This window comes from Salmo salar, chromosome 18 (assembly GCF_965601325.2).
Source record: "Salmo salar chromosome 18, fSalSal1, whole genome shotgun sequence".
NCBI lineage: Eukaryota > Metazoa > Chordata > Actinopteri > Salmoniformes > Salmonidae > Salmo > Salmo salar.
In genome coordinates this window covers 12,434,396-12,506,484 of record NC_138308.1, presented here as the reverse complement: position 1 = coordinate 12,506,484, position 72,089 = coordinate 12,434,396, and the positions used below count along the sequence as shown (strand labels likewise).

The following is a 72,089-nucleotide window of genomic DNA, read 5'->3' as shown; positions in this document are numbered from 1 at the left end:
CATGCCTAAAGTAAACTGCCTGTTGCTCTGGCCCTGAAGCCAGGATATGCATATAATTGGTACCATTGGAAAGAAAACACGAAGTTAGTAGAAATGTTAAAATAATGTAGGAGAATATAACACAATAGATATGGTAGGAGAAAATCCAAAGAAAAACCAACCAGAATCTTTTTTGAAAATTAGCTCCCTGTATGCAATTCCTATGGCTTCCACAGGGTGTCAGCAGTCTATGTTCAAGGTTTCAGGTGTGTAACTTCAAAAACGAATAAGATATATCAGTTTTAGTACAGTCACACAGTCTTGGAAATTCGCGTTTGCACGCGCCATGAAGACAGGACGCACCTGCTAAAATTGGTTTCCTATTGAACATACTTCTTTCCATAATAAATATTATAGTTTGATTACATTTTAGGGTATCTGAGGAGTAAATAGAAACTTATTTTGACTTGTTAAAGCAAAGTTTAGGGGTAGATTTTCGGATTCCTTTCTCTGCATGTTGAACAAGTGGATTACTCAAATCGATGGCGCCAACTAAACTGACTTTTTGGGATATAAAGAAGGATTTTATTAAACAAAACGACAGTACATGTTATAGCTGGGACCCTTTGGATGACAAATCATAGGAATATTTTCAAAAAGTGAATATTTAATCATTATTTATGAATGTGTGAAACCTGTCCCGGTGGAAAAATATTTTGATGTGGGGCGCCGTCCTCAAACAATTGCATGGCATGTTTTCGCTGTAATCGCTACTGTAAATCGGACAGTGCAGTTAGAGTAACAAGAATTTAAGCTTTCAACCGATATAAGACACTTATATGTACCTAAATGTTTAATATCCATAATTTTTATGATAATGTTTTTGAATTGCGCACCCTCCAGTTTCACCGGAAGTTGTCCCGCTAGCAGGACGCCTAGCCCAAACAGGCTAGCCTAAATCTCACAGAATTTTCAGGATGTTCCCATAACCTGCTAAAGTATTGTGGCTTTTCTATTTCACTTCCAAATGAGTTTTCCATCTTGACCCGCCATTTGAGAGCAGAGAGCCATTCCAGATATGGAATTTGAGAGAAATTGTGCTTGTCAGTCAGATTGACAGAGATGAGTGTGGAAGAAGAGGAGTGTTGAGGTGGGGAGACTTCTCCCTCTCTGGCGGGGAAACTATTAGCAGGCCTCACAGCCTCTTTGTGGGCAGTAAAATTAAACTGGGATCCAGTTCGCACCATCATAAACAGAAAAGAGACAAAAAAGAAGAGAGAGAGTAGGAGAGTATTCAGACGCCTTTACTTTTTCCATATTTTGTTACATTACAGCCTTATTCTAAAATGTATTAAATTAAAAACACATCCTCAGCAATCACACAGTACCCCATAATGACAAAGCAAAAACAGGATTATTGAAATGTTTGTAAATTTATAAACATTTTAAAACAGAAACACTTTATTTACATACGTTTTCAGACCTTTTGCAATGAGACTCAAAATTGAGCTCAGGTGCATCCTGATTCCATTGATCATCCTTGAGATGTTTCGACAACTTGATTGGACATGATTTGGAAAGGCACACACCTGTCTATATAAGGTCCTACAGTTGACAGTGCATGTCAGAGCAAAAACCAAGCCAGGTCAAAGGAATTGTCCATAGAGCTCCAAGACAGGATTGTGTCAAGGCACAGATCTGTGGAATGGTACCAAAAAATGCCTGCAGCTTTGAAGGTCCCCAAGAACACAGTGGCTTCCATCATTCTTAAATGGAAGATATTTGAAGCCACCAAGCCTAGAGCTGGCCACCCGGCCAAACTGAGCACTCGGGGGTGAAGGGCCTTGGTCAGGGAGGTGACCAAGAACCCAATGGTCACTCTGACAAAGCTCCAGAGTTCCTCTGTGGAGATGGGAGAACCTTCTAGAAGGACAACCATCTCTGCAGCACTCCACCAATCAGGCGTTTATGGTAGAGTGGCCAGACTGTAGCCACTCCTCAGTAAAAGGCACATGACAGTCCGCTTGGAGTTTGCCAAAAGGCACCTAAAGGACTCTCTCTGGTCTGATGAAACCAAGATTGAACTCTTTGGCCTGAATGTCAATTATTACATCTGGAGGAAACCTGGCACCATCCCTACGGTGAAGCATGTTGGTGGCAGCATCATGCTGTGGGGATTTGTCAGTGGCAGGGACTGGGAGACTAGTCAGGAATGAGGCAAAGATGAGCAAAGTACAGAGAGATCCTTGATGAAAGCCTGCTCCACAGCACTCAGGACCTCAGACTGGGGCGAAGATTCACATTCCAACAGGAAAACGACCTGAAGGACACAGCCAAGACAATGCAGGAGTTGCTTCGCGACAAGTCTCTGAATGTCCTTGAGTGGCCCAGCCAGAGCCCGGACTTGAGAGCTTGAGAGGATCTGCAGAGAAGAATGGGAGAAACTCCCCAAATACAGGTGTGCCAAGCTTGTAGCGTCATTTTCTTTGAACTTTATTTAACTTGGCAAGTCAGTTAAGAACAAATTCTTATTTACAATGATAGCCTAGGAAATGCCTTGTTCAGGGTCAAAACAACATATTTTTACCTTGTCAGCTCAGGGATTCAATCTAGCAACCTTTTGGTTACTGGCCCAAAGCTCTAACCACTAGGCTAGTGGTTCATATCCAAGAAGACTTGAATGCTGTAATCGCTGCCAAAGGTTCTTCAACAAAGTACTGAGTAAAGGGTCTGAAAACGTATGTAAATGTGATATTTCAGTTGTTTATTTGTAATACAGTTGAAGCCGGAAGTTTACCTACACTTAGGTTGGAGTCATTAAAACTTGTTTTTCAACCACGCAACGAATTTCTTGTTAACAAACTATAGTTTTGGCAAGTCCGTTAGGACATCTGCTTTGTGCATGACACAAATCATTTTTTCAACAATTGTTTACAGACAGATTATTTCACTTATCCTCTATGGGCTAGGCGGGACGAATTCGTCCCACCTACGTAACAGCCACTTGTAGCCTGTGGCGCGATTTTCAAAACCTTAAAAATCCTATTACTTCAATTTCTCAAACATATTACTATTTTACAGCTATTTAAAGACAAGACTCTCGTTAATCTAACCACACTGTCCGATTTCAAAAAGGCTTTACAACGAAAGCAAAACATTAGATTATGTCAGCAGAGTACCAAGCCAGAAATAATCAGACACCCATTTTTCAAGCTAGCATATAATGTCACAAAAACCCAGAAGACAGCTAAATGCAGCACTAACCTTTGCTGATCTTCATCAGATGACAACCCTAGGACATTATGTTATACAATACATGTATGTTTTGTTCAATCAAGTTCATATTTATATCAAAAACCAGCTTTTTACATTAGCATGTGACGTTCAGAACTAGCATACCCCCCGCAAACTTCCGGGGAATTCGCTAACATTTTACTAAATTACTGACGATAAACGTTCACAAAAAGCATAACAATTATTTTAAGAATTATAGATACAGAACTCCTCTATGCACTCGATATGTCCGATTTTAAAATAGCTTTTTGGTGAAAGCACATTTTGCAATATTCTAAGTACATAGCCCAGCCATCACGGCTAGCCATTTAGACACCCGGCAAGTTTAGCACTCACCAATATCAGCTTTACTATTATAAAAGTTTGATTACCTTTTGTTGTCTTCGTCAGAATGCACTCCCAGGACTGCTACTTCAATAACAAATGTTGGTTTGGTCCAAAATAATCCATCGTTATATCCGAATAGCGGCGTTTTGTTCGTGCGTCCCAGACACTATCTGAAATGGTAAATCAGGGTCGCGCGCATGGCGCAATTCGTGACAAAAAAAATCTAAATATTCCATTACCGTACTTCGAAGCATGTCAACCGCTGTTTAAAATCCATTTTTATGCCATTTTTCTCGTAGAAAAGCGATAATATTCCGACCGGGAATGTCCATTTAGCTAAACTGAGGAAAGTAAACAAAGCTTTCGGTCGACGCGGGCACGCGCCTGAGTCTCACAGTACTGTAACCAGCCACTACCCAAACGCGCTACTTTGTTTCAGCCAGAGCCTGCAAAGCCACGATTCAGCTTTTTGCCGCCTTCTGAGACCCTATGGCAGCCGTAGGAAGTGTCACGGGACAGCTAAGATCCTCACTCTTCAATAAACAGAGACAAGAAGAACGACACCTTGTCAGACAGGCCACTTCCTGCCTGAAACCTTGTCAGGTTTTTGCCTGCCAAATGAGTTCTGTTATACTCACAGACACCATTCAAACAGTTTTAGAAACTTTAGGGTGTTTTCTATCCATGTGTAATAAGTATATGCATATTCTAGTTACTGGGTAGGAGTGGTAACCAGATTAAATCGGGTACGTTTTTTATCTAGCCGTGTCAATACTGCCCCCTATCCTAAACAGGTTAAAATTCACATTAAGTTGACAGTGCCTTTAAACAGCTTGGAAAATTCCAGAAAATGATGTCACGGCTTTAGAAGCTTCTGATAGGCTAATTGACATCATTTGAGTCAATTGGAGGTGTACTTGTGGATGTATTTCAAGGCCTACCTTCAAACTCAGTGCCTCTTTGCTTGACATCATGGGAAAATCAAAATAAATCAGCCAAGACCTCCACAAGTCTGGTTCATCCTTGGGAGCAATTTCCCAACGCCTGAAGGTACCACGTTCATCTGTACAAACAACAGTACGCAAGTATAAACACCATGGGACCACGCTGCCGTCATACCGCTCAGGAAGGGGATGAGTTCTGTCTCCTAGAGATGAACGTACTTTGGTGCAAAAAGTGCAAATCAGTCCTAGAACAACAGCAACGGACCTTGTGAAGATGCTGGAGGAAATAGGTACAAAAGTATCTATATCCACAGTAAAACGAGTCCTATATCGACATAACCTGAAAGGCCGCTTCTCCAAAACCGCGATAAAAAAGCCAGACTACGGTTTGCAACTGCACAAAGATCGTACTTTTTGGAGAAATGTCCTCTGGTCTGATGAAACAAAAATATAACTGTTTGGCCATAATGACCATCATTATGTTTGGAGGAAAAAGGGGGAGGCTTGCAAGCCGAAGAATACCATCCCAAACGTGAAGCACGGGCGTGGCAGCTTCATGTTGTGGGGGTGCTTTGCTGCAGGAGAGACTGGTGCACTTCACAAAATAGATGGCATCATGAGGATGGAAAATTACGTGGATATATTGAAGCAACATCTCAAGACATCAGTCAGGAAGTTAAAGCTTGCTCGCAAATGGGTCTTCCAAATGGACAATGTCCCCAAGCATGCTTCCAAATTTGTGGTAAAATGGCTTAAGGACAACAAAGTCAAGGTATTCGAGTGGCCATCACAAAGCCCTGACCTCAATCCTAAAGAAAATTTGTGGGCAGAACTGAAAAAGTGTTTGCGAGCAAGGAGGTCTACGAACCTGACTCAGTTACACCAGCTCTGTAAGGGGGAATGGGCCAAAATTCACCCAACTTACTGTGGGAAGCTTTTGGAAGGCTACCCAAAACCTTTGACCCAAGTGAATCTATTTAAAGGCAATGCTATCAAATACTAATTGAGTGTATGTAAACTTCTGACCCACTGGGAATGTGATGAAAGAAATAAAAGCTGAAATAAATCACTCTCTACTATTATTCTGACATTTGACATTCTTAAAATAAAGTGGTGATCCTAACTGACCTAAGGCAGGGAATGTTTACTAGGATTAAATGTCAGGAATTGTGAAAAACTGAGTTTAAATGTATTTGGCTAAGGTGTATGTAAATGTCCAACTTCAACTGTAAATTAGCTAACATTTCTAAAAAACTGTTTTTGCTTTGTCATTATGGGGTATTGTGTGTAGATTGATGAGGAAAAAAACACATTTTTATCAATTTTAGAATAAGGCTGTAACAAAATGAGGAAAAAGTCAAGGCGTTTGACTATTTTCTGAAGGCGCTGTAGATCCAAACTGTGTGAATTCTCTACAAGTTAAGGGTCTTTTTGAAGCCGCCCACTTCCACTATTAAATCTTGTTGTACATTATTAAATAATCTCCAGTATTGAGTGAAAACTTTGTGGATAATTACAGAAAACTACTGAGTGAATTTGTTGATTTGATCATACATTCAGAATTGCAGTGATTACGTTGCAGCAATACAAAAATAATGCAAGGTGTTCAAGCCACCCTACTCATAGACTGTTCTCTCTGCTACCTCACGGCAAGCAGTACCGGAGCGCCAAGTCTAGGTCCAAAAGGCTTTTTAACAGCTTCTACCCCCAAGCCATAAGACTGTTGAACAGCTAACCAAGGTCTTCACCTATTGGATTCGGCGTATGTGACAAATAAAAATGTATTTCATTTGGAAATAATGGCACATAGACCTATGTGAGAGCATGGGTGCTGATATACGGAGCGAATGAGTGTGTGTATAATGTGTGTGTGAATTGAGTGTTAGGCTACTTGATCACTCTGAATCCAGCAAATATCACTATGTGTGTTGTTGGCCACTCTATTCGTAGGGTGTGTGTGTGTGTGTGTGTGCGTTGCGGTGATTGACACGTTGTGGTCTGAAGGCATATGGGTGAGGGGGCTGACTGACGGGAGGATCAGGTAACCATTCATTACAGGAGGGGCACACTCAGCCTCCTGGGTTCCACACACACACACACACACACACACACACACACACACACACACACACACACACACACACACACACACACACACACACACACACACACACACACACACACACACACACACACACACACACACACACACACACACACACACACACACACACACACAATGACTGCTCCATACAAAAATCCATGCACACACACTTACCCAAAACACACATTCACGCAGGGCTGCCCACACACTTATCCTCCCCCTCTATCATGGCCTTTGTGTCTATAGAGACATTTCTATGGAGAGAAAGCAGAAACATGATCTCATAGAGAATCTTGGTTGCATGGCTTTTAGGAGGAATGGTCTGGGTATTCCTAAATGTGATGCTGGGTATTTCTCAGATGAGTGGAGCAGGGGTTAGTGATGCATCTCAATGGCCCCTGGGTTCCTGCTCCGGGAGCCTTGACAGGCTACCGTTACGTCACTGACCAACCAAATGAGTCAGCACCAGAAATCTCTTCAACCTTACTGACTACATTAACATGTGCACGGTATTCTGGGTAGTAGCTCATATCCCGCTTAAGGTCTTATTCTGGATAGGCTGTTTACATGCACCTTTGATATCCCGCTCAGAATATTCCTAATTGAAGTTTATATGGGTTAAATGTAATAGTAACTGAAATCTAGACACTGACTGTAGACCTATAACCTCTGACAAGTAGCCTAATATAATATTAATGCCTATAGAATTCTACATTTCTTGCAGTAAAACGAATACACCAAATGTTAATTTTGTCTCAGGAACAGAAGTGGAGAAATATTTATTTATTTGAGCATTTCTTGATAAAAATGCGAATGCATGTGTAACTTGTTATATTATACACTGTTAAGCAAGCAGGCAGTATTTTCAACCACCTAAGTTATGCACCCAAGACAAACTGAAGTCTTATCAGAAACATGTTTCATCCATTTCTCGCCAGTCAAACTGATGACACTTGGACATTTTGCATGGGAACAATCTCAATGCTTTGGAGTTATTACATTTCCTCCCCGAACACGGTCCCTAAACATCCTCCGAAACGTCCTTTACTGGTGACCGTGTTAACGGTTACTAATGCATTCATTCTATCGATTTAAGCCGTTATTCTGGTGAGCACTGCTTTATTTAGTCTTCTAGGGCAACAAGTAATACAAAAAAATTGTGACCAACTTTATATTTTGTTTTGTCTAAATAAAGGGGGGCTACAGGAACAAAACAAAAAAGGCATATAAAGATCAGCCCCCATCCACCCGCTCGCATTCCCCCCCCCCCCACCCCACCCTGAAGAAAGCATGCCTCCCACCCCTTCCATTTCCACCCAGCAACCGAGGTTGCTTATCAGTCCCCCTCCCACCCATCCATCCCCTGAGTCTCCCCTTAGATTCCCCCCAATCCCCACCCCCTAGGGCATCAAGTTACGACAGAAGAGAAGCTGCAAGTGTCTAGCTATAGTTGTCAAACAAATGAGCTACCAAATGTCGAAAATTATAATATGGCCTCCCAAGTGTTGGAAATTATAAACTTAACTGTATCTAAATTAGGGGTGAAAGTAGTCTAAGCCAGTAGGCTATACAGTCCAGTAGGGAGTATCAGCAAAAATACTATTATCGGATTACTATGGTGGATGGAACTGCGTAGGTAGCCTACATTTTGAAGTCATTTGTTTGAAAATCAGATGAAAACATCACACAGCCTGCACAGACTGCGAAAAACAACAGTAAACGAGATAAGATGTTTACATGCCACAGTATCCCGTCTAAGATCAGCATATCCCAGGCATCTTATCCATGTTTCTCATAACTGGAATACACGCTTTTTGAGGGGTTATTGTAAACTGGACATGATGTTTTATATGCGTCAACTCAAAAAAACAAATACTTGAGTATCCCGGATAAAAACGGGATATTGGTGTCCGTGTAAATGTGGTCATTGATGGAGACTTTCGGAAATTGTAGACATGCAAAAGTGAGTGGAAGGAAGTGATGGTAGCAAAATAATGGTAGCAAAAAACAAATGATGTGCTCTTGTCATGTCTAGAAGACAAGGTTGCATGGTCCTATTCCATTTCCATACACAAAACCACAAGTGTAAGTTAAGATAACTGTAGGGCCTAACAGTTAGCAAAAATGGGGCAAAGAAAGAGAGTAATGTCATGAAGAAAGAATAAGAGGGAAGTTGAAGTTGAAAGGAGAAGGGAAAGGTTGGTGAGTCAAGGAGCGAGAGTGGGAGTGTTAGATTATACAGTATGTGTTTGGATGAATATTCATCACAGTTCATCCGTAAGCTACTCTACTGACTAACTTTTCCATGAGTAGCGACTCATTCTCATCTCCTTCCTTAACTCCCCGAATACTGAGCTTATCTGTCTTACCGTCTCAAGTCAGTGGTTCAATATTCGCTTAAAAATGTTGACCTTGGTGTTTACCCACCTTTTTTACTCAATTACTGCCATCACAGCAGTAAGTCTACCTCACCAGGGGCTCCAATATCTCAGACAATGAATGTACTCTAGAAGAGGAAGAGACGTAGAATGATAAAAACAGGAAGTATGTGCAGAGTTATGTTTGAAAAACAAATAGTTTAGATTGAGAAAAGTGTTTTTCCTACTCCTTGAAAAGCCACACTCTCACCCAACACACAAATGCACCCGCGGACCACGCACGCACAGACACACACACCCCATTAAGCCATGTCACGCGTACCTACACAATACTGTACAGTACAGTATGCTGGGAATACCAGCTAAACAAGTCAAATTCCGCTCTCAGTAATAGGGCAGACTGCTGTGAGCTGGTTTAAATATAGCCTCAGACTTAAAAGACGATTACGTCTGTCCAGTAACAGTAGTGGCTCAGGGGGTCTGGTCCCTTTCCCTCTACCTCCCCTCACCCTTCACCCCCCTACCCTCCACCCCCCTTCAGCCCAGCGTATACATAGCCGCTCCAGACAAAATGTTTTGGTAAAATTAGAAGTTGAACCACATCCTCTGTGATTGAATCTGGAGCTGGGCCCTGGGTGGCTACACAAACAAACCAAGCGGGCCCATAAGACAGGCCCCTCTATGGCGTCACTAAGGTGTACCCTCCCTCCGTGCTTCCCTCCATCCCCCTGACCAAACTTGTTTCAAAGACTACACGTTGCTACTTTAATCCTTATCCATCTCCATCTAGCATTGGACACCACAGAAAATGGTGGTATGGTTGTTTGATTACGTTGTACTTTTGATTCCCCTGCCAATGTCATGTCTTGACTAGTCTGTTTACTATTCTTGGCAATGCCATATAACGCCCTAGTAAACAGAGTGTCCCGGTACCCTAGTGTTGGCTAGGCCCTAATTCCTTGTTCACTATACTGAATAGGCTGTCCCAGTACCCTCCCTGTCTGTGTGTCTGTATTCGGTTTACTCTGTTGTCTGAGGTGACTCAGTGTCTGGGCCAGTTATATAACTGCCTGTGGAATAATAATCTCTCTCCTTTCCTTTCTCGGCTATCATCTCCCTTCCTTTCTCTCTCTTTCCTCTCGCCGCTGTTCTACCACTGTTCTGTGTTTGTCCACCTGACTCCTGCCCGCCCTTCACACACACACACACACACACACACACACACACACACACACACACACACACACACACACACACACACACACACACACACTTAAGGCCTCCTGGCAGAGACATCAGCTCAACTGACACAGAGACCTGAATGGTCTTAAAAGGTGCAGTGCACACGTTATTAGACTCTTAACCTGTATTGAAACTGTATTTGACTGAATGACAGGAATGGTGATGTAACCAAGGAAAAACATGTGCAAGTTAGAATGAAGTGCCAGTTCTTCCTGTGATTTTAAAATAACAAAGAGAGATACAGGCCAATGTTGACTGCATCACCTGTAGACCCGGAAACATAGGGTTGGAAAAGGATTGTCTGTGGGAACTTTGGGACGATGATAAATGCTGGGAAGATGTGGTAAATGTGTCCCTCTGGTCCATGGTGTATCTTGTTTTGACAGTGATTTCCTTGTGGGCTTGTGAGGATAACTACTGCTACCCTGGATATCATGTAAGGTGTGTGTGTGTGTGTGTGTGTGTGTGTGTGTGTGTGTGTGTGTGTGTGTGTGTGTGTGTGTGTGTGTGTGTGTGTGTGTGTGTGTGACTAACCTCTGTTCCCAGGGAGACGTAACAGAAACAGGTCTCATCCCAGAATCTCACCTGTTTTTTCTGTCTTTCCCGACATAGCCTCTCTAATCCTGGGAAGACTGTGTAAACACACAGACACTATGTACGGGTAAAGGAATACAAAACTGTTGTTAAGAAAATAAAATATTTGATTAATATAATGACGTTATTTTATATTTTATTTCACTTTTATTTAAGCAGGGAGTCATGCTGAGACCAAGGTCTCTTTCGCAGATGAGCCCTGCATGAACACATCAATAAAGAGCAATTACACTATACATATCTACTGAACAAAAATATAGACTCAACATGCAGCAATTTCAACTATTTTACTGAGTTACAGTTCATGTAAGGAAATCAATCAATTTAAATAAATTCATTAGGCCCTAACCTATGGATTTCACATGACTGGGCAGGGGTGAAGCCACCCACTGGGGAGCCAGGCCCAGCCAATCAGAATGAGTTTTCCCCCCAAATGGCTTAATTACAGAAATAAATACTCCTCAGATTCATCAGATGTCTAGGTGGCTGGTCTCGAACACTACCGCAGGTGAAGAAGCTAGATGTGGAGATCCTGGGCTGGCTTGGTTACATGTGGTCTGCGGTTTTGAGGCCGGTTGGACGTACTGCCATATTCTCTAAAACGATGTTGGAGGTGGCTTATGGTAGAGAAAATGGTGGACATTTCTGCAGTCTGCGTGCCAATTGCATGCTCCCTCAAAACTAGAGACATCTGTGACATTGTGTTGTGTGACAAAACTGCACATTTTAGAGAAGCCTTTTATTGTCCAAGGCACAAGGTGCACCTGTGTAATGATCATACTTCTTGACATGCCAGACCTGTCAGGTGAGCTGCTCTGACAGTTGATGCTTGAAGTTAGCGAGGGAGATATGAGTCTCCAGCTTCAGTGATTTTTGCAATTCCTTCCAGTCATTGGAAGGAAAAGCGGCCAAAGGAGGAATTGGCTTTGGGGGTGACCAGTGAAATATACCTGCTGGAGCGCGTGCTACGGCTGGGTGCTGCTATGGTGATCAATGTGCTGAGATAAGGCAAAGACTTAGATGACCTGGAGCCATTGGGTTTGACGACGAATATGAAGCGAGGGCCAGCCACTGAGAGCATACAGGTCGCAGTGGTGGGTAGTATATGGGGCTTTGGTGACAAAGTGGATGGCACTGTGATAGACTGCATCCAATTTGCTGAGTAGAGTGTTGGAGGCTATTTTGTAAATGACATCGCCGAAGTCAAGAATCGGTAGGATAGTCAGTTTTACGAGGGTATGTTTGGCAGCATGAGTGAAGGATGTTTGTTTTGCGAAATAGGAAGCTGATTCTAGATTTCATTTTGGATTGGAGATGCTTAATGAGAGTCTGGAAGGAGAGTTTACAGTCTAACCAGACACCTAGGTATTTGTAGTTGTCCACATATTCTAAGTCTGAACCGTCCAGAGTAGTGATGCTGGACGGGCGGGCAGTTGCAGGCAGCAATCGGTTGAAGAGCATGCATTTAGTTTTACTTGTATTTAAGAGCAGTTGGAGGCCACGGAAGGAGAGTTGTATGGCATTGAAACTCGTCTGGAGGGTTGTTAACACAGTGTCCAAAGAAGGGCCAGAAGTATACAGAATGGTGTTGTCTGCTTAGAGGTGGATCAGAGAATCACCAACAGCAAGAGCGACATCATTGATGTATACAGAGAAAAGAGTCGGCCCGAGAATTGAACCCTGTGGCACCCCCATAGAGACTGCCAGAGGTCCGGACATCAGGCCCTCCGATTTGACATACTGAACTCTATCTGAGAAGTAGTTGGTGAACCAGGCGAGGCAGTCATTTGAGAAACCAAGGCTGTTGAGTCTGCCGATAAGAATGTGGTGATTGACAGAGTCGAAAGCCGTGGCCAGGTCCATGAATACGGATGCACGGTATTGTCTTTTATCAATGGCGGTTATGATATCATTTAGGACCTTGAGCGTGGCTGAGGTGCACCCATGACCAGCTCTGAAACCAGATTGCATAGCGGAGAAGGTACGGTGGTATTCAAAGTGGTCGGTGATCTGTTTGTTGACTTGGCTTTCGAAGACCTTAGAAAGGCATGGTAGGATAGATATAGGTCTGTAACAGTTTGGCTCTAGAGTGTCTCCCCCTTTGAGGAAGGGGATGACCGCGGCAGCTTTCCAATCTTTGAGAATCTCAGATGATACAAAAGAGAGGTTGAACAGTCTAGATAATTTTAGAAAGAGAGGGTCCAGATTGTCTAGTCCAGCTGATTTGTAGGGGTCCAGATTTTGCAACTCTTTCAGAACATCAGCTATCTGGACTTGGGTGAAGGAGAAATGGGGAAGGCTTGGGCAAGTTGCTGTGGGGGTGCAGGGCTGTTGCCCGGGGTAGAAGTAGCCAGGTGGAAAGCATGGCCAGCCGTAGAAAAAATCTTATTGAAATTCTCAATTATCGTGGATTTATCGGTGGTGACAGTTTCCTAGCCTAAGTGCGGTGGGCAGATGGGACCAACACTTTACACGTTGTGTTTATATTTTTGTTCAGTATATATACATCAATTACACTGGATTGCCCTATAGGCACCAACTCAACCAATTTTAAGAAGTTTTGGAGATCGTTCCACATGAGGCGCAAAAAAACTAAAAGCAACTTAAAACCTAACTCGGTGGAGATTGAAGGAATCTCCAGGGTTAGCCATCCCTGAGTCTCAGTCTGGTAACTTATACGTCTGAAGGTTAACAATGAGGTAAGGTATGGCGGAAGCTTATGCAAGAGGGCTTTATAGACAAAAATTGTGCAATGCGTACATCTACAAGACTTCATAGAGGGCCAGCCTAATTTCTGATACAAAATGCAATAATGTGTACTTAATGTATCGCCCGTAATAAAGCGCAATGCGCTATTATAAACTGCATCCAATGGCTTCAATACAATGGCAGCTGCATTTATATAGACGGTATTGCCATAGTCAATAACAAGAATGAATTTTGACTGAAGGATTTGTTTTCTGCTATTTAATGAATGACAACAACCTGTTCCTATAGAAGAAGCCTATTGGAATTCTTCATTTCTTAACTAACTCGTCAACATGCTTTTTGAAAGATAGCTTCCCGTCATTCCAGATGCCCAGATATTTATACGTGGGGACACGATCAATGAGGGCACTATCCAAGCACGTATGCATAAAATCGTCACATACATTTTCACATGATTTGGAAAATAACAAATACTTGGTTTTATCTGCATTAAGTAGCCATTTTAGTTCAACAAAAGGCGTTCTGCAGGACAGTATAGACAGATTGAAGCTCCGGCAGAGCCTGGTCAGCTGTTGGGGCAATAGCATACACCACAGTGTTATCTGCATACAGGTAAAAGTTTAAAAAAATAATAATAATTCACAGCTTAACCAATATTGTTAAAAGACCCGGACCAAGAATAGATCCCTGTAGGACACCCTTTGCTATGTCTAGAAAACCATCAGTAAATACACTCTGCCGTCTGTCCTTTAAATAATTTTCATACCAGCTACACTCAGCCTGGTCCAGGACAATTGATGAAAGCATCTGAATAAGTAATGACTGATCCACAGTGTCAAAGGCTTTAGAATCTCAATAAAAAGGGCCACACTGTTTCTTCTTATCCAAACAATCCAAACATAATTTAAAACCAAAGAAGTAGCAGAGATTGTGCTATGACCTGGTCTGAAACCTGACTGGTGTACATTTATAATAAATGTTGTAATTACAAAGGATCTAAGTTGAGAATTTACCAAGGATTCCAATTTTTTAGGTCACACCTTTGTGAAGTGGGACTATATGGGCCACCTTCCAGACCCTGGGGATGGGACCAGAAATGATTGTAAGGTAAAAAAAATATATGTGTTAAAGATTCTACAATCAGATGAACATAAAGCTGCAGCAAGAAAGGATCAAGCAAATCAGCCATAGTAGATTTTCTTTACATCAATTTTGCACAAGGCATCTAGCACATCACAAGTAGAAAGTTGTTGAAATGAAAACAAAGACTCACTAGAATTTGACAAAACTTCCATCGAGCCCAAATAGTGACTGGGATAGGGAAGAGCAGTCGATTGAATGACCAGGGTCAGCTAAACCACAGTTTCTTTAAAATAAAAAGCCTGCCAAGATAAAATGCTGATTAAAAGCATCACTTATTTATTTTTCGCAGTAATGATGCCCGTCTGACACAATGTGCTTAGGTAGGGAAGGATAGGAATTTCCACACTTCAGTGCATGAAATGTTTTCCAAAATTTAGACGGATCACCAGCAGTCTGAGATAGAACTTAAAATGTAGCTTGATTTAGCTTTCTTGATTGAGGAAGTACATCAATTTCCATATGACCTGAAAAGCTGCCAATCAGCTAGAGAGTCATTTTTTCTAGCCTTGGCTAAGGCCTGATTTCTCATCATAACAAGATCTGAAAGTTCTATAGAGAACCAAGGATTTGTTCTTATTTTTACTCTAAGGCATTTAAAAAGAGCATATTTGTCTGCCAGAGAGATAAAAATAGATGACGCATTCAGCTGATAAAGGATAAGTCATATGAATACATATCATAAAGAAAAGCTTGTGAAAAAAGATTAAAAAGTATCTTCGTAATTATACAAGGATCAGTGTTAATCTGTTTGGTATCTCTAATACATACAATAGGACAGTGATCACTAAGATCATTAGCAAAGACACCACTGGACCTTGTGGGGGCTATTTGTCAAAATTAGGTCATTCAAGTGAGACATTTGCTGGATTTTTTAAAATTAATCTGTGTGGGTTTTACACTCAGTTGAGTCAGGTTAAAGTCAAAACAAATTTTCTTAAAATGTTCTGAGGCCGGGGTAAGCCAAATTAAGTTAAAATCCCCTAAAACTACTAATTCAGATGACAGAAAAGGTTTTAAAAACGTTTCAATAGTACCAAAAGCATCCGCCTGTGCAGTGGGTGGGTGGTGAATCCCTGCAACACATAAATGTGTGTTTTGTCATATGGCCGAAACAATATATACACGCCATTTACCATCAGTAGACTGACAAAGCCAGCCAGGAAACAAGAGAGAGGGAGAGACATTCTGATATTAAGAAAATGTTTATTTTTTAAAACAACATAAAGATGGAGTATGTGTGTGTATTTGTACATGAGTGTTTACGTGTGTGTGTTCAGCAACGTCCCAGGTGTAGTTGCAGCGCTCCCTGTGTGTGTAGCTTCAGTAGCAGCTGGAACTCTTCAGGCATGGAGTGGAAGCCTATTTTAGGGCCCACATTGTCATAGTAATGATGGGGCAAAGGATTGTGGTTTAGATCCAGAGAGAAGGGCCAGAAACCGTAAATATGAACCTGACAGAGATAGAGGTAGAACCTTAGAGACACACACAACACAAATATGCACAAATACACACACACACACACACACACACACACACACACACACACACACACACACACACACACACACACACACACACACACACACACACACACACACACACACACACACACATACACACTTACCTCTTCGCAGAGTTCCATGGCCACACTAGCCAGCATCAGCCCGGTGCTGAGGCGTGGCTCTTTTAAGCCCTGCCCTTTCCACTTCCTGCCCAGATTAAGCATGAAATTGGGGTTGAAGAATACCACCTTCTGATAGGGCCTCAGCGGTTGAAGGGCATGGTAAACATCCAATGACAGTCCAGTAGAGAATTGGTAGCTGAATGCCGGCAGGAGCAGAGAGGCGTTCCCATAAACTGCGACACGATTGGCCAACGGTTGAGGGGCCTTCGTCAGATTGCGGTAACTATGGAAACACGCAATGGTTAGCTAGCTAACTTTACTTCTACTGATGAACAGAAGCTTTGTCTTTTATTAGTTTAAATCTATATTCAACCACGACAGCAGCCACACTTGATATTGTACAAATTATTTCTTACTTTTAGTTAGGCGGGACTTGTGAAGCAAAAGTCACAACTTTAAATCTGTGTAACAGTATGAAAATGAAGGTCTTAAGTTAAACCATTCGACTGCAATAGTTTTACAAGTGTAAGGGCTGTGGAATAAGGATCAGTTGCTCATTGGATTGATTTCAGTTGCTGATTTCAGTTGTTGGATTGATCAGTTGCTCGTATGCATTGATTTCACTTGCAAAACTAAATGTTTTGATAGTTTAAGCAATAATCTAATGCTAACCTTAAAATGTAATTATAGTTATCACATATGGTGATAAAAGGAGGGAGTGTAGTAGAACTTTTTTGTCTCCTCTGTGTCTCACAAATGCGTGACTTCATGTAGCGTATTGTTTCTTGTTATTGTGTTAGGACGTTCTGTGACTTTGCTCTCAGGGAAAGGACTGATCGAAGAACAGAAAGAAGAAAGAACACATTCTTACTTTGGCCCAACGCCTAGAAACGTTGTGTGCAAGGTCATGAGCAGTCTATTGTACCCTGAGAGCAGAGACATCTAGTTTGTGCATGAGTATAAAGAGTGCTGAAGGGAGAATTTACTGAGTCAGAAATCAGAATATAAATACAGTTCCAGTCAAAAGTTTTGAAATACTTGATGACAGCTTTGCACACTCTTGGCATTCTCTCAACCAGCTTCATGATGTAGTCACGTGGAATGCATTTCAAATAACAGGTGTGCCTTGTTGGAAATTCAAATCAAATCAAATTGTATTTGTCACATGCGCCGAATGCAACAGGTGTACACCTTACAGGGGAATGCTTACTTACAAGCCCTTAACCTCTCTTGGGTAGGGGGCAGTATTTTCACGTCCGGATGAAAAGCGTGCCCAAAGTAAACTGCCTGTTACTCAGGCCAGAATTCTGGTATTTTTATCCTCATTTTGTTTGTTTCCTTTTAACCTGTCAGGGCTAGGGGGCAGTATTGACACGGCCGGATAAAAAACGTACCCGATTTAATCTGGTTACTACTCCTGCCCAGTAACTAGAATATGCATATAATTATTGGCTTTGGATAGAAAACACCCTAAAGTTTCTAAAACTGTTTGAATGGTGTCTGTGAGTATAACAGAACTCAAATGGCAGGCCAAAACCTGAGAAGATTCCATGCAGGAAGTGGCCTGTCTGAGAAGTTGTGTTTCATATTGGCTCTTTTTATTGAAGACTGAGGATCTTTGCTCTAACGTGACACTTCCTACGGCTCCCATAGGCTCTCAGAGCCCGGGAAAAAGCTGAACGATATCGAGGCAGCCTCTGGCTGAAACACATTATCGCTTTTGGCAAGTGGCCGATCAGAGTACTATGGGCTTAGGCGCAAGCCCGAGTCGACAGAATGCTTTATTTTCTTTCGTCTGTTTACCTAAACGCAGATTCCCGGTCTGAATATTATCGCTTTTTTATGAGAAAAATGGCATAAAAATTGATTTTAAACAGCGGTTGACATGCTTCAAAGTACGGTAATTGAATATTTAGAATTTTTTTGTCACGAATTGCGCCACGCTCGTCACCCTTATTTACCCTTTCGGATAGTGTCTTGAACGCACGAACAAAACGCCGCTGTTTGGATATAACTATGGATTATTTTGAACCAAACCAACATTTGTTATTGAAGTAGAAGTCCTGGGAGTGCATTCTGACGAAGACAGCAAAGGTAATAACATTTTTCTTATAGTAAATCTGACTTTGGTGAGTGCTACATTTGCTGGGTGTCTAAATAGCTAGCCCTGTGATGCCGGGCTATCTACTGAGAATATTGCAAAATGTGCTTTCACCGAAAAGCTATTTTAAAATCGGACATATCGAGTGCATAGAGGAGTTCTGTATCTATAATTCTTAAAATAATTGTTATGCTTTTTGTGAACGTTTATCGTGAGTAATTTAGTAAATTCACCGGCAGTGTTCTGTGGGAATGCTAGTCACATGCTAGTCACATGCTAATGTAAAAAGCTGGTTTTTGATATAAATATGAACTTGATTGAACAAAACATGCATGTATTGTATAACATAATGTCCTAGGGTTGTCATCTGATGAAGATCATCAAAGGTTAGTGCTGCATTTAGCTGTGGTTTGGGTTTATGTGACATTATATGCTAGCTTGAAAAATGGGTGTCTGATTATTTCTGGCTGGGTACTCTGCTGACATAATCTAATGTTTTGCTTTCGTTGTAAAGCCTTTTTGAAATCAGACAGTGTGGTTAGATTAACGAGAGTCTTGTCTTTAAAATGGTGTAAAATAGTCATATGTTTGAAAAATTTAAGTTTTTGCATTTTTGAGGTTTTTGAATAACGCTCCACGGGCTGTTACGTAGGTGGGACGATTTGGTGCCACCTACCCTAGAGAGGTTAAGAAACGTTTTCAATAGAATCGGTGGAATGAATACACCCCTGGTCACACGTAAACACAACGTTGAATTCCTTCTCGCCTCTATGCTCTCCACTCCTCTCACCTTTTCCCTTCCTTTGTGGACTTCAATACACAACACGTCAGCAGTATGTGACCAGATGAAAAAACTTTCCAAGCCAAACCATGTCATAACCGCTACACACAGCCCACATTGTTGTCACCATATTAGCTAAAGTAACATCATAGTCAACATAGCTAATAGAACTAATGCTTTAGTAAACCTGCTACAATCATGCAGTAACGTTACTGTCACGTCCTGACCAGCAGAGGGCGTAATTGTATTCGTTTTGGTCAGGACGTGGCAGAAGTTTTGTGTTATGTGTTAGTTAATAACCTCTTACATCTAGGCGTTCCGCTAGCGGAACACCTGTTCCAATATCCAATGATAGGCGTGGCGCGAATTACAAATTCCTCAAAAATACAAAAACTTCAATTTTTCAAACATATGACTATTTCACAGCATTTTAAAGACAAGACTCTCCTTTATCTAACCACACTGTCCGATTTCAAAAAGGCTTTACAGCGAAAGCAAAACATTAGATTATGTCAGCAGAGTACCAAGCCAGAAATAATCAGACACCCATTTTTCAAGCTAGCATATAATGTCACAAAAACCCAGAAGACAGCTAAATGCAGCACTAACCTTTGATGATCTTCATCAGATGACACACCTAGGACATTATGTTATACAATACATGCATGTTTTGTTCAATCAAGTTCATATTTATATCAAAAAACTGCTTTTTACATTAGCATGTGACGTTCAGAACTAGCATACCCCCCGCAAACTTCCGGGGAATTTGCTAACAATTTACTAAATTACTCACGATAAACGTTCACAAAAAGCATAACAATTATTTTAAGAATTATAGATACAGAACTCCACTATGCACTCGATATGTCCGATTTTAAAAAAGCTTTTTGGTGAAAGCACATTTTGCAATATTGTAAGTACATAGCCCAGGCATCACGGGCTAGCTATTTAGACACCCGGCAAGTTTAGCACTCACCAATATCAGATTTACTATTATAAAAGTTTTATTACCTTTTGTTGTCTTCGTCAGAATGCACTCCCAGGACTGCTACTTCAATAACAAATGTTGGTTTGGTCCAAAATAATCCATCGTTATATCCGAATAGCGGCGTTTTGTTCGTGCGTCCCAGACACTATCTGAATGGTAAAGAAGGGTCCCGCGCATGGCGCAATTCGTGACAAAAAAAATCTAAATATTCCATTACCGTACTTCGAAGCATGTCAACCGCTGTTTAAAATCAATTTTTATGCCATTTTTCTCGTAAAAAAGCGATAATATTCCGACCGGGAATGTCCATTTAGCTAAACAGAGGAAAGAAAACAAAGCTTTCGGTCGACGCGGGCACGAGCCTGAGTCTCACAGTACTGTAACCAGCCACTACCCAAACGCGCTACTTTGTTTCAGCCAGAGCCTGCAAAGCCACGATTCAGCGTTTTGTCGCCTTCTGAGAGCCTATGGCAGCCGTATGAAGTGTCACGGGACAGCTAAGATCCTCACTCTTCAATAAACAGAGACAAGAAGAACGACACTTTGTCAGACAGGCCACTTCCTGCATGAAATCTTCTCAGGTTTTTGCCTGCCATATGAGTTCTGTTATACTCACAGACACCATTCAAACAGTTTTAGAAACTTTAGGGTGTTTTCTATCCAAAGCCAATAATTATATGCATATTCTAGTTACTGGGCAGGAGTAGTAACCTGATTAACCTGTTAGGGCTAGGGGGCAGTATTGACACGGCTGGATAAAAAAACATACCCGATTTAATCTGGTTACCACTCCTACCCAGTAACTAGAATATGGATATACTTATTACATATGGATAGAAAACACCCTACATTTTCTAAAACTGTTTGAATGGTGTCTGTGAGTATAACAGAACTCATTTGGCAGGCAAAACCCTGAGACATTTTCTGACAGGAAGTGGATACCTGATGTGTTGTATTACCTTTAAACCTATCCCATTGAAAAACACAGGGGCTGAGGAATATTTTGGCACTTCCTATTGCTTCCACTAGATGTCACCAGCCTTTACAAAGTGTTTTGAGTCTTCTGGAGGGAGTTCTGACCGAACAAGAGCCATGGAACGATGATGGCCCATTAGACACCTGGCGCGCGAGTTCATGTTGGGTACCCTCGTTCCAATACGTTATAAAAGAGTATGCATTCGTCCACCTTGAATATTATTCATGTTCTGGTTAAAAAAGGCCCTAATGATTTATGCTATACAACGTTTGACATGTTTGAACGAACGGAAATATATTTTTTCCCCTCGTTCATGACGAGAAGTCCGGCTGGCTTAGATCATGTGCTAACAAGACGGAGATTTTTGGACATAAATGATGAGCTTTTTTGAACAAAACTACATTCGTTATGGACCTGTGATACCTGGAAGTGACATCTGATGAAGAGAATCAAAGGTAATGGATTATTTACATAGTATTTTCGATTTTAGATCTCCCCAACATGACGTCTAGTCTGTATCGCAACGCGTATTTTTCTGGGCGCAGTGCTCAGATTATTGCAAAGTGTGATTTCCCAGTAAGGTTATTTTTAAATCTGGCAAGTTGATTGCGTTCAAGAGATGTAAATCTATAATTCTTTAAATGACAATATAATATTTTACCAATGTTTTCTAATTTTAATTATTTAATTTGTGACGCTGACTTGACTGCCGGTTATTGGAGGGAAACGATTTCCTCAACATCAATGCCATAGTAAAACGCTGTTTTTGGATATAAATATGAACTTGATAGAACTAAAAATGCATGCATTGTCTAACATAATGTCCTAGGAGTGTCATCTGATGGAGATTGTAAAAGGTTAGTGCATCATTTTAGCTGGTTTTATGGTTTTGGTGACCCTGTCTTTGAATTGACAAAACATTACACACAACTCTTGTAAATGTACTGTCCTAACATACTCTAAATTTATGCTTTCGCCGTAAAACCTTTTTGAAATCGTAAAACGTGGTTAAATTAAGGAGATGTTTATCTTTCAAAGGGTGTAAAATAGTTGTATGTTTGAAAAATTTGAATTTTGACATTTATTTGGATTCAAATTTGCCACTCTTGAAATGCACCTGCTGTTGATGGAGTGCACCACGGGTGGGACGCTAGCGTCCCACCTAGCCCATAGAGGTTAACCTCTTGGGGCTAGGTGGGACGCTAGCGTGCCACCCGTGGTGCACTCCATCAACAGCAGGTGCATTTCAAGAGCGGCAAATTTGAATCCAAATAAATGTCAAAATTCAAATTTTTCAAAAATACAACTATGTTACACCATTTGAAAGATAAACATCTCCTTAATCTAACCACGTTTTACGATTTCAAAAAGGTTTTACGGCGAAAGCATAAATTTAGAGTATGTTAGGACAGTACATTTACAAGAGTTGTGTGTAATGTTTTGTCAAGTCAAAGACAGGGTCACCAAAACCATAAAACCAGCTAAAATGATACACTAACCTTTTACAATCTCCATCAGATGACACTCCTAGGACATTATGTTAGACAATGCATGCATTTTTAGTTCTATCAAGTTGATATTTATATCCAAAAACAGCGTTTTACTATGGCATTGATGTTGAGGAAATCGTTTCCCTCCAATAACCGGCAGTCAAGTCAGCGTCACAAATTAAATAATTAAAATTAGAAAACATTGGTAAAATATTATATTGTCATTTAAAGAATTATAGATTTACATCTTTTGAACGCAATCAACTTGCCAGATTTAAAAATAACCTTACTGGGAAATCACACTTTGCAATAATCTGAGCACTGTGCCCAGAAAAATACGCGTTGCGATACAGACTAGACGTCATGTTGGGGAGATCTAAAATCGAAAATACTATGTAAATAATCCATTACCTTTGATTCTCTTCATCAGATGTCACTTCCAGGTATCACAGGTCCATAACGAATGTAGTTTTGTTCAAAAAAGCTCATCATTTATGTCCAAAAATCTCCGTCTCGTTAGCACATGATGTAAGCCAGCCGGACTTCTCGTCATGAACGAGGGGAAAAAATATATTTCCGTTCGTTCAAACATGTCAAACGTTGTATAGCATAAATCATTAGGGCCTTTTTTAACCAGAACATGAATAATATTCAAGGTGGACGAATGCATACTCTTTTATAACGTATTGGAACGAGGGTACCCAACATGAACTCGCGCGCCAGGTGTCTAATGGGACATCATCGTTCCATGGCTCTTGTTCGGTCAGATCTCCCTCCAGAAGACTCAAAACACTTTGTAAAGGCTGGTGACATCTAGTGGAAGCAATAGGAAGTGCCAAAATATTCCTAAACCCCTGTGTTTTTCAATGGGATAGGTTTAAAGTCAATACAACACATCAGGTATCCACTTCCTGTCAGAAAATGTCTCAGGGTTTTGCCTGCCAAATGAGTTCTGTTATACTCACAGACACCATTCAAACAGTTTTGGAAACTTTAGAGTGTTTTCTATCCATATATAATAAGTATATGCATATTCTAGTTACTGGGTAGGATTAGTAACCAGATTAAATCGGGTACATTTTTTTTATCCAGACGTGCAAATGCTGCCCCCTAGACCCAACAGGTTAAATCGGGTACGTTTTTTATTCAGCCGTGAAAATACTGCCCCCTAGCCATAACAGGTTAATTGGGATTGGACTCCCAATTGAAGGCAGGTGTGTTGAGTTGCCTTTGGTTGGGAGTCCTATATAGTAGTGTGTGTTTTTCTTTGGGGTTGTGGGTAATTGTTTCTGTTCAGTGTGTTATGCTGTCAGTACTGTTGAGCTGTCAGTTTCCTTGTTTTTGTTCTTGCATTGCGTTTTGTGTGCCTGTAAGACTGTTCCTGTCGTCGTGAGTATTGTTTATTGTTTTTGCCTGTGGATGCTTTACTTAAGTTTATTAAAAACTATGAGTATCCACATTCCCGCTGCGCCTTGGTCCATTTCTGAAGACAACTGTGACAGAATTACCCACCAAACTTGGACCAAGCAGCAGAGGAACGAGGAGGAAGGATGGACGTGGGCAGAGATAAGATGAGCGTTTCCAGGGCTATGGAAGAGTTTAGTAAACCCGAGAGGCAGCCCCCCAATTATTTTTTAAGGGGGCACAAGGGCAGTTTTGCGGGGCAAGAATGGAGCCCCAGGCCAGCTCCCCGCACTAGCCCTGAGGTGCGTGTCTCCAGGCTGGCATGTCCAGTACCAGCCCCACGCATCAGGCGTCTAGTGTGTCAGCCCAGCCTCGCCAGTCAGGAGCTGCCAGAGCTTCCCGCCAGTCAGGAGTCGCCAGAGCTGCCCGCCAGTCAAGAGTCGCCAGAGCTGCCCGCCAGTCAAGAGTCGCCAGAGCTGCCCGCCAATCAGGAGTCGCCAGAGCTGCCCGCCAGTCAGGAGTCGCCAGAGCTGCCCGCCAGTCAGGAGTCGCCAGAGCTGCCCGCCAGTCAGGAGTCGCCAGAGCCGCCCGCCAGTCAGGAGCCGCCAGAGCCGCCCGCTAGTCAGGAGCCGCCAGAGTGGCCCGTCTGCCCGGAGATGCCAGAGTGGCCCGTCTGCCCGGATCAGCCAGAGTGGCCCGTCTGCCCGGATCAGCCAGAGTGGCCCGTCTGCCCGGATCAGCCAGAGTGGCCCGTCTGCCCGGATCTGCCAGAGTGGCCCGACTGCCCGGGTCTGCCAGAGTGGCCCGACTGCCCTGGTCTGCCAGAGTGGCCCGACTGCCCTGGTCTGGCAGAGTGGCCCGACTGCCCGGGTCTGCCAGAGTGGCCCGACTGCCCGGGTCTGCCAGAGTGGCCCGACTGCCCGGGTCTGCCAGAGTGGCCCGACTGCCCGGGTCTGCCAGAGTGGCCCGACTGCCCGGGTCTGCCAGAGTGGCCCGACTGCCCGGGTCTGCCAGAGTGGCCCGACTGTCCTCCGGTCCAGCCCGAGTGGCCCGTCTGCCCGGAGCTGCCAGAGTGGCCCGCCTGCCCGGATCTGCCAGGGTGCCCCGCCTGTCCTCCGGTCCAGCCCGAGTGGCCCGCCTGTCCTCCGGTCCAGCCCGAGTGGCCCGCCTGCCCGGATCTGCCAGAGTGGCCCGCATGCCCGGATCTGCCAGGGTGCCCCTCCTGTCCTCCGGCCCAGCCCGAGTGGCCCGCCTGTCCTCCGGTCCAGCCCGAGTGGCCCGCCTGCCCGGATCTGCCAGAGTGGCCCGCATGCCCGGATCTGCCAGGGTGCCCCTCCTGTCCTCCGGCCCAGCCCGAGTGGCCCGCCTGTCCTCCGGTCCAGCCCGAGTGGCCCGCCTGCCCAGATCTGCCAGAGTGGCCCGCATGCCCGGATCTGCCAGGGTGCCCCTCCTGTCCTCCGGCCCAGCCTGAGTGGCCTTCCTGTCCTCCGGCCCAGTCCGAGTGGCCCGCCTGTCCTCCGGCCCAGCCCGAGGGGTCCGCCTGTCCTCCGGCCCAGCCCGAGTGGCCCGCCTGTCCTCCAGCCCAGCCCGAGTAGCCCGCCTGTCCTCCGGCCCAGCCCGAGTGGCCCGCCTGTCCTCCGGCCCAGCCCGAGTTGCCCGCATGTCCTCCGGCCCAGCCAGAGTGGTCCATCTGCCAGGGTCAGCCCGAGTGGCCCGTCTGCCCGGCGCAGCTATCGGCGCCACCGAAGTGGGCGACGCCGAAGGTGGAGCGAGGTCCACGTCCTGCACCTGAGCCACCTCCAGGAGAGGTGGGTTGGGGAGGGAGGGTGTAGCACAATGCCGTCGTTGACGGCAGCCACCCTCCCTTCCCTCCCTTATTGTTTAGGGGGATATTTTTTGTTGTTTGGGGGTTTGTTTTTCTTTTAGGTGCATTCCGGGGTGTGCACCTTGAGGGGGGGGTACTGTCACGTCCTGACCAGCAGAGGGCGTAATTGTATTAGTTTTGGTCAGGACGTGGCAGAAGTTTTGTGTTATGTGTTAGTTAATTGGGATTGGACTCCCAATTGAAGGCAGGTGTGTTGAGTTGCCTTTGATTGGGAGTCCTATATAGTAGCGTATGTTTTTCTTTGGGGTTGTGGGTAATTGTTTCTGTTCAGTGTGTTATGCTGTCAGTACTGTTGAGTTGTCAGTTTCCTTGTTTTTGCTCTTGCATTGCGTTTTGTGTGCCTGTAAGACTGTTCCTGTCGTCGTGAGTATTGTTTATTGTTTTTGCCTGTGGATGCTTTACTTAAGTTTATTAAAAACTATGAGTATCCACATTCCCGCTGCGCCTTGGTCCATTTCTGAAGACAGATGTTACAGTTACAGCGTTTAGTCAGTAAGCAGTTACACCAGCAGGCCCCGGTGGCAATAAATTAATAAAACCAAAAGCTGCATTTGCTAGCTAAGATCACTCTCTCTCTCTTGCTTCTTCATTTTTGAAGAAATTAATTTGTTGAAAACTGTTCAAATATTGTCATTCTCTCTCTTTGAGTGAGTAACTGACCACATTTTATGCACTGCAGTGCTAGCTGCCTGTAGCAGTGCAGGACACAAAGGGCTGTGAGACATGGGTTTAACTCGGAACACATGAAAAGGTGGGGTTTATACGAGGGTACGGGGCAACAGAAGACGAACAACAGAGGGGCTAATAATTTTAGAGATGGGAAACGGCCAATAAACCAGTGGGAGAGTTTGCGGGATTCTACCCGGAGGGGCAGATCCCGGGTGGATAGCCATACCTTCTGCCTGAGACGATACCGGGGAGCCGGGATCCGATGGCGATCCGCTTGTCGTTAATACCTGGAGGTGGTCTTGAGGAGGGCCAACTGGGCTCTCCTCCAGGTACAATGACAGCGGCGGACAAACATATGGGCAGAAGGTACGCCAACCTCTTCCTCCTGCTTGGGGAAGAGCAGGAACTGATACCCCAGGGAACATTCAAAGGGCGAAAGGCCTGTGGCAGAGCAGGGAAGGGTGTTGCGTGCACCCACACAAGCTGCTGGCTCCAGGTGGTGGGGTTGGTGGAGAACTAGCAGCGCAGAGTTGTCTCAAGGTCCTGGTTGGCTCGCTCCGACTGGCCATTGGACTGTGGGTGGAACCCAGAGGACAGGCTGGCTGTTGACCCAATGAGGGTGCAGAATGCCTTCCAGAACCGGGATGAGAACTGAGGACCCAGGTCGGACCATGTCCATGGGCAGTCCATGGATCCGGAAGATGCGCTGCTCCATGAGCTGGGCCGTCTCCTTGGCCGAGGGTAGTTTGGGGAAAGGAATGAAGTCGGCCGCCTTGGAAAACCGGTCGACCACAGTCAGGATGGCAGCATTGCCCTCAAATGGGGGGAGACCCGTGACAAAATCCAGGGATATGTGGGACCACGGACAGTGAGGGACAGGCAGAGGTTGCAGAAGGCCAGCCAGAGCTTGCTGAGGAGTCTTGTTCTGAGCACACACTGTGCAAGCGGCGACGACACAAAGCAGTTCCTCTTGCCTCCTGATGGTGGCTGCTTGGGAGGAGATGGCGTCGCACAGCTGGCCTGAGTCTGCTGGGTCAGTCATGGCCAGTTTGTACTATCAGGTTTGAAGGTAAGACCCAGATGCAGAATGTGTCAGAGTAACAATGTTTATTACGGCAACAGGGCAGGCAAATGACAGGTCAAGGCGTTTGATAACCAGAGTAGTGGGGGAAAGGTACAGGACGTCAGGCAGGCTCAGGGTCGGGTCAGGCAGAGGTCGGTAATCCAGAGTAGGGGCAAAGGTACAGGATGGCAGGCAGGTTCAGTGTCAAGGGCAGGCAGAGTGGTCAGGCAGGCGGGCTCAGAGACTAGACAAGCAAGGGTCAAAACCAGGAGGGCGAAAAAAAGAGAGACTGGGGAGAAGCAGGAGCTGAGATGAAAAACATTGGCTGACTTGACAAATAACAAAAACTGGCAACAGACAAACAGAGAACACAGGTATAAATACACAGGGGATAATGGGGAGATGGGCGACACCTGGAGGGGGGTGGAGACAATCACAAAAACAGGTGAAACAGATCAGGGTGTGACAAAGAGGAGGACGGAAGCTAGCTGTCCTCCGGCTACACAATGATGCTACCCTACAGAGTGCTGTTGAGGCTACTGTAGACCTTCAATGCAAAACAGTGTGTTTTGATAAGTTTTTTGTGAAATGTGAATAGTTTTAGTATAGTATATCTAAAAAGGAGAAAAAAATGTTTAAAAAATCTATGAAGTTCACTGAGGAGGATGGTCCTTCCCTTCCTCCTCTGAGGAGTGTCCACTGCTTAAGACTTATTACTGTGCCTTGCTTCAGCAGACCACTAGTAATTCCACTTTGCTTCTGACCTCTACCGGGACGGTTGAGCTAGCTTGCGCTAATGTGATTAGCATGAAAGTTGAAAGTAACAGCAAACTTTCCAGTACATAGACATAAAAAGCTTCAATTCTTATTAATCTAACCGCACTGTCCAATTAACTGTAGCTATTACAGTGAAACTTGAAAATGTATCAATAAACCAATTAGGCACATTTGGGCTGACTTGACATAACATTTTGAACAGTAATGCAATGGTTCATTGGATCAGTCAAAAACTTTGCACATACACTGCTGCCATCTAGTGGCCAAAATCAAAATTGTGCCTAGACTCCTAAGTCATATAACCTGTTGGGTCTAGGGGGCAGCATTTGCACGTCTGGATAAAAAAAATGTACCCGATTTAATCTGGTTACTAATCCTACCCAGTAACTAGAATATGCATATACTTATTATATATGGATAGAAAACACTCTAAAGTTTCCAAAACTGTTTGAATGGTGTCTGTGAGTATAACAGAACTCATTTGGCAGGCAAAACCCTGAGACATTTTCTGACAGGAAGTGGATACCTGATGTGTTGTATTGACTTTAAACCTATCCCATTGAAAAACACAGGGGTTTAGGAATATTTTGGCACTTCCTATTGCTTCCACTAGATGTCACCAGCCTTTACAAAGTGTTTTGAGTCTTCTGGAGGGAGATCTGACCGAACAAGAGCCATGGAACGATGATGTCCCATTAGACACCTGGCGCGCGAGTTCATGTTGGGTACCCTCGTTCCAATACGTTATAAAAGAGTATGCATTCGTCCACCTTGAATATTATTCATGTTCTGGTTAAAAAAGGCCCTAATGATTTATGCTATACAACGTTTGACATGTTTGAACGAACGGAAATATATTTTTTCCCCTCGTTCATGACGAGAAGTCCGGCTGGCTTACATCATGTGCTAACGAGACGGAGATTTTTGGACATAAATGATGAGCTTTTTTGAACAAAACTACATTCGTTATGGACCTGTGATACCTGGAAGTGACATCTGATGAAGAGAATCAAAGGTAATGGATTATTTACATAGTATTTTCGATTTTAGATCTCCCCAACATGACGTCTAGTCTGTATCGCAACGCGTATTTTTCTGGGCGCAGTGCTCAGATTATTGCAAAGTGTGATTTCCCAGTAAGGTTATTTTTAAATCTGGCAAGTTGATTGCGTTCAAGAGATGTAAATCTATAATTCTTTAAATGACAATATAATATTTTACCAATGTTTTCTAATTTTAATTATTTAATTTGTTACGCTGACTTGACTGCCGGTTATTGGAGGGAAACGATTTCCTCAACATCAATGCCATAGTAAAACGCTGTTTTTGGATATAAATATGAACTTGATAGAACTAAAAATGCATGCATTGTCTAACATAATGTCCTAGGAGTGTCATCTGATGGAGATTGTAAAAGGTTAGTGCATCATTTTAGCTGGTTTTATGGTTTTGGTGACCCTGTCTTTGACTTGACAAAACATTACACACAACTCTTGTAAATGTACTGTCCTAACATACTCTAAATTTATGCTTTCGCCGTAAAACCTTTTTGAAATCGTAAAACGTGGTTAGATTAAGGAGATGTTTATCTTTCAAATGGTGTAAAATAGTTGTATTTTTGAAAAATTTGAATTTTGACATTTATTTGGATTCAAATTTGCCGCTCTTGAAATGCACCTGCTGTTGATGGAGTGCACCACGGGTGGCACGCTAGCGTCCCACCTAGCCCCAAGAGGATAATGGCCTTTCTCTTGCATTTCAAAGATGATGGAACAAAAAACCAAAAGAAAGTGTAATATCTTTAACTGTAATATCTTTAACCAGATCTAATGTGTTATATTCTCCTACATTAATTTCACATTCCCACAAACTTCAGTGTTTCCTTTCAAATGGTATCAAGAACATGCATATCCTTGCTTCAGATCCTGAGCTACAGGCAGTTAGATTTGAAAAAAAAAGTACGATCCTTAAGAGGTTTTAAGGCTGGTTTACAGTTGGTCTATCAACATCTCAAATCAAATCAAATCAAATGTTATTGGTCACATACACATGGTTAGCAGATTTTATTGCATGCTTGTCTGTAGACAGTTGCCGCAGTGACATCATGAACATTCTATTGTTGTCCGGCATCAAACTTGTCCTTGTCGTTATGAAAAGTATAAACACAAAAACGACAATCTGCATGACCTCAGCAGCCTGGTGGTGCAAATAGCATTCCTGCTGTATTTTAACACCAATAAAACCATCCAATTAAAAATGAATACATTTAGTACGTATATGTCAATCTAACCAGGAGAAAGAAACATTCTAAATAATGTTCTGGTACGTTACTAGCTTGGTAGCTAGCTAGATGGCTAGCCAGTTCAAATAATGACCAGAGCATAGCTGACAACCCTGCAAACAAAAATAAGTCGTTAGAACGTCTCCGGAATGTCACAAAATGGTTGACTAAAGTCGTCAGGAGGTTGTGTCATCGTCCTGTGGAGGTTTTGTCTAAATCTCGGTTTGTTCCCGGGAAGTCCCCAAGGACGATTTTAGAACGTTCTTGGGACATTGTGTCATAGTCCTGTGGAGGTTTTGTCTAATTTCTAGTTTGTTCCCGGGATGTCCCCAAGGACAATTTTAGGATGTTCTCAGGACTTTGTTTCATGGTCGCATGGAAGTTCTTTGCCTACTTCTCGGTTTGTTCCCGGGGAAGTCTGCAAGGATGTTTATAGGACGCTCTTAGAACTTTCTCTCATGGTCCCCTGGAGGTTTTTTGTAGTATCCTTTTTTTCCGCAGATGTCCCCACGGATGTGTATAGGACATTCTTAGAAAGTTGTTTTATGGTCCTAGTGCACGCGCAGCCATGCTTCGTTACACATCACCACTTGTTACTGTTGTCAAGCCCATCAAGGCCCGGATTGGTGAACCATTGTTTCATTCACAGCTCTTTGTATGTTGGCAATGTTAAGGACATCCCCCCCATGCACACAGCACTTTCAACGTACATAGTGTATATTTATTTAAACAATAATTATTATTCAACATGTCCTCATCTGGGATTTGAACTCACAACTTCTTTGTTCATGGCATTCCAATCTTCCTACTACACCACCATGTCTGTCAATTATTGATTTCACATGTATTTCTACACTTTGCATTTCAAAGTAACTCTCAACTCTGTTAAAAATGCTATTTTATTTATCATAGTGATTCAAGAGCAGTGGGGAAATGTAAGGGCCTTTTAGAGGCCTAAGGATAAATAAAATGTCTCTATTTTGTGTAATAAAATGTAGTCTTAGTTTTCTATTTCATCTTTTCAATAATTCGGATTTCAGATTTCATCTCTTCAGTTTGTGTTGGAAAGAGAAAGATTAATACTCAAGAAAAACATATCCAATCATGATTTTTCTTTGGTGGTCTCTGGGTAGAGAAATTTGGCTAGCTCAACCAGCCATTGGCTATGCCTTCAGAAGCTGGACAGAAGGCCTCTGCCATTCAAATCAAATCAAATGTATTTATAAAGCCCTTTTTACATCAGCAGATGTCACAAAGTGCTCTTACAGAAGACATCATAAAACCGCAAAGAGCACAGTGGCTAGGAAAAACTCCCTAGAAAGGCAGGAAGCTAGGAATAAACCTAGAGAGGAACCAGGCTCTGAGGGGTGGCCAGTCCTCTTCTGGCTGTGCCAGGGGGAGATTATAAGAGTACATAGCCATTAAGGCCAGATTGTTCTTCAATATTTTCAAACGTTCATAGATGACCAGCAGGGTCAAATAATAATCACAATGGTTGTAGAGGGTGCAACGGGTCAGCACATTCAACTGTATTAGAGCAGAATTCTGGAGTGACAGTGTAATGAACCAATCACATTTTGATTTGCAATTTAAAATAAACGTTTAAACGTTAAAAATAAAAGTGATGTGTCCAGGCCTTCTCAGACACACCTCACTAATGAGAACTCAAGAGCAAAGGATCAGTGGCAGTTTTCACACGCTAGTAACAAGCTTATGTTGTCACAGTGCGACAGCGGCGACAGCCGCTGCAGCAGCAGCAGGTGTCATCAACTTCAAGGTGGATGCTGTTGCTAATTTGTTAGCATGACCGTTTTCAAGATGAACTTATAGACTTAGTTTTCAAATGATCATCATCTGGTGAGTGGCACTATTTTTTTATTGCAGCACGCTTGCTGTAGCTATCTCTGAAACATTGATGCATTTTCTTTATATCACTGGTTAGTGTGATGAACGTGATTAACAATTTGCAATGGGAAGTAATAGCTGGTTTGTCATTTTGGAAATTAAATGGTTGTGTTTTTGTACTGTTATGATTGGGGCCTACTGGAGTGAATGGATGGGCTTGCTTATTCTTTAACGCTGCGTGGGTCTGCTGTCTATCTGCCGGGTCTATGTGCTCGACCAAAACTGCACTCTCTTTCAGTGGAGTGCACAGGTATTATGGTCGCTGTCCTTTCAGCACCAATAGCCTGTCACTTTTTTGTGACACTGTTGTTATCGCTATTAGTGATAGTGGTGTTAGGCTACCATAGGTTGTGTAAACAGTGTTTTTTTTTTTTTTTATTTGCTGTTCGCATTATTTTATGCTGTGTGTCACGTTTGTGTCCGTGCCGGTTTTGTCTCTGTGTGAGCGACAGCCCGAAGCGTGGCCAGCCGTGTTTGATTCATTCATAATGTCATCAAAAAGCATTACTCCTCCTTCACTACGACTAGAATGGTCCGACTCCAGAAGATACAACGTAGGCTATTGGAAGATTTTTGGTACCTCTACAGTATAGTCACGGTTCACCACTACTCAGGAGAAACATTAAAACATAATAATATGCCCCATCAACGTTAGACAACTGTAGAGAAAACCATCAAATTGCTGAAATAAGTAAATTAAATCATTGATGAGAGTCAGATTAACGGATAACTAAAATAGCTGTGCAGATGGCACCCTTTTTCTAAATGCGGAGATGCAATATAGGTAATGAATGTGTAGGGGACTTTTGAGAATGATACAGACTTTGTGGCGCAGCAGAAAGATAAGTGAACCTCAAATCCAGAAGTTGTGAGTTCAGTGATGGGGTCATATTGAAAAGTCATTACTAAGTACTCACCTACAATTTTTTTTCTAGCTTTCAAAAAGGCACATTCTCCAACTCTTCCCCAGGTCCTTAGTATACAAGAGAAAGTACGTGGGAATGTTCCATTTTAATGTGCCGGTCGAGCGATGTTTCTGTACTGCTGTTGCTCACTTCATGGCAAAGTTAGCAAATTACAAACAATATATACAAATTACATACTTACTCATGATATACTTCTGCCAGGTACTTGAAGTTAACATTTAATTGGGAAGGTTTTGGGGAAAGTATTTCTGTCAACCCACAAGATGGTTATCACATCAACTGGCTACACATGGAGTGATAGACAAGCGTGCGCACCACACAGACAGACAGGGGCAATATTGCTGGAAATGAATTGGCAGATATTGTGTTAGGTTAGGCTTTTTAAGCCAATAGTGTATAACCAGGGGTGGGATAATGTCAAGAGGGTGGGGAAGAGAAAGAAAGAAAAAAGCGTGAGCGTGCTGTATTTCTGATACAGTATATTCACAGTAAAACAAGTACTATATCAACATAACCTGAAAGGCCGCTCAACAAGGAAGAAGCCACTGCTCAAAAACCGCCATAAAAAAGCCAGACTACGGTTCACAACTGCACATGGGGACAAAGATCATACTTTTTGGAGAAATGTCCTCTGGTCTGATGAAACAAAAATAGAACTGTTTGGCCATATTGACCATCGTTATGTTTGGAGGAAAAAGGGGGAGGCTTGCAAGCCGAAGAACACCATCCCAGCCATGAAGCACGGGGGTGGCAGCATCATGTTGTGGGGGTGCTTTGCTGCAGGAGGGACTTGTGCACTTCACAAAATAGATGGTATCATGAGGACGGAAAATTATGTGAATATATTGAAGCAACATCTCAAGACATCAGTCAGGAAGTTAAAGCTTGGTCACAAATGGGTCTTCCAAATGGACAATGACTCCAAGCATATTTCCAAAGTTACGGCAAAATGGCTTAGGACAACAAAGTCAAGGTATTCGAGTGGCCATCACAAAGCCCTGACCTCAATCCTATAGAAAATTTGTGGGCAGAACTGAAAAATTGTGTGCGAGCAAGGAGGCCTACGACCCTGACTCCGTTACACCAGCTCTGTCAGGAGGAATGGGCCAAAATTCACCCAACTTATTGTGGGAAGCTTGTGGTAAGGTAGCCAAAACGTTTGACCCAAGTTAAACAATTTAAAGGCAATGCTACCAAATACTAATTGAGTGTATGTAAACTTCTGACCCACTGGGAATGTGATGAAAGAAATAGAAGCTGAAATGAATCACTCTCTCTGTCACGTCCTGGCCAGTATATAAGGTTAATTGTTTTGTAGTTTGGTCAGGGCGTGGCAGGGGGTATTTGTTTTATGTGGTTCGGGGTGGTGTGTTTGTGTAAAGGGTGTGTTGATTTAGTATTTCCGGGTTTTGGTTTATGTTTAGTTACTTCTATGATTAGTCTAGTGTGTGTGTTTCTATGTTTGGTTGATTGGGGTTGGGACTCTCAGTTGAAGGCAGGTGTTGTCTATCTGCCTTTGATTGAGAGTCCCATATATTAGGGTGTGTTTGTATGTGTTATTTGTGGGTGATTGTTCTGTGTGTAAGCCGTATGCTTTACCAGACTGTTTGTAGTTGTTCGTTCGTTCGTTCGTTTCGTTTTGTTATTTTGTATGTTCATTTTTGTAGTTAATAAAAATCAAGATGAGCATACACGTACCTGCTGCGTATTGGTCCTCCTTCACCGACAACAGCCGTGACAGAATCACCCACCACCAAAGGACCAAGCAGCAGAGGAAGGAGCAGACGGAGTTCGAGTTGGACTGGCGGGAGAAGTGGACTTGGGAGGAAGTTCTGGACGGGGCCGGACCCTGGCATCAGGCTGGGGATTATCGCCGCCCGCAGTGGGAAATTGAGGCAGCCAAGGCAGAGAGGCGGTGGTACGAGGCCAGAGTGGACGCGCTGAAGGAGATGCACGAGAGGCACCCCCAAGAAAATTTTTTGGGGGGGCACACGGGTAGTTTGGCTAGGCGTAAGAAGAGCCGGAAGCCAGCTACCCGTGGTTATATGGAGGAGCGTATGGGGTGGAGAGCGCTATGTTTCGCTGAGGAGCGCACTATCTCACCCATACGCACGCACAGTCCGTTGCGCATTATTCCAGCCCCTCGCAGGTGCCGTGTTAGAGCGGGCATCCAGCCTGGTAGGAGGATGCCTGCGCAGCGCATCTGGTCGCCGGTACGCCTCCGAGGACCAGGCTACCCAACTCCCGCTCTACGCACGGCTACCATCAGGCCCCTGCACAGCCCAGTCTGCCCTGTACGAGCACCCCGCTCGTACAGGGTTACTAGTTCCATCCAGCCAAGGCGGGTTGTGCAGGAGGTAAGATCTAGACCGACTGTGCGCCTCCATAGCCCTGGGTTTCCAGCTCCTGTCTCTCGTGCGGACCCGGAAGTGCGTCAACCCAGTCCGACTCGTCCTGTTCCCGCTCCCCGCACTAGCCTGGAGGTGCGTGTTCATAAGCTGGTATATCCGGTACCAGCACCACGCACCAGGATTATAGTGCGTCAGCCCGCCAGTCAACAGTCATCATCAGAGCTGCCCGCCAGTCAACAGTCATCATCAGAGCTGCCCGCCAGTCAACAGTCATCATCAGAGCTGCCCGCCAGTCAACAGTCATCATCAGAGCTGCCCGCCAGTCAACAGTCATCATCAGAGCTGCCCGCCAGTCAACAGTCATCATCAGAGCTGCCCGCCAGTCAACAGTCGCCAGAGCTGCCCGCCAGTCAACAGTCGCCAGAGCTGCCCGCCAGTCAACAGTCGCCAGAGAGGTCAGACTGCGCTGAACTGCCGGAGTGGCCAGACTGCGCTGAACTGCCGGAGTGGCCAGACTGCGCTGAACTGCCGGAGTGGCCAGACTGCGGTGAACTGCCGGAGTGGCCAGACTGCCCTGAACTGCCGGAGTGGCCAGACTGCCCTGAACTGCCGGAGTGGCCAGACTGCCCTGAACTGCCGGAGTGGCCAGACTGCCCTGAACTGCCGGAGTGGCCAGACTGCCCAGACTGCCCAGACTGTCCCGACTGGCCAGACTGCCCCGACTGGCCAGACTGCCCAGACTGTCCCGAGTGGCCAGACTGCCCAGACTGTCCCGAATTGCCAGACTGCCCAGACTGTCCCGAACTGCCAGACTGCCCAGACTGTCCCGAACTGCCAGACTGTCCCGAACTGCCAGACTGCCCAGACTGTCCCCCGGCGATGCCAGACTGGCCCGACTGCCCCCCGGCGATGCCAGACTGGCCCGACTGCCCCCCGGCGATGCCAGACTGGCCCGACTGCCCCTCGGCGATGCCAGAGTGGCCCGACAGCCTGGAACGGCCGGAACCAGAGCCACCTCCAGAAATAGGTGGGTTGGGGAGGGGGGGTGTCGCACAGTGCCGTCGTTGACGGCAGCCACCCTCCCTTCCCTCCCTTTAGAAAAGGGGACTTTTTGTTGGTGTTGCTTGGGGTTATTTTTTGTTAAGGTGCTTCTGGGGTAGCACCTTTAAGGGGGGGGTACTGTCACGTCCTGGCCAGTATATAAGGTTAATTGTTTTGTAGTTTGGTCAGGGCGTGGCAGGAGGTATTTGTTTTATGTGGTTCGGGGTGGTGTGTTTGTGTAAAGGGTGTTTGATTTAGTATTTCCGGGTTTTGGTTTATGTTTAGTTAATTCTATGGTTAGTCTAGTGTGTGTGTTTCTATGTTTGGTTGATTGGGGTTGGGACTCTCAGTTGAAGGCAGGTGTTGTCTATCTGCCTTTGATTGAGAGTCCCATATATTAGGGTGTGTTTGTATGTGTTATTTGTGGGTGATTGTTCTGTGTGTAAGCCGTATGCTTTACCAGACTGTTTGTAGTTGTTCGTTCGTTTCGTTTTGTTATTTTGTATGTTCATTTTTGTAGTTAATAAAAATCAAGATGAGCATACACGTACCTGCTGCGTATTGGTCCTCCTTCACCGACAACAGCCGTGACACTCTCTGCTATTATTCTGACATTTCACATTCTTAAAATAAAGTGGTGATCCTAACTGACCTAAGACAGGGACTTTTTACTAGGATTAAATGTCAGGAATTGTGAAAAACTGAGTTTAAATGTATTTGGCTAAGGTCTATGTAAACTTCCGACTTCAACTGTGTATTTTACTGTTAATAAATATACAGAGAGATAATTCCTCTTTGAATGTGTGGTGTTGCGTTGATTAAATGGTAGCTGGGAGCTTGCGGTGTCTGATACTTGTGATATATGTTCATGACAGTTTGCGGTGGAACACGTGAAAAACACATGTATTTTCAGAATTGTTTGGCGACCTACTCATAGGTGGGCTGCGAGCTACAGGTAGCTCACAATCTACCTGTTGGAGACCCCTGCACTATATACTACTACTACTTCTATTACTACTGCTGCTACTACTACTACTACTTCTACTACTACTTCTTATATTACTGCTGCTGATACTACTACTACTACTATATACTACTACAGTTTTTTTTACTTTAAACTTAATTTTGGCCGGCTAAAACAACTCGCACAATTTTTCTTCAAAAGTACCTTCTAGTTAGCTATATTATGATCCCAATCGGTCTCTCTCCCTTACCTCCCTCTCTCTCCCCTCTCTCCCTCTCTCTCTGTCCCCTCCAGGAGAGAACGACTGCTAACTCTCATTGAAGCCACAAAGTTCAATGCTGACCGCAACAGTGCAGGCATTGTTTTCAGGAAACAGGTTCCCCTTTTATAGTGAATGGGGAAATGGTAATATTTGTGTACATATTTTTTTTAAGACAATTGTGGTACCAAGAATTTCTTCTATTACACAGATTATTTTAAAAAAAATCACACACAGAAGAAGTTATAAGGATAATTCAGTGGCTACTGGCAACCTACAGTACCCAGACGGCCTTGAACTTGAGATACTCAATGAGAGGGTGCAGCACTGAGCTAGCCTGCAACGTCACTTCCTGGAGTAGCTCAAACTGTGCATGTTATGTCTACATAAGTTTCCCCCCTGAGACGTCATCTTAGACGCTAAAAGCAACATTCTTGGCTTCAAGTGTGCTATTGCGTTTTCAATTAGGAATGAATGGGGCCATGTGATCGTTGGCTTTGTCCATTCATATAGTCAGTCATTGGTCCCCTTCCTCTCTCTCTCTCTCTCTCTCTCTCTCTCTCTCTCTCTCTCTCTCTCTCACCCTCTGATCTGACTGGGGTTGATGGTCATCAGGTGGGTTTTGTTCCCCACATCCTTACTGTTGGTGACCGGACCCAGGTTAAACCTAGAGAGAGTGAGAGAGAGAGAGAGAGAGAGAGAGAGAGATGGAGGAGGGAGGGAGGGAGGGAGGCGAGAGTGGAGATAGAAGGAGGGGAGAGGAGGGAAGGAGAGAGAGAGAGAGGAGGCAGGGAGAGATAGGGGGAGAGGGGGAGAGGAGGGAGGGAAAAAGAGAGCGGGGGAGAGAGAAGTGAAGTGAGGGGGAATGAGAGAGGAAGAGAGAGAAAGAGAGAGATGTTGAGGATGATGGTGGTGATGATGGTAATGATGATGGTGATGGTGATAATGATGAAGGTTACCTGATGATGTAATCAGCACTGTCTATCTCTGCTCCACAGCTGCTGTTCTGCAGGATTCCTCCACTTCCCACCACGGCACAATGACTCAACAAACCTTTACTCCACGGTAAGTCCTTTGGCAGCATGCTGTGTAGTTTCTTGTCGACCGTTTTAAATAGCTTTTGGTTGGTCTCATAGTGGATCTTCTGGCCCAACTTAGTGTTCTGTTTGGTCAGGATCATCTCACCTGTAGCATTACAACAGGAACGTAAGATCACCCTGGGATAGGAGAGGAGAGAGGAGGGAGGGAGAGCAGGAGAGGGAGAGAGAGCGAGAGAGATGAGATGCTCAAACTCACTAGTGCACATTTTCAATTGACCATATTAAAATTGTTTAATTTGATCCGAGTGTAGGTTATTTCCCTGACATCTGGAATCAAGGACTCAAAAGCCCAATCTTTAAGAACGGAGACAAATTTGACCCTAACATCAAAACAGACATTTGTGTGAACAGTAACCTGTGGAAGGTTTTCTGTTGTATTATAAATCTAAGAGTTCTAAACTTCCTTAATAGGCACAATGTCTTGAGTAAAAACCAAATTGGATTTATACCAAAACATCATATGACCGATCATATCTGCACCCTACACACCCTGATAGATAAACATGTCAACCAAAATAATCAGCTCTTCGCTGATGAGCAGGCATCTTTAAAAGTGCTTTCCTCACCATCTTTAATAAGCATGCCCCATTCAAAAACTTGACTGCCAACACAAAAACATCATGTGGCGTTCTGCATTAGCATCAAAAAGCCCCCCCCCCCCGCGATATGCAACTTTTCAGGGAAGTCAGGAACCAATATACACAGTCAGTTAGGAAAGCTAAGGCTAGCTTTTTTCAAACAGAAATTTGCATCTTGTAGCACTAATTACAAACATTTTGGGTCACTGTAAAGTCCATGGAGAATACGAGCACCTCCTCCCAGCTGCCCACTGCACTGAGGCTAGGAAACACTGTCACCATCGACAAATCTACGATGAAGGATAATTTCAATAAGCTTTTTTCTACGGCTGGCCATGCTTTCCTATCACTAGCCTATTCAACCTCTCTTTCGTATCGTCTGAGATCCCAAAGGGGAGACACTCTAGACGCAAACTGTTATAGACCTCTATCCATCCTGCCCTGCCTTTCTAAAATCTTCAAAAGCCAAGTTAACTTCTTGGTGACAGGGGGCAGTATTCGGAAATTCAGATGAATAACGTGCCCAAATTAAACTGCCTGCTACTCGGGCCCAGAAGGTAGGATATGCATATTATTAGTAGATTTGGATAGAAAACACTCTGAAGTTTCTACAACTGTTTGAATGATGTCTGTGAGTATAACAGAACTCATATGGCAGGCGAAAACCTGAGAAAAAATCCAACCAGGAAGTGGTTTGTAGTTTTTCAATTGATTGCCTTTCCAAACTACAGTGTCTGTGGGGTCATTTTGCACTTCCTAAGGCTTCCACTAGATGGCAACAGTCTTTAGAACTTTGTTTCATGCCTCTACTGTTACTGGGAAGAGAATAAGAGCAGTCTCAAGCCTGAGACCAACGAGTTGTTTACTGAGCGGGCAGGCGCACTGTTCCTTCTTTTTCCTCTGTAATGAATACGCTATTGTCCGGTTGGAATATTATCGAAGATTTATGTTGAAAAGACCCTAAGGATTGATTGTAAACATCATTTGACATGTTTCTACGAACAGTAATGGAACTATTTGACTTTTCGTCTCTGGTTTTGAGCTCGTGCATTTTGCCTTTGGATAGTGATCTGAACGCGCAAACAAAAGGCGGTATTTGGACATAAATACGGAGTTTATCGAACAAAACGAACATTTCTTGTGGAAGTGGGAATCCTGGGAGGGCATTCCGATGAAGATCAGCAAAGGTAAGTGAAGATTTATAATACTATTTCTGAGTTTAGTTGACTCCAGAACTTGGCGGGTAACTGTATAGCTTGCTTTGATAGCTGAGCTCTGTACTCAGAATATTGCAAAATTTACTTTCGCCGTAAAGCTATTTTGAAATCTGACACAGCGGTTGCATTAAGGAGAAGCGTATCTATAATTCTTTGAATAACAGTTTAATATTTTATCAACGTTTATGATGAGTATTTTTGTAAATTGATGTGCTCATTGACCGGAAGTTTTGGAGGCAAAATATTTTCTGAACATCACGCGCCAATGTAAAATTGGGTTTTTGGATATAAATATGAACTTTATCGAACAAAACATATATGTATTGTGTAACATTGAGTCCTAGGAGTGTCATCTGATGAAGATCGTCAAAGGTTAGTGCTTAATTTTAGCTGTATTTCTGTTTTTTGTGATACCTCTCCTGCTTGGAAAATGGCTGTGTGGTTTTTCTTGTTTATGCTCTGTCCTAACATAATCTAACTTTATGCTTTCGCCGTAAAGCCTTTTTGAAATCGGACAATGTGGTTGGATTAAGGACAAGTGTATCTTTAAAATGGTGTAAAATAGTTGTATGTTTGAGAAATTTGAATTATGAGATTTTGTTGTTTTGAATTTGCCGCCCTGATATTTCACTGGCTGTTGATAGTGTGTACCGTGGGTGGGACGCTAGCTAGTCCCACGTAGCCCATAGAAGTTATTCAAGGTTTCAAAGACCTTTCTGATGAGGATAGGCTTCCCATCCTGTTGGATGAGGACGCAGAGAGCTGTGGTTTGGCAGCGCAATACATTGCTGCCTGACATAAAATGAGGGACAGTGTCCAACAAGACCAACCAACCTACACATGTCCTCTATGCTTATTGTTATTGTTATTTTGACCTTTGGTTATTGTTGTTACTGTTGTCCCATTGACAATATTGATTATTATTATTAATTATGTTCATACACTGCTCAAAAAAATAAAGGGAACACTTAAACAACACAATGTAACTCCAAGTCAATCACACTTCTGTGAAATCAAACTGTCCACTTAGGAAGCAACACTGATTGACAATAAATTTCACATGCTGTTGTGCAAATGGAATAGACAACAGGTGGAAATTATAGGCAATTAGCAAGGCACCCCCAATAAAGGAGTGGTTCTGCAGGTGGGGACCACAGACCACTTCTCAGTCCCATGCTTCCTGGCTGATGTTTTGGTCACTTTTGAATGCTGGCAGTGCTTTCACTCTAGTGGTAGCATGAGACGGAGTCTACAACCCACACAAATGGCTCAGGTAGTGCAGCTCATCCAGGATGGCACATCAATGCAAGCTGTGGCAAGAAGGTTTGCTGTGTCTGTCAGCGTAGTGTCCAGAGCATGGAGGCGCTACCAGGAGACAGGCCAGTACATCAGGAGACGTGGAGGAGGCCGTAGGAGGGCAACAACCCAGCAGCAGGACCGCTACCTCTGCCTTTGTGCAAGGAGGAGCAGGAGAAGCACTGCCAGAGCCCTGCAAAATGACCTCCAGTAGGCCACAAATGTGCATGTGTCTGCTCAAACGGTCAGAAACAGACTCCATGAGGGTGGTATGAGGGCCCGACGTCCACAGGTGGGGGTTGTGCTTACAGTCCAACACCGTGCAGGACGTTTGGCATTTGCCAGAGAACACTAAGATTGGCAAATTCGCCACTGGTGCCCTGTGCTCTTCACAGATGAAAGCAGGTTCACACTGAGCACGTGACAGACGTGACAGAGTCTGGAGACGCCGTGGAGAACGTTCTGCTGCCTGCAACATCCTCCAGCATGACCGGTTTGGCGGTGGGTCAGTCATGGTGTGGGGTGGCATTTCTTTGGGGGGCCGCACAGCCCTCCATGTGCTCGCCAGAGGTGCCCAGGCGTTGTAGGGAGGTCATACAGGCACGTGGAGGCCACACACACTACTGAGCCTCATTTTGACTTGTTTTAAGGACATTACATCAAAGTTGGATCAGCCTGTAGTGTGGTTTTCCACTTTAATTTTGAGTGTGACTCCAAATCCAGACCTCCATGGGTTGATATATTAGATATTTATTGATTATTTTTGTGTGATTTTGTTGTCAGCACATTCAACTATGTAATTAAAAAAGTATTTAATAAGATTATTTCTTTCATTCAGATCTAGGATGTGTTGTTTAAGTGTTCCCTTTATTTTTTTGAGCAGTGTATTTCTAAATGTCCAAAGTAAGCTTTTGCAATATGTTCACTGAATTGAATTGAGAGAGATATGGAATGAAACAAATAGGTCCTAGAGAATGGATGACAATATGTAAACAGGTACTGAGCAATGTCCATCAGACATTACTGACAGAGCTCAGAGAGAGACGTGATCAGACATTATCTTTAGAGCACAAATAGAGAGAGCCGTGATCATGCATTGCTTGTAGATCTCAGATTGCTACAGTGATCAAACATTACCTGTAGAGTTCTCTCTGGGTGATGTTGGGTCTGTGAGTGCAGGTCATCAACTGTCTAACGTCCATTATTAGAGTCCTCATGTTGATACTTTAGAGAGGGAGAGTGAGGAGGGGGGAGAGAGAGTGAGGAGTGGGGAGAGAGAGTGAGGAGAGGTTAGAGAAAGAAAGAAAGAAAGAAAGAAAGAAAGAAAGAAAGAAAGAAAGAAAGAAAGAAAGAAAGAAAGAAAGAAAGAAAGAAAGAAAGAAAGAAAGAAAGAAAGAAAGAAAGAAAGAAAGAAAGAAAGAAAGAAAGAAAGAAAGAAAGAAAGAAAGAAAGAAAGAAAGAAAGAAAGAAAGAAAGAAAGAAAGAAAGAAAGAAAGAAAGAAGGGAAACAAAGAAAGTGTGAGCGTGCTGTATTTCTGATATATTTTACGGTTAAAATACACTACCGGTCCAAAGTTTAAAAACACCTACTCATTCAATGGTTTTTCTTTATTTTTACTATTTTCTACATTGTGGAATGATTGTGAAGACATAGACACTATGAAATAACGCATATTGTCACGCCTGCTCCCGCTCTACCTCTCTGGCGCTCGAGGGTGCCAGGCTGCCCTTCATTACGCACACCTGTCACCATCATTACATGCAGCAGCACTCATTGGACTCACCTGGACTCCTTTCCTTTGTTGATTGCCCTGTCTATAACTGTCTGCTCCCCCGTTTGTTCCCTGTATCAGCATTAATGTCGTTATGTGTTCATGTCCAGATGCTGTCCTGTCCTGTTCCATGTCCGTTGGTAATTAAATGTTCACTCGCTGTACCTGCTTCTCGTCTGCCAGCGTCGACCCTTACAGAATGCTGACAACCACTAAAAGAAGCATCAGGGAGTTTTGGTTGGTGACGTCGGCTCCGGGTGCCGTCATCGAGGGAACCGGGGCTGCCTCAGCTAGCTTGTCGGGCTTCAATGCCTTAGCTGGCTTGAGAGGTTGTCTTGCCTCGGTGGGCTCGACAGGCACCCACCCCACGTCATGCTTCAGGCAGCCCATCAGGCTCCCATGCCTCAGCCGGTTTGTCTGGCTCCCATGCCTCAGCGGGATCATCGGGCTTTCACGCCTCAGCCGGCTTGTCCAGCGCCCATGCCTCGACCAGCCCGTCAGGCTCGCCCAGGTGGGATGCCGGATGGCGCCCCTAGACGAGGGGGTACTGTCACGCCTGCTCCCGTTCTCCCTCTCTGGCGCTCAAGGGCGCCAGGCTGCCCTTCAACACGCACACCTGTCACCATCATTAAGCGCAGCAGCGCTCAATGGACTCACCTGGACTCATTCCCTTTGTTAATTGTCCCGTCTATAACTGTCTGCTCCACTGTTTGTTCCCTGTAACAGCATTAATGTCATTATGTGTTCATGTCCAGACGCTGTCCTGTCCTGTTCCATGTCCGTTGGTAATTAAATGTTCACTCCCTGTACTTGCTTCTCGTCTGCCAGCATCGACCCTCACACATATGGAATCATGTAGTAACCAAAAAAGTGTTAAACAAAACAAAATATATTTTATATTTGAGATTCTTCAAATAGCCACCCATTGCCTTGATGACAGCTTTGCACACTTGGCATTCTCTCAACCAGCTTCATGAGGTTGTCACCTGGGATGCATTTCAATTAACAGGTGTGCTTTCTTAAAAGTTAATTTGTGGAATTTCTTTCGTTCTTAATGCATTTGAGCCAATCAGTTGTGTTGTGACAAGGTAGGGGGGTAAACAGAAGATAGCCTTATTTGGTAAAAAACTAAGTCCATATTATGGCAAGAACAGCTCAAATAAGCAAAGAGAAACAACAGTCCATCATTACTTTAAAACATGAAGGTCAGTCAATGCGGAAATTTTCAAGAATTTTCAAAGTTTCTTCAAGTGCAGTCGCAAAAACCATCAAGCGCTATGATGTAACTGGCTCTCATGAGGACCACCACAGGAAAGGAAGACCCAGAGTTACCTCTGCTGCAGAGGATAAGTTCATTTGAGTTACCAGCCTCAGAAATTGCAGCCCAGATAAATGCTTCACAGAGTTCAAGTAACAGTCACATCTCAACATCAACTGTTCAGAAGAGACTTTGTGAATGAGGCCTTCATGGTCGAATTGCTGCAAAGAAACTACTACTAAAGGACACTAATAATAAGAAGATACTTGCTTGGGCCAAGAAACACGAGCAATGGACATTAGACCGGTGGATATTTGTCCTTTGGTTTGGAGTCCAAATTGGAGATTTTTTTTAATCCAACCTCCATATCTTAATGAGACACGGTGTGGGTGAACGGTTGATCTCTGCGTGTGTATTTTCCACCGTAGAGCATGGAGGAGGAGGTGCTATGGTGTGGGGGTGCTTTGCTGGTGACACTGTCTGTGATTTAATTAGAATTCAAGGCACACTTAACCAGCTTGGCTAACACAGCATTCTGCAGCGATACGCCATCACATTTGTTTTGGGCTTAGTGGGACTATCATTTGTTTTTCAACAGGACAATGACCCAACACACCTCCAGGCTGTGTAAGGCTATTTTGCCAAGAAGGAGAGTGATGGAGTGCTGCATCAGATGACCTGGCCTCCACAATCCCCTGACCTCAATCAAATTGAGATGGTTTGGGATGAGTCGGACCGCAGAGTGAAGGAAAAGCAGCCAACAAGACAGGTGGAAAAGCATTCCAGGTGAAGCTGGTTGAGAGAATTCCAACAGTGTACAAAGCTGTCATCAAGGCAAAGGGTGGCTATTTGAAGAATCTCAAATATAAAATATATTTTGATTTGTTTAACACTTTTTTGGTTACTACATTATTCCGTATGTGTTATTTCATAGTTTTGATGTCTTCACTATTGTACTACAATGTAGAAAATAGTAAAAATAAAGAAAAACCCTTGAATGAGTAGGTGTTCTAAAACTTTGGACCGGTAGTGTATATCAGACAGAGATATTGTTCCTCTTTGAGTGTGTGGTGTGCGTTTGTGTTAACTTACGCCTTGGCTGAAGTGAGAGTGAGGAACTTGAGTCTCAGTCTGTTACAGCGAAAAGCTGCATAACTGTCAAAACCACCACTCCTGACACACACACACACACACACACACAGACACACACACACACACACACACACACACACACACACAGTTCTTATGGTATTTCACAAAAGACTTCCACAGACAGCCACTGTTATGTAAATGCCAGTTGAAAAGTACCAGTGGCCTAGCCTTTGCCCCAAGTCAAAGCAGGTCCACTGAGGCCATGGCTTCAGTGACATTAGAACCGGGCCGTAGAGGTGAAAGTACAAAAGCCTGAGCCTTCTTGGTAAAACACTGTGGTAAGTCCTTAGTGGGAATTCACCATCAAGAGTGTTCGAAAATATACCACTTACATCTGAAATTTGTCCCATAGTTATTTTTTATTAATCACATAAAATAAAGAAACTTACCTTTTGTGGTAGTATCTGCTTATGAGTGTGACAGACAGCAGAGAAGCAGAACACACCAGAATGAATAGAACCAGATATATACTATAACGCATGGTGCCAACTGCCACAATAACCAATCAACCATTAATCACCATCAAGTTCCTTCTCACTCCCAAGTTGGTGTTCTACAGAATGAGGAAGGGAGGGAGGGAGGGCGGGAAGGGCGGGGGTTGGAGCGGGAACGAGACAAAGTGGTGCAAGAGAATGAATGACAAGTTGCCAACAGGTACAGAGCAAAGTCTATCAGTGAACAAACATTACCTGTAGAGTTCTCTCTGGGTGATGTTGGGTCTGTGAGGGCAGTTCATCAATCGTGTTGATACTGTAGAGAGGGAAATAGACAGGGAGAAGGGGGTAGGGGGGAAAGAGGGAGGGTGAGAAAGAGGGAGAAAATGAGAGAGAGAGAGTAAGAGAGAGAGAGAGAGAGAGAGAGAGAGGTGGGCAAGAGACTGGATCAAATTTTCAGACATTATCTGTAGAGTTCTCTCTACGTGATGTTGGGTCTGTGAGGACAGTTCATCAACTGTCTAACGTCCATTATTACAGTTTTTTTCAAACGCTTTGGTGCAATTTTCACAATTAAAAGTGGTCAATTTTCACAAGTCTTAGAACAAAACTCAAAACAGATCATCAAAATGGCAGTTGTTTCAAAACTCTAAGCACATTTTCAATTGACTAAGTACAACACATAAAACTCACTTTTTCATCCAACTTAAAAATCAATGTTTCATCTAGAAATGCATGTTTCACATTGCAATACATGTTCATATAAAGTAATTGCCTTTCACAATGCAATGCTCACATTACTTGAGTATGATTTTCTCCTCATTTGTTAAAACACATACTATTACTTAATCCGACTGCTCTTAATTGATAATCCATTTGGTAAACCTTGTCACGTCCTGACCAGTAAAAGGGGTTGTTTGTTATTGTAGTTTGGTCAGGACGTGGCAGGGGTGTGTTTGTTTAGTGTGTTTCGGGGTTTTTGGTTTATGTTCTATGTTTTCTATTTCTATGTGGGTTTTCTAGTTTGTCTATTTCTATGTTAGTTTTGGGAACGACCTCCAATTAGAAGCAGCTGGTTATCGTTGCTTCTAATTGGAGGCCATATTTAAGTGGGTTTATTTTCTCTTGTGTTTGTGGTTGGTTGTTCCATGTATAGTCTTAGTACCTTACAGGACTGTTTTTCGTCGTGCTTTTGTTCAGTGTTCATTAAATCAAGAAGATGATGCACATCCCTGCTGCAGTTTGGTCCGATCATTACGACGATTATGACAAACCTATAGATTTTTGACTGGTTAGACTACTACAGATTCTGAGGACTACATAATGAAAAAGCATGTTTGAGAAGTAGAAACACATAAAGTATATTATATGCTGTAATGTACTATTATGGCTATCATTTTACTTCACTGTAAAACATTTTTGAAATAATAGTAATATTAATAGTAATATTAACCTGTTTAGGATAGGGGGCAGTATTTTCACGGCCGGATAAAAAACGTCCCCGATTTAATCTGGTTATTACTCCTGCCCAGAAACTAGAATATGCATATCATTATTTGATTTGGATGGAAAACACCCTAAAGTTTCTAAAACTGTTTGAATGGTGTCTGTGAGTATAACAGAACTCTTATGGCAGGCCAAAACCTGAGAAGATTGTATATGGGAAGTGCCCTGTCTGACCATTTCTTGGCCTTCTATAGCCTCTTTATCGAAAATAGAGGATCTCTGCTGTAACGTGACATTTTCTAAGGCTCCCATAGGCTCTCAGAAGGTGCCAGAATGGGGAATGATAACTCTGCAGTCCCTGGGCGAAAAACAGTAGGGCTTTTGGAAAGTGGTTGTTCTGAGAACAATGACACTGGTGCGCGCGTGCATGTGAAGACTCCATTTTCTATTTTCAGTGTTTGAACGAAAACAAGGTCTCCCGGTTGGAATATTATCGCTATTTTACGAGAAAAATTGCATGAAAATTGATTTTAAACAGCGTTTGACATGCTTCGAAGTACGGTAATGGAATATTTGGAATTTTTTTGTCACGATATGCACCCTTCGGATAGTGTCTTGAACGCAAGAACAACACGCAGGTATTTGGATATAACTATGGATTATTTGGAACCAAAACAACATTGGGTGTTGAAGTAGAAGTCCTGGGAGTGCATTCTGACGAAGAACAGCAAAGGTAATCCAATTTTTGTTATAGTAAATCTGAGTTTGGTGAGTGCCAAACTTGGTGGGTGTCAAAATAGCTAGCCATGATGGCCGGGCTATCTGCTCAGAATATTGCAAAATGTGCTTTCACCGAAAAGCTATTTTAAAATCGGACACCGCGATTGCATAAAGGAGTTCTGTATCTATAATTCTTAAAATAATTGTTATGTTTTTTGTCAACATTTATCGTGAGTAATTTAGTAAATTCACCGGAAGTTTTCAGTGGGTATGCTAGTTCTGAACGTCACATGCTAATGTGAAAAGCTGGTTTTTGATTTAAATATAAACTTGATTGAACAAAACATGCATGTATTGTATAACATAATGTCCTAGGAGTGTCATCTGATGAAGATCATTTAGCTGTGGTTTTGGTTTTTGTGACATTAAATGCTAGCTTGAAAAATGGGTGTGTGATTATTTCTGGCTGGGTACTCTCCTGACATAATCTAATGTTTTGCTTTCGTTGTAAAGCCTTTTTGAAATCGGACAATGTGGTTAGATAAAGGAGAGTCTTGTCTTTAAAATGGTGTAAAATAGTCATATGTTTGAAAAATTGAAGTTTTGGGATTTTTGAGGTGTTTGTAATTCGCGCCACGCTCTATCATTGGATAATGGCGATGCGTTCCGCTAGCGGAAACATCTGTCCGTAACAGGTTTTAACAAGATCTGAAATGTACTGTCTGTAATGCATCCCCTATACAGTAAACATGAATCCAAAATGAAGTTACTGGGGTCTTTTTGATAGGGTGTTTCACACTGCTTTTACTAAATATGCTAGAAGGCCAACGCTTTTATACATTTTCATATGTGACTCCAGTGGAACTCGAACCCACAAATCTGGTGTTGCTATGCCATGCTTTTACTATCTGAGCAACACAGCAGCAGTACAATTGAATACATGAATACAATACTGTCCATAGCGGATCAACTGGATCCGTTACAGTTTGCCTATAAGGCACAGAGGAGGACTGAGGATGCTACCCTGACCTTGCTGAGCATGGTGGCTAGTCACCTTTAACGTGCAAAATCATATGCAAACGTATTATTTATTGATTGTAGTTCAGCTTTCAATACAATGCAAATACACACACTGCTGAAACGGCTACTGGACCTGAATGTCAACGGAGGCCTCGCAGGTTGGATCAAGGACTTTTTAACTGACCGCCCACAGAATGGGGCCCTCTTTGATGAACTGACCCTGAACACAGTGTTCACTGCTGTTGTTCTCTATCTACACTAACGAGATGAAGATCCAAGGAAACAATGTGAGCCTTTTTAAGTACGCGGATGACATGGCTCTGGTAAGACTCTTTTTTTAAAGATGCTACGTCAGATGGGGACAGCTATTTTAAACAGGCCAACAACCTTCAAGAATGGTGCTGGTCAAGTGGCCTCCACCTCAATGTGGGAAAGACAAAGGAGCTGATCATCAATGGCAACAACTTACCAATGTCCCAACCACTCTCTCTGAACGACCAACCAGTGGAGGTGGTTGAGTATTTTACATTTTTTTCCAACTGCTTACACACAAAATCTTTTCATGTCACACGATTTTTGGAACCTCTCACTCAAGGTGCAGAACTACACACCAAATATCCAAAACCATAAGCTATTTCTCAGCCTTTGACTCAGTTATCAATTGCTTTTTTCAAAACACTACACACAATTCTCTACCTAAAACACAAAAATCTAACAGGAAGTGACTTGCTTTCCTTTTCCAAACACAACCAATCAAAATGCAACACTTATTCACCAGGTCACACACACAATAGGACAGAGGGCAATTACCAATGTCCCTGGACAGCATGGGGGTAATTTTACTATGTGTGCTGCCATCACTCAAAACGGGGTCCTCCATCACAATGCCACACTGGGTCCGTACAACACCGGCCATATGCTCGCCTACGGAGCTGTGAGGGGAACGGCACCTCCGTACCTTCAGGCTCTGATCAGGCCCTACACCCAAACAAGGGCACTCCGTTCATCCACCTCTGGCCTGCTCGCCTCCCTACCTCTGAGGAAGCACAGTTCCCGCTCAGCCCAGTCAAAACTGTTCGCTGCTCTGGCACCCCAATGGTGGAACAAGCTCCCTCACGACGCCAGGACAGCGGAGTCAATCACCACCTTCCGGAGACACCTGAAACCCCACCTCTTCAAGGAATACCTGGGATAGGATAAAGTAATCCTTCTAACCCCCCCCTTAAAAGATTTAGATGCACTATTGTAAAGTGGTTGTTCCACTGGATATTATAAGGTGAATGCACCAATTTGTAAGTCGCTCTGGATAAGAGCGTCTGCTAAATGACTAAAATGTAAAATGTAAAATGCTCACTTTTCTGGATGCAATTTACACAATGCTTGTCCCTGATCCAGATCAGGAGCCTGCTAGATTTGTGGTTTTATGGGACAATGATAGTTTTCACCAGGCTGTTCTGGTCCAAAACTGGTTTGCCACCCATCCACAATTTGTAGTTTTGTACCTACCCCCATATTCACCTTTTCTAAATCCCATAGAGGAATTCTTCTCAGCCTGGCGCTGGAAAGTGTATGATCGCCAACCCTATGCCCGCATGCCGCTTCTCCAGGCAATGGAGGACGCATGTGGGGATCCAAGGTTGGATACGCCATGCTAGGAGATACTTCCCTCGATGTTCGGCAAGAGAAAACGTATCTTGTGATGTGGACGAAGTATTGTGGCCAGACCCAGCCCGGAGAAGAGATGAAGCGTAGCTTAGCACTGGTGACTGCCCCCCCCCCCCACCAATTCCTGGACTGCCCCCCCGGGACCCCACACACACAATTGTGTTCTTTACTGTATTATAAAGAATATACTTTTGGTTTACATATGTTTATGGTTTTGTTGTATGCTACTGTATGCAACAGTAATGTTTGGCCTAATAAATATTTTCTGTTTCTACATTGCATTGGTGTTTACAGTGTACTTGTTACCCCTCTCAGCAGATTACTTTCACTGTAGAACATTGTATTGAAATGTAGATATAAGCCTATGAAAGACCAAAGAGCTTTAGATTTAGAACAACAGTGTTTACATGGTATATCCAAAAATGTACTATTATGAAAGCAGTGTTTGCCATACGATGCAAATGCTTCATTCTGACATGTGTTTATGGCATTTTGAATGTAGTGTTACATTTTGAAGGAGATGTGAGGCATTTTGCATTTTGTGTGTGCAGTTTTGGGAATTGTGTGTAGAGTTTAAAAAAAAGGAGAGACAGTTTTGAAAACATGTGTAAGCAGTTGGAAAAAACTGTAAATACCTAGGGTGTCACGTCCTGACCAGCAGGTGGAGTAGGTGTATAAGTTTTGGTCAGGGCGTGGCAGAAGAAGTTGTGTTTTCTATGTTCTGTCTAGGTTGGGTGTTTCTATGTAGAGTTAATTGGGGTGGACTTCCAATTGAAGGCAGCTGTGTGGTGTTGCCTTTGATTGGAAGTCCTATATTAGTTGGGTGTGTTTGTCTGTGTGTTTGTGGGGAATTGTTTGTGAGCACTGCTTGTTGAGCCTGCCACACTGTTGTTAGTCGTGAGTACTGTTTATTGTTTTGTTTTTTTCTCTGGATGCTTTACTCTTTTTTGTGAATTAAAAGAATGAGTATCCATATACCCGCTGCATTTTGGTCTTCCCTTCAACACCACGAGGAATGTTGTGACAGAATCTCCCACCAAACCAGGACCAAGCAGCGGAAGAATTCTGGCGAGGACTGGGGAGAACGACTGGTAAGGGAGCCCGAGAGGCACCCCCAAGAATTTTTTAGGGGGGGGCACAAGGGCTGTTTGACGGGGCAAGACTGGAGACCCAGGCCAGCGCCCCGTACCCTTTTTAGAGGCAAACAGACTGGACAGTTCCCGTGCTTTGGGGTAGGTGCTATGATAAGGCCTGGTATTTTCAGGCCAGTATGCTCAGTACCAGCACCCCGCATGTGCCAGGGGAAAGTAGGCATCAAGCCAGCAGGGGTGATGCCAACCCTGCGCTTTAGACCGCCAGTGCGCCTCTACGGTCCGGTGTTTCCCGTTACACGCACTAGCCTTGAGGTGCGTGTCTCCGGGCTGGCACGTCCAGTACCAGCTCCACGCACAAGGCTTCTAGTGCGTCAGTCCAGCCCCGCCAGTCAAGAGTCGCCAGAGCTCCCCGCCAGTCGAGTCGCCAGAGCTCCCCGCCAGTCAAGAGTCGCCAGAGCCCCCCGCCAGTCAAGAGTCGCCAGAGCCCCCTGCCAGTCAAGAGTCGCCAGAGCCCCCCGCCAGTCAGGAGTCGCCAGAGCCCCCCGCCAGTCAGGAGTCGCCAGAGCCCCCCGCCAGTCAGGAGTCGCCAGAGCCCCCCGCCAGTCAGGAGTCGCCAGAGCCCCCCGCCAGTCAGGAGTCGCCAGAGCCCCCCGCCAGTCAGGAGACGCCAGAGCCGCCGGCCAGACTGCCCGGAGACGCCAGAGCCGCCGGCCAGACTGCCCGGAGACGCCAGAGCCGCCAGACTGCCCGGAGACGCCAGAGCGGCCAGACTGCCCGGAGACGCCAGAGCGGCCAGACTCCCCGGAGACGCCAGAGCGGCCAGACTGCCCGGAGACGCCAGAGCGGCCAGACTGCCCGGAGACGCCAGAGTGGCCCGCCGGCCAGGATCAGCCAGAGTGGCCCGCCGGCCAGGATCAGCTAGAGTGGCCCGCCAGCTGGCCACAGTCAGAGACACCTGCCAGCCGGTCACGGCAAGAGTCGCCCGCCAGGCGGGCGAAGTCAGGTGCGCCTAATAGTCTTCCGGAGCAGCCAGGGGCGCTACCGAAGTGGGCAACGACGAGGATGGAGCGGGATCCACGTCCCGCACCTGAGTCGCCTCCAACATAGGTGGGTTGGGGAGGGGGGGTGTAGCACAGCCACCCTCCCTTCCCTCCCTGTAGTTAGGGGGATTTTTTCGGGTTGTTTTGGGTGTTCTGTGTTTTTTCTTTTGAAGGTGCATTCGGGGTCTGCACCTTTAGGGGGGGTTAATGTCACGTCCTGACCAGCAGGTGGAGTAGGTGTATAAGTTTTGGTCAGGGCGTGGCAGAAGAAGTTTTGTTTTCTATGTTTTGTCTAGGTTGGGTGTTTCTATGTAGAGTTAATTGGGGTGGACTTCCAATTGAAGGCAGCTGTGTGGTGTTGCCTTTGATTGGAAGTCCTATATTAGTTGGGTGTGTTTGTCTGTGTGTTTGTGGGGAATTGTTTGTGAGCACTGCTTGTTGAGCCTGCCACACTGTTGTTAGTCGTGAGTACTGTTTATTGTTTTGTTTTTTCTGTGGATGCTTTACTCTTTTTTTGTGAATTAACCTGTTGGGGGTAGGGGGCAGTATTGACACGGCTGGATAAAAAACGTACCCGATTTAATCTGGTTACTACTCCTGCCCAGTAACTAGAATATGCATATAATTATTGGCTTTGGATAGAAAACACTCCAAAGTTTCTAAAACTGTTTGAATGGTGTCTGTGAGTATAACAGAACTCAAATGGCAGGTCAAAACCTGAGAGATTCCTTTACAGGAAGTGGCCTGTCTGACCATTTATTGGCTTTCTTTGACATCTCTTTCCAAAACTTAGGATCTCTGCGGTAACGTGACACTTCCCACGGCTCCAATAGGCTCTCAGAGCCCGGGGAAAACCTTAACGTCGTCATTCCAGCCCCAGGCTGAAACACATTATCGCCTTTCTCAAGTGGCCGATCAAGGGACAGTGGGCTTAGGCGCGTGCACTGGCCGCCCCCGTCTTTGTGTTTTTTCCTCTGTTTACCGAAAAGGAGATTCCCGGTCGGAATATTATCGCTTTTTTACGAGATAAATTGCATAAAAATTGATTTTAAACAGCGGTTGACATGCTTCGAAGTACGGTAATGGAATATTTAGACATTTTTTGTCACGAGTTGCTCGTAACCCTGATTTACCATTTCGGATAGTGTCTGGAACGCACGAACAAAACGCCGCTATTTGGATATAACGATGGATTATTTGGGACCAAACCAACATTTGTTATTGAAGTAGAAGTCCTGGGAGTGCATTCTGACGAAGACAACAAAGGTAATAACATTTTTGTTATAGTAAATCTGATTTTGGTGAAGGCTAAACTTGCCGGGTGTCTAAATAGCTAGCCCGTGATGGCTGGGCTATGTACTTAGAATATTGCAAAATGTGCTTTCACCAAAAAGCTATTTTAAAATCGGACATATCGAGTGCATAGAGGAGTTCTGTATCTATAATTCTTAAAATAATTGTTATGCTTTTTGTGAACGTTTATCGTGAGTAATTTAGTAAATTGTTAGTAAATTCCCCGGAAGTTTGCGGGGGGTATGCTAGTTCTGAACGTCACATGCTAATGTAAAAAGCTGTTTTTTGATATAAATATGAACTTGATTGAACAAAACATGCATGTATTGTATAACATAATGTCCTAGGGTTGTCATCTGATGAAGATCATCAAAGGTTAGTGCTGCATTTACAGTGCCTTGCGAAAGTATTCGGCCCCCTTGAACTTTTCGACCTTTTGCCACATTTCAGGCTTCAAACATAAAGATATAAAACTGTAATTTTTTGTGAAGAAAAAACAACAAGTGGGACACAATCATGAAGTGGAACGAAATTTATTGGATATTTCAAACTTTTTTAACAAATAAAAAACGGAAAAATTGGCCGTGCAAAATTATTCAGCCGCCTTAAGTTAATACTTTGTAGCGCCACCTTTTGCTGCGATTACAGCTGTAAGTCGCTTGGGGTATGTCTCTATCAGTTTTGCACATCGAGAGAGTGACATTTTTGCCCATTCCTCCTTGCAAAACAGCTCGAGCTCAGTGAGGTTGGATGGAGAGCGTTTGTGAACAGCAGTTTTCAGTTCTTTCCACAGATTCTCGATTGGATTCAGGTCTGGACTTTGACTTCGCCATTCTAATACCTGGATATGTTTATTTGTGAACCATTCCATTGTAGATTTTGCTTTATGTTTTGGATCATTGTTTTGTTGGAAGACAAATCTCCGTCCCAGTCTCAGGTCTTTTGCAGACTCCATCAGGTCATTCTTCCAGAATGGTCCTGTATTTGGCTCCATCCATCTTCCCATCAATTTTAACCATCTTCCCTGCCCCTGTTGAAGAAAAGCAGGCCCAAACCATGATGCTGCCACCACCATGTTTGACAGTGGGGATGGTGTGTCCAGGGTGATGAGCTGTGTTGCTTTTACGCCAAACATAACGTTTTGCATTGTTGCCAAAAAGTTCGATTTTGGTTTCATCTGACCAGAGCACCTTCTTCCACATGTTTGGTGTGTCTCCCAGGTGGCTAGTGGCAAACTTTAAACGACACTTTTTATGGATATCTTTAACCTCTATGGGACCGGCGGGACGAATTCGTCCCACCTACGTAACATCCACTGCCAGCCTGTGGCGCGATTTTCAAAATCTTCAAAATCCTATTACTTCAATTTCTCAAACATATGACTATTTTACAGCCATTTAAAGATAAGACTCTCGTTAATCTAACCACACTGTCCGATTTCAAAAAGGCTTTACAACGAAAGCAAAACATTAGATTATGTCAGCAGAGTACCAAGCCAGAAATAATCAGACACCCATTTTTCAAGCCAGCATATAATGTCACCAAAACCCAGAAGACAGCTAAATGCAGCACTCACCTTTGATGATCTTCATCAGATGACAACCCTAGGACATTATGTTATACAATACATGCATGTTTTGTTCAATCAAGTTCATATTTATATCAAAAACCAGCTTTTTACATTAGCATGTGACGTTCAGAACTAGCATACCCCCCGCAAACTTACGGGGAATTCGCTAACATTTTACTAAATTACTCACGATAAACGTTCACAAAAAGCATAACAATTATTTTAAGAATTATAGATACAGACCTCCTCTATGCACTCGATATGTCCGATTTTAAAATAGCTTTTTGGTGAAAGCACATTTTGCAATATTCTAAGTACATAGCCCAGGCATCACGGGCTCGCTATTTAGACACCCGGCAAGTTTAGCACTCACCATAATCATATTTACTATTATAAAAATGTCATTACCTTTTGTTGTCTTCGTCAGAATGCACACCCAGGACGTCTACTTCAATAACAAATGTTGGTTTGGTCCAAAATAATCCATCGTTATATCCGAATAGCGGCGTTTTGTTCGTGCGTTCCAGACACTATCCGAAATAGTAAAGAAGTGTCGCGCGCTTGGCGCAATTCCTGACAATAAAATTCAAAGTATTCCATTGCCGTACGTGGAAGCATGTCAACCGCTGTTTAAAATCAATTTTTACGTCATTTTTCTCGTAGAAAAGCGATAATATTCCGACAGGGAATCTCCTTTTCGGCAAACAGAGGAAAAAATCCCAAAGGCGGGGGCGGTCGGGGTCACGCGCATAAGCTAGTGTCTCTTGATGGGCCACTTGAGAAAGGCGATAATGTGTTTCAGCCTGAGGCTGGAATGACGACATTCTCTTTTTTCCCGGGCTATGAGAGCCTATGGACGACGTGGGAAGTGTCACGTTAGAGCAGAGATCCTTAGTAAATGATAGAGATGGCAAAGAAGTTCCAGAAATGGTCAGACAGGCCACTTCCTGTAAAGGAATCTCTCAGGTTTTGACCTGCCATTTGAGTTCTGTTATACTCACAGACACCATTCAAACAGTTTTAGAAAATTTAGGGTGTTTTCTATCCATATGTAATAAGTATATGCATATTCTAGTTACTGAGTAGGAGTGGTAACCAGATTAAATCGGGTATGTTTTTTATCCAGCCGTGTCAATGCTGCCCCCTAGCCCTAACAGGTTAAGAAATGGCTTTCTTCTTGCCACTCTTCCATAAAGGCCAGATTTGTGCAGTATACGACTGATTGTTGTCCTATGGACAGAGTCTCCCACCTCAGCTGTAGATCTCTGCAGTTCATCTAGAGTGATCATGGGCCTCTTGGCTGCATCTCTGATCAGTCTTCTCCTTGTATGAGCTGAAAGTTTAGAGGGACGGCCGAGTCTTCGTAGATTTGCAGTGGTCTGATACTCCTTCCATTTCAATATTAACGCTTGCACAGTGCTCCTTGGGATGTTTAAAGCTTGGGAAATCTTTTTGTATCCAAATCCGGCTTTAAACTTCTCCACAACAGTATCTCGGACCTGCCTGGTGTGTTCCTTGTTCTTCATGATGCTCTCTGTGCTTTAAACGGACCTCTGAGACTATCACAGAGCAGGTGCATTTATACAGAGACTTGATTACACACAGGTGGATTCTATTTATCATCATTAGTCATTTAGGTCAACATTGGATCATTCAGAGATCCTCACTGAACTTCTGGAGAGAGTTTGCTGCACTGAAAGTAAAGGGGCTGAATAATTTTGCACGGCCAATTTTTCAGTTTTTTATTTGTTAAAAAAGTTTGAAATATCCAATAAATTTCGTTCCACTTCATAATTGTGTCCCACTTGTTGTTGATTCTTCACACTGGATTACACTGGCTGTTGCGTAGGTGGGACGAATTCGTCCCGCCTAGCCCAGAGAGGTTAAAAGAATGAGTATCCATATACCAGCTGCATTTTGGTCTTCCCTTCAACACCACGACGAATGTTGTGACATAGGGACACAAATTGATAACAAGCTGAGTTTTACAGAGAATGCAGACTGTGTTTTTAAATAAAGCAAGCAAGCACCTGTTTTTCATCAGGAAATTGAAGGGGTTTGGGCCAGGATGTTCTGGAGAGGGTGTACAGCAGCTTGGTGGAGAGCATCCGCACGTTCAATATGACAGTCTGGTATGGTAATCTGAGCAAGAGCAATCGGAGCAAAAGCAAACTGACCAGAATAGTAAACACAGCCAGGAAAGTAATTGGTCGACAAAAGGCACAGTTGAGCAGTCTGTTCCACAAGGAAACCAAAACGAAGGTACTGGCTTTCGTTGGCGACCCCTCCCACCCTCTACACCCTCAGTTCAAGGGGCTTCCCTCTGGCCGGTGCTTTAGAATGTCCATGGCCAAGAAGAACGTATTCAAACATTACTTTTTTCCTTGTGCTGTTGGACTACTAAATGCAACGGAAATTGCATCAGTATATGTACTTATCTATCCAGTGCAGTTTGTGAGTGAATGTATTAATGTCCTCTATGTTGTTAGTGGATGCAACATGATGAACTGACTGGTTTAAATGTGTATGATGTGAGAATGTATGTGTATGTGATCCTTTTAATGGAAGGTGATGCCAAAGAAAAATCTCTATCCTGGATGGACAATAAAGTTTTATTCTATTCTATGCAGGTGGAAGGTGTGATTGCCATCCCCATGAGCGTGCCACCCTCCTCCAGGCCATGGATGAGGCATGCAATGACATCATTTCAGACCTGCTGTATGCAAGGCTTGGATTCGCCACGCTAAAAGTTTTTTTACACAGATGCATGAACAACGAGGACATTTACTGCAATGTTGATGAGAACCTATGGCCAAAAATGTTCAAGACAGGCTTGATGCAAACTAGTGCGCGCTAAACGTTATGTTTGTTTCATTCATTTCATATGATTACAGTACACCTATGTTGTAATTATATCTGAAGAGTATATTTTTGCTTCAGTGGTTTTGTAAGATGTCTTAAATTATCACACCTTTATTTGCACATGGGATGGAATGATGGAAATTAGATTTTACATTTTTGATGGGTGATATTTAATGGGTAGTGCAAGTGTATAGCCTAATGTGAAAACAGGGTAATGTACTGTCATTTACAGTACTGTTGCATACTACATTCAAAGGATCATTTAGAAACTGGTGTCTTGCATTTATTTTGCTATTGGATTAACTGGTTGTTAAAACAACTAAATGATGTTGTGTTTTGGTGAGTTGTCATGGTATTTCACAATAAACGTATATTTTGCATCAATGGTTGTGTGGTGAAAGATGTCTCCAAACAAAATGAATGAAAAATAAAAAGTTGTGTAACAAGTGTTGCCAGTTTGGAGTGTTGTACTAAGAGTTTAGAAAACTTACCACATACTTGTGAAAATAGCACCAAAGCAATAAAGAAAACTGTAAAGTCCTGGTGTTGATGCTAAGAAGCGAAGAGAGAGAGGAGAGGGAGAGAACTACTTGCACATTGTTACAACACTGTACATAGCCAATAATAAAACATTTGAAATGTCTATATTCTTTTAAAACATATGTGAGTGTAACGTCTACTAATGTTTCCCTTGTTTATTTCCCATTTGTTTATTATCTATTCCATTTGTTTGGCATTGTAAACATGTGTTTTCCATACCAATAAATCCCTTTGAATTGAAGTAAATTCAGAGAAAGGGAAGAGAGAAAATGTTCTGTGCTTTCTTTCTGATGTGATTTACTGTTAACCCTTTACACTCGTACCCGTATACGGTTTAAAATGGCAGATTTGGAGCGCAGTGGCTGTACAGTAACATGCTATACATCACGTCAGTGCTCTGACTGAGCTTCACAGCGCTGGATGGGTTTTGACTGACAGCTGTTCTGAACTTGAGCACCTCGCGGGACAACAAATTGCCCCCATCCCTCCCGCTAATTGGGCAACGTTTGCACGTTTTGTTGTCTGAGAGAGGAAAATGCTGTAAATAAAGAGGACTCTATGTATTTAGAAAGATGAGACATTGAGGATTTGTGAGTCCAAATGTCCACATCACATTTCCATTTCATAAAACTGATGTCCTATCCAGTGTCAACGTTTATGATCACTACGTGTGATGTAGAGTAACAAGATGACATGGCGTCATACCCTGGGTCGTTCTGAACAGAATGAGCCTATGTTCGTCTGTTGCGAAGAAAATTCGCTGCAGCACACGCACCTGAATGCACTCATGACTCCTTTCTATGAATTGCCCTGTGAAAGCCTAACACCGTAGTATTGCATTTTAGAACTTTGCTAGTCGTGTTGGCAATAGAACAAGCTTTCAAATGATGTGCACCTGACCCAGATTGCGATTTATAATGGACCGTTTTTGGATTGTGTAAAACAACAACAGTAATTGTGTGATGAAGGGATGCAGGGTTGTGTTCTAAACAAAACAATTATAAGTGTGCTTGCTCTAGCTCCTTAATGGCACAGCTAGGAGAGCTCTAAAATCACCTTATAGACTCTCCTTTGAGTCATAAAAGTGCATTGGAATAACTTGCACACTTTGGAGAGGTGTGTGGACACTCATTCAAACTCTTTTCTTTTTTTTTGTCTTATGTTGCATCTACCCCACATTTTCTAGGAATGGTCTTATCATGTTGCTGAATGTATCCAGTGTATTTTCAGATTGTGTTATCAACAGCCAAAAGAACAGTAAATGTAAAATGCTAATAAAATCTGCATTGTACATTTTTGATTCCGTCATGTGTTAGAGGAACTGCTGTGTCCTTTTCCCATAATCTCCAAACTCCCTTACGATTGCTACCACGGTTAAGCACATGCTTTTTCATGTTTCTTCTGTAAGAAACATTTCAACTTAGCCCTATCCATATAGGCCAAATCCCAAAAGTGTAAAGGGTTAATAACATGTATAAAACAGAGAGAAAATACAAGTGTGTTTGTGTGTGTTAACTCAGGTGACAGAGAGGAACTTGTCTGTTACAGAGAAGAACTATGTAACCATAAAATACACTACTACTACTTCTACATTATAACACACCACTACTACACCATTTATTTATTATTATATATATTTTTTTACCTTTATTTAACAAGGCATGTCAGTTAAGAACAAATTCTTATTTACAATGACGGCCTAGGAACAGTGGGTTAACTGCCTTGTTCAGGCGCAGAATGACAGATTTTTACCTTGTCAGCACGGGGAATTGATTTAGCAACCTGTCGGTTACTAGTCCAACGTTCTAACCACTAGGCTACCCCGCCGCTACTACTACCACACTACGACACTACTTCTACACTACTACTACTACTAATACAAAACCACACACACACACATACAGATATAGATAGCGCAAACAAATACTCTCACCCCCTCTCTATCTCTCAGAGAAGTTGAGATGTTGCTCCTGACATGTCAACCTGACACACTTCTACTACTACGACTACTACTACAACTACACTACTATCACACTACTACTACTACTACTACACTACTACTACTACTACTACTACCACTACTACTACTACTACACTACTACTACAACTACTAAACTACTACTAAACTACTATCACACCACTATCACACTACTACCACTACTACTACTACTAATACTACATAACTATTACACCACTATCACACCACTATCACACTACTATCACACTACTATCACACCACTATCACACTACTATCACACCACTACTATCACCACTACTACTACTACTACACTACTATCACACCACTACTACTACTACTACTACTACTACTACTACTACTACTACTACTACTATCACACCACTACTATCACACTACTATCACACCACTACTATCACACTACTACTACTAATACACTACTATCACACCACTACTACTACTACTACTACTACTACTACTACTACTACTACTACCACCACATTATAACACTAATATCACATCACTACTACACCAAGACTACACCACCACTGCACTACTATCAAACTACTACTACTACTAGTACACAAATACTAGTACACTACTATCACAATACCATTACTAAACTATTGTCACACTACTGTTAGTACACAACTATCACAGTACTACTACACAACTACTAGTACACTACTGTCATGCTACTACTACTATCACACTACTACTACACTACTACTACTTCTACATTATAACACTAATATCACACCACTACTATGCTACTAGTACACTACTATCACAGCGCTATCACACTACTGTTCCACTACTACTACACTACTATCACAAAACTACTAGTACTACTACTACTACCAAACTACTACCACACTACTATCACACTACTAACACACCACTATCGCACTACTACTACACTAATATCATACTACACTACTACTACACTACTATCACACCCCTACTACACTACTAGCACACTACTACTACTACACTACTATCACACTACTATCACACCACTATCACACCATTACTACACTACTATCACACTACTACTACTACTGCTAGTACTACACTACTACTACACCACTATCACACTACTACTATCACACTACTACTACTACTACTACTACTACACTACTATCACAAAACTACTAGTACTACTACTACTACCAAACTACTACTACACTACTATCACACTACTAACACACCACTATCGCACTACTACTACACTAATATCACACTACACTACTATCACACCCCTACTATACTACTAGCACACTACTACTACACTACTATCACACTACTACTACACTACTATCACACCACTACTACACTACTACTACTACTACTGCTAGTACTACACTACTACTACACCACTATCACACCACTATCACACTACTACTATCACACTACTACTACTACTACTACTACTACTACTACACTACTATCACACCGCTACCACTACTACTACTACTACCACCACCACATTATAACACCAATATCACATCACTACTACACCACCACTACACTACCACTGCACTACTATCAAATGACTACTACTACCACTAGTAGTACTACTACTACACGAATACTAGTACACTACTATCACAATACTATTACTAAACTACTGTCACACTACTACTACTATCACACTAATACTACACTACTACCACTACTACCACTACTACCTCTACTACTATATTATAACACTAATATTACACCACTACTACACCACTACTCTACTAGTACACTACTATCACAGCACTATCACACTACTATCCCACTACTTCTACACTGCTTTCACAAAACTACTAGTACACTACTACAACACTACTATCACAAAACTACTAGTACTACTACTACTACCAAACTTCTACCACACTACTATCACACTACTAACACACCACTATCGCACTACTACTACACTAATATCACACTACACTACTATCACACCCCTACTACACTACTAGCACACTACTACTACACTACTATCACACTACTACTACACTACTATCACACCACTACTACACTACTACTACTACTACTGCTAGTACTACACTACTACTACACCACTATCACACCACTATCACACTACTACTATCACACTACTACTACTACTACTACACTACTATCACACCGCTACCACTACTACTACTACTACCACCACCACATTATAACACCAATATCACATCACTACTACACCACCACTACACTACCACTGCACTACTATCAAATGACTACTACTACCACTAGTAGTACTACTACTACACGAATACTAGTACACTACTATCACAATACTATTACTAAACTACTGTCACACTACTACTACTATCACACTAATACTACACTACTACCACTACTACCACTACTACCTCTACTACTATATTATAACACTAATATTACACCACTACTACACCACTACTCTACTAGTACACTACTATCACAGCACTATCACACTACTATCCCACTACTTCTACACTGCTTTCACAAAACTACTAGTACACTACTACAACACTACTATCACAAAACTACTAGTACTACTACTACTACCAAACTACTACCACACTACTATCACACTACTACACTACTATCACACTACTTCTACACTACTATCACACTACACAACTACGACACTACTATCACACCACTACCCGTGTGGCTCAGTTGGTAGAGCATGGTGTTTGCAACGCCAGTGTTGTGGGTTCGATTCACACGGGGGACCAGTACGGAGAAAAAAATTATGAAATGTATGCATTCACTACTGTAAGTCGCTCTGGATAAGAGCGTCTGCTAAATGACTAAAATGTAAATGTAAAATGTACTACACTACTATCACACTACTACTGCCCTACTATCATACTGCACTACAATCACACTACTATCACACCACTATCACACAACTACTATGCTAGAATCACACTACTACTACTATCACACCACTATCACACTACCACTACGCTACTATTACACCACTATCATCACACTACTACTACTACTACACTATTACTACACTACCACACCACTACTATCACACCACTACTACACTACAACTAATACACTACAACTACTACTACTGCAGGACTATCACACTACTTCTACACTACATTACTACTACACCACCACTACTACTACTACACTACTATCCCACCACTACTACACTACTATCACACTTCTGCTACTACTACCACTACTACATTATAACACTAATATCTCACCACTACACTACTACCACACTACTACTACACTAGTATCACACTACTACTACACTGCTTTCATACTACTACTATGCTACTATCACACTACTACTACTATTACTACACACTACTGCTAGTACAGTACTATCACAGTACTACTACACAAATACTAGTACACTACTATAACACTACTGCTACCACACTATTGTCACACAACTGCTAATATCACACTACTACTACTACTGCTACTACATTACAACAGTAATATAACACCACTAATACATCACCACTACACTACTTCTACACTGCTATCACACTACTACTACTAATAATAATAATAATACTAACACTACACTACTGCTACTACTACTACTACTACTATCACACTACTACACTACTATCACACTACTGCTAGTACAGTGCTATCACAGTACTACTACACAAATACTAGTACACTACTATAACACTACTGCTACTACGCTATTGTCACACCACTGCTAGTACACTACTATCACAGTACTATTACACAACTACTAGTACACTACTATCACACTACTACTATACTACTATCACACTCATACTACACTACTACTACTACTACTACTACTACTACTTCTACACTATAACACTAACCACTACTACACCACCACTACACTACTAGTACAATACTATCACAGCACTATCATGCTACTATCCCAGGCCTACTACACTACTATCACAAAACTACTAGTACACTACTACTACACTACTACACTAGTGGTAGGTTTATTTGAACAGTGAGAGACAGAATAACAACAAAAAAATCCAGAAAAACGCATGTCAAAAATGTTATAAAATTATTTGCATTTTAATGAGGGAAATAAGTATTTGACCCCCTCTGCAAAACATGACTTAGTACTTGGTGGCAAAACCCTTGTGGGCAATCACAGAGGTCAGACGTTTCTTGTAGTTGGCCACCGGGTTTGCACACATCTCAGAAGGGATTTTGTCCCACTCCTCTTTGCAGATCCTCTCCAAGTCATTAAGGTTTCGAGGCTGACGTTTGGCAACTCGAACCTTCAGCTCCCTCCACAGATTTTCTATGGGATTAAGGTCTGGAGACTGGCTAGGCCACTCCAGGACCTTAATGTGCTTCTTCTTGAGCCACTCCTTTGTTGCCTTGGCCGTGTGTTTTGGGTCATTGTCATGCTGGAATACCCATCCACGACCCATTTTCAATGCCCTGGCTGAGGGAAGGAGGTTCTCACCCAAGATTTGACGGTACATGGCCCCATCCATCATCCCTTTGATGCGGTGAAGTTGTCCTGTCCCCTTAGCAGAAAAACACCCCCAAAACATAATGTTTCCACGTCCATGTTTGACGGTGGAGATGGTGTTCTTGGGGTCATAGTCAGCATTCCTCCTCCTCCAAACACGGCGAGTTGAGTTGATGCCAAAGAGCTCCATTTTGGTCTCATCTGACCACAACATTTTCACCCAGTTGTGCTCTGAATCATTCAGATGTTCATTGGCAAACTTCAGACGGGCATGTATATGTATTTTTGAGCAGGGGGACCTTGCGGGCGCTGCAGGATTTCAGTCCTTCACGGCGTAGTGTGTTACCAATTGTTTTCTTGGTGACTATGGTCCCAGCTGCCTTGAGATCATTGACAAGATCCTCCCATGTAGTTCTGGGCTGATTCCTCACCGTTCTCATGATCATTGCAACTCCACAAGGTGAGATCTTGCATGGAGCCCCAGGCCGAGGGATATTGACAGTTATTTTGTGTTTCTTTCATTTGCGAATAATCGCACCAAATGTTGTCACCTTCTCACCAAGCTGCTTGGCGGTGGTCTTGTAGCCCATTCCAGCCTTGTGTAGGTCTACAATCTTGTCCCTGACATCCTTGGAGAGCTCTTTGGTCTTGGCAATGGTGGAGAGTTTGGAATCTGATTGATGGATTGCTTCTGTGGACAGGTGTCTCTTACAGGTAACAAGCTGCGGTTAGGAGCACTCCCTTTAAGAGTGGGCTCCTAATCTCAGCTCGTAACCTATATAAAAGACACCTGGGAGCCAGAAATCTTTCTGATTGAGAAGGGGTCAAACACTTATTTCCCTCATTAAAATGCAAATCAATTTATAACATTTTTGACATGCGTTTTTCTGGATATTTTGTTGTTATTCTGTCTCTCACTGTTCAAATATAGACTGATCATTTCTTTGTCAGTGGGCAAATGTACAAAATCAGCAGGGGATCAAATACTTTTTCCCCCCACTGTACAGATATAGATGGCACACACAAATACTCTCACACCCTCTATTTTTCTCTCAGAGAAGTTGAGATGTTGCTCCTGACATGTCTGACACAAACTCAGACCGAACTATACAAATACCTCTCTCTCTCTCTCTCTCTCTCTCTCTCTCTCTCTCTCTCTCTCTCTCTCTCTCTCTCTCTCTCTCTCTCTCTCTCTCTCTCTCTCTCTCTCTCTCTCTCTCTCTCTCTCTCTCTCTCTCTCTCTCTCAGAGATTTCTGCTACTGAACTGAAGTGTTGGGGTGAGTTGGGGACAGACAACAGCAAGATCGACAGGTTTTTATCATCAAGATACTTTAAAGTAAAGTCATAAAGAGATATAAAAATAATAAAGAGATAAATAAAGAGACATAAAAAGCAGACCTCTCCCTCTCTCTTTCTCCCTCTCAGAGATGCTGCTTCTGAACTCAAGTGAACTGAAGTGTCGGGGTGAGTTGGGGACAGACAATAGCAAGATCAAAAGGTTTTCATGACATTAAAAGCAGACTGACACACACACTCAGACCGAACTATACAAACCCCACAGTCGCTCTCTCTCTCTTTCTCTTTCTCTCTGGCTATTAACATCTCTTGCTACTTCTCTCTCTCTCTCTGTCTCTGTCTCTCTCTCTGTCTCTCTTTCTCCCTCTCAGAGATGCTGCAACTGAACTGAAGTGAATTGAAGTGAACTGAAGTGTTGGGGTGAGTTGGGGACAGACAATCGCAAGATCAACAGGTTTTATCATCAAGATACTGAATGGTAAAGTGGTAAAGAGATTACATAAAATGCAGACCGACACACATTCAGACAGAACTATTCAAACACCACAGTCACATACTCTCCTTCTCTCTTTTGCCCTTTCTCTCTCTCTCTCCCTCTCTCACGCTTCACTCACTCACTCACTCACTCACTCACTCACTCACTCTCACTCACTCACTCACTCACTCACTCACTCACTCACGCTTCTCACTCACTCTCACTCACTCACTCACTCACTCCCTCACTCCCTCACTCACTCACTCACTCACTCACTCACTCACTCACTCACTCACTCACTCACTCACTCACTCACTCACTCACTCACTCAATCTATATCCCTCTCACTCTGTTTCTCCCTCCCTCTCTCTCTCTATTTCTCCCTCTATCTATAAACACACCCTTTTTAAACAATTCGTAGATAGATCTTTCTTCGGAGCTATCTGAGCTCATTCAGATGAGACATCAGGACTGTGCCAAAGCAAGGAAAACTGACTCTGTAGTGGACTGGCAATCTTTCAGACAACTTAGAAACAGATGTACTATCTCCATTAAGAAAGTGACTCTGCTGGTGATCCTTCTACATTTTGGAAAACAGTAAATGCACTGAAGCGTGGAAATTATTCTTCCCTGCCTAAGCAAGTTCTGTCTGACTCTGGCATCATAACTGAGAAGAATGGGATAAGTCATCATGTTATCTCTGGCAGGCGTTTTTTGTCACGTCCTGACCAGTATAAGGGGTTATTGGTTATTGTAGTTTGGTCAGGGCGTGGCAGGGGGTGTTTGGTTTGTGTGTTTCAGGGTTATGTTTTAGTTTTTCTATTTCTATGATTCTATCTAGCTTTTCTATGTCTATGTTGGTTTTGGTAGGACCTCCAATTAGAGACAGCTGGCTGTCGTTGCCTCTAATTGGAGGCCATATTTAGTTGGGTTAGTTTTCTCTTGTGTTTTGTGGGTGGTTGTCTCCTGTATAGTCTGTGCACCTTACAAGATTGTTTTCGTCATTTATTTTGTTTAAGTGTTTTTTCCTTTAATAAAAGAAGAAGATGATAAATATACCCGCTGCATTTTGGTCCACTCCTTACGACGACCGTTACAGTTTTATTTGACAGAAACTGTGGTTTAATTGATCCTGCAATTTGGATTTATATTTTGATGGGTGTCTTTTCTGTAATTCAGGGCTTATCTGTAAAATAGACCTTGGTCTCAGCATGACTCCCTGATAAAATAAAGATAAAATAATCATCTCTCTCTCCTCCCACCCCTCCCTCTCTCTCTCACAGAGATTTCTGCTACTGAACTGAAGTGTTGGGGTGAGTTGGGGACAGACAACAGCAAGATCGACAGGTTTTTATCATCAAGATACTGTAAAGTAAAGTCATAAAGAGACATAGAAAGCTCTCTCTCCACATACACCCATGCTCACAGATACACTCATGAACGCACAAATGGACATCAGACAATGTACACTACCTGAGATTTTATTGCTGCAACTACACATGAAGCTGCAAGACCCAGATGTCACTCATTGGCCTTTTTATTTATAGATAGACCCACATACATCCCACCATTCATCATGAAGCGTACAGTGCCTTCTCTGTGTGTGGGGTGGGGTGGGGGGGTGGGATAAAAGGATGAGTACGGAGATGACTGAGCTGTATAATCCCCAGGCTAACAGACACACTGGGTAGAGAAGGCCTCTGCATTAACAGGCCTGCTCTCAAGGGTAGGCCTATCCATCAGCCCTGATTGCCTGGCTGTGTGGTTTACAATGGAACCACACACACACACACTTGTTCAATTGGGGCCAGATACTGTATACATTAAAAAGGCTTTGAGACTATTCAGGCCTCAACACATACCACACACACTTTCATACTCCTCTAAATAATATAGGGTCACAGACACACATAAACAAACCACACGCACGCACGCACGCACACAAACACGCACACACATTTTTGATTACGTAGGGGCCACACCACACCTAAATCATGAATCTCCTCCTTTGAATTGGATTCCTTCGTCCTTCAGTGTTATTTCAAATGCCGTGGTTACATGGATCATCTCCGTTCAACACACCCACAGATCTCTCTCGGCCCTGCCTGACACAGTGGAAACATACTGGCACGCACACAGAGCCCACCCAAAGACACGCACCACAAGATTAACAAAACATGCAAATATCTGCTCGATCTATCACCTCAATCCCTCGCGTGTTTTCCACATGCATATGTAGTCGCATCATTAACATGAACACTAAAGGGCCTCATGAGCTTCATTTCAAGGTTTCCCATTTGAACGGTAATCCTTCAGAAAACAGAGGCATTGTTTTCTAACAGGGGACCGAAGGGGACCGTAGAAGCAGTTGAAAATGTTAATAAACTTGAGAGGTTTAGCGCCATGTTGGCCATAAAGTCCTTTGAGCGTGAAATGGAAGGATGGGTTCCCCCCCCCCCTAAACGATATCCTGACCTGAGGGGGTGGGGGAACCTGGAGAGAGTGTCCAGTCCTGCTTGCTGGCCCAACCAGGCGCAAAACAACAGCTGAAATGGCTAACACATGTGGTCCAGCTATTACATTCTTTGTGAAGTCAGCAGTCGCTGGGGGTGGATAGGGCCTGCTGAAGACCTTAGAGAGTTGTTTGCGCTGTGTGTGTGTGTGTGTGTGTGTGTGTGTGTGTGTGTGTGTGTGTGTGTGTGTGTGTGTGTGTGTGTGTGTGTGTGTGTGTGTGTGTGTGTGTGTGTGTGTGCGTGCGCGCGTGCGTGCGTGCGTGTGTGCACGTACGCGTGCGTTTGGTCATATCTGTGTGTGTCTTCTCTGGGACTTTGTAAAAGCAACCCCAGAGTGTAACCTCTTAGCTTCTACTTCCGCTGATTTATCAAACTCTTGCAGTTTTATGTGCAGATCTACAGAACTGCTACGACTTGGGAAACGAGCTGACAGCATTGCTGTCGTGAGACCAAACCACTGAGACTTAAGTGAATATATAACAGTTTGTTTTTGTAACAGAGGCCCTTATTCGGCATGACTTATGTTTTTCCATTACATATTTTCCATTCAGGCCTAATGAATGGTATTAAATGATCCATTCTTTAATTTAATGACATGTACAGTGTTGAAATAAATTCAGGTCATGTGTCTTTTTCACGAGTACAAAGCCCTTTTCCCACTATGGATTTAAACCGTCAGAACTCACATTATAAGTCTGGTACACTTCTAATACCCTACACACACTGTGCACGCAAGTACAGCCACTTTATTAACACACACACACACACAAACACACAGAGAGAGAGAGATCCTACACCTTACTCACACGTTACTCAGGCACCACAAAAACCCACTGTTCAAACACCCTGCCTGCACACACTGGGCCTGTTTGCACTCAGGCTTTGGCGAACGGGAATGTTGTGGTCTTTCAGAACCCAACTGAAATGCCAAACCGTGTGTGCCAAGATGTTGAAGTGCCTGGTTTTCCTCACACCCCTAACAGAGATGTAATCAGCAACCCTAGATCTCACACTAGGGAGCACACACGCACACTGGCATGCACACTAATGCACGCACGCATGCACAAACATGCACACACATTGACATTAAACATCAGCAGCAGGGAACGGGCTGTGTAAA

General features: G+C 43.3%; 1 protein-coding gene across 1 annotated transcript; it reads right to left on the bottom strand.

Moving 5' to 3' along the window:
• Positions 1-15,897: 15,897 nt before the first annotated feature.
• LOC106576759 (alpha-2,8-sialyltransferase 8E) lies at positions 15,898-47,126 on the bottom strand. Its single transcript, XM_014154130.3, has 7 exons — positions 46,962-47,126; positions 46,513-46,593; positions 43,528-43,614; positions 39,159-39,416; positions 38,783-38,866; positions 16,339-16,621; positions 15,898-16,164 (listed from the first exon to the last, which is right to left on the bottom strand). Exons 1-7 carry the CDS (start codon positions 47,051-47,053, stop codon positions 15,988-15,990), a joined length of 1,062 nt encoding a protein of 353 aa, XP_014009605.1. The 5' UTR covers positions 47,054-47,126; the 3' UTR covers positions 15,898-15,987.
• Positions 47,127-72,089: the final 24,963 nt, after the last annotated feature.

Coding starts and splice junctions, on each gene's coding strand:
- LOC106576759 (XM_014154130.3), bottom strand. CDS start 47,053: ATGCGTTATAGTATATATCTGGTTCTATTCATTCTGGTGTGTTCTGCT. Junction 43,615..46,512: donor ACTCTCACTTCAGCCAAGGC/GTAAGTTAACAC, acceptor CCCTCTCTAAAG/TATCAACATGAGGACTCTAA. Junction 39,417..43,527: donor ACCCAGAGAGAACTCTACAG/GTAATGTTTGAT, acceptor CTCCTATCCCAG/GGTGATCTTACGTTCCTGTT.